Source organism: Tachypleus tridentatus, chromosome 1 (assembly GCF_004210375.1).
Source record: "Tachypleus tridentatus isolate NWPU-2018 chromosome 1, ASM421037v1, whole genome shotgun sequence".
In the NCBI taxonomy this organism is placed as follows: domain Eukaryota; kingdom Metazoa; phylum Arthropoda; class Merostomata; order Xiphosura; family Limulidae; genus Tachypleus; species Tachypleus tridentatus.
The window spans coordinates 9,232,647-9,285,846 of NC_134825.1; the positions used below are offsets into that span (position 1 = coordinate 9,232,647).

Consider the following 53,200-nt stretch of genomic DNA (forward strand, 5'->3'; position numbering starts at 1 on the left):
AGATTTAGTTACATTGTTTGATACTCAAAGATGATTTTTCTTTAAGAATACATATATATATAAGGAAGTAGAAGAGGCTCATTCGCTAAAGCTGAGTTGTAACTAATAACATTCAAAAACAATATTAGCAGGTTGTTACCTCAGTCCCAAGTTCAGCATATCCTGTCAACTGGTGTTATCAAAGGAATATTCTTGTTACAAATTTGATTTAACACATGTTCTGAATATGTCCATGCCAAGTTCAGTGAACTGTTTTTACACAGTTTTATTTTTTACAAGTTTATTTGTTTTTTAAACAATGGGTCATGCCATACCTACTGTGGAATCTCAGAACTACTGATATGGACCTAGTGGCTATAAGTGCTTGGTTTTCAATCAGTGGGTCACGAGTTTGAATCCCTGTCACTTAACGTGTTTACTTTTACATTTGCGCAGGAGTTATAATGTGATAGTTTATTCCACTGCTGGATAATAACTTGTGTGCTTAGTGAAGCTGAACATTTTAATGATCCATAAATATTAAAATATGAAACTGGTTCACAAGTTGTTTAGTGTTTAATACAACTTTTGGTTGATAAATCCCACAATAAAGCAAAGATAAGAAGGGGGGAGGGTGTGGAGAATACAGGGTCATTCCATGTAAAATCATCCAGGGGGCTGCAGGTGACCCCCACAGAATGCCTTGAAAAAATCCCCATGTGCTCATCTACCCATATAATGAAATATTGCCAAAGATTAGATCAATATCTCTAATAGTTTCTGATTTACAGCCCTGCAAAATATAATTAATACTTTTTATTTTTGGCAAATTCATTTTTGAGCAACTTTGGCTGCTTAAAGCTGCAAGAGTAATGGTGGTAGAAGGCTGAAATTTGCTAAATTGACTGAATTAAACTCACAGAATTAAAAAATGGTCTCAAACCAAGTTTATTTCTCTTAGGATTAGCATAGTGAGGCTGTAAAATCACCTGAAAACCCAAAATCATGAAAAACATTGGTTTATCTAATAAGCCATAGCTCTAAGACTCGACATGATACAAAGCTGAATTTCGTTTTCAAATTTCTTATAACATATCAGTTGATAAATTAGCAATTGTTGTAATTAAGAGTCTGTTAGATCTCCTGTAAAACAATTTAGCTGCATGCAACTTTTTATGATTTAGCTGAAAATAGCTGTACTTCAGGCCACAGTTTGACCGTGTCACCAGTTATTCAGCCTTTTTATATTTTTACCATATATTCTTACATCTCTGAATATGATCTACAAAAAAATCAGGATGGTGTTCAACCTACTTTTTGAGTTATAATGTTTTAAAGTATCCTCTGACCATACGTTGTTTACTTGAAATAAAAAAACTTTAATTCAGGTGTGTTACTGTGTGCAAATATATCCATACAATTTTGAAATAATTTATGAATGCCATTTAAATATTCTAATCAGCCTTTACTATATATTCTTACATCTCTGAACATGATCTTCAAAAAGTTCAAGGTTGTGTAAAATAATAAATTATCAAATTTTAAGTGTCTCTGATATGTACCTTTGGGCAAAGGACCACATTCAGTTCTTTATTGTCAATCAGGAATCAGTCCTGCAGAATTCTGTAAGGTTTGATCTACTTGAGCGCAACCTAAACGAGCCATTTTTACATATATATTTCTCTACAAGTGGGTTTTTTCTTGACATCACTGATTATTAAAGCAATGTTTATTTGATGTTGTTAAGGCTAATTTATCACCAAAGCAGTTTTTGAAACATTGCATTGTCACGATTATTTTAGTTTTGTGTGACTATAATCTTTCTCAGTTATCCCCTGTTGTAGCACTGTGCTTTTTGTGTCTGATTTACCTTTCTATTTATTATATTATGAATCTTAAACTCAGCCATATCTGCATAACTGTAATGCATACACAATATATTTGCATTGTCATGTGATCTAACTAGTTATGCCAATAAACTTGTTCAGAAATGAATTAATTCTTTTCTGTTTCTTACAACTTCAATATTTAACATTGTGAAAGGCTGGTTAGAATATTTCAGTGGGATTCATAAAATTCTGACAGGAATTTTTCAAAATTGTATGGATATATTTGCACACAGTAACACACCTGAATTAAAGTTTTTTTTATTTCAAGTAAACAACGTATGGTCAGAGAAAACTTTAAAACATTATAACTCAAAAAGTAGGTTGAACACCATCCTGATTTTTTTTGTAGATCATATTCAGTGATGTAAGAATATATGGTAAAAATCTGAAAAGGCTGTATAACTGGTGACATGGTCAAACTGTGGCCTGAAGTAGAGCTATTTTTAGCTAAATCATAAAAAGTTGCATGCAGCTAAATTGTTTTACAGGAGATCTAACAGACTTTTAATTACAACAGTTGCTGATTTATCAACTGATATGTTAGAGGAAGTTAGAAAAAAAATTCAGCTTTGTATCATATTAGGTCTTAGAGCTATGGCTGATAACATAAACCAATGTTTTTTTTATGATTTTGGGTTTTCAGGTGATTCTACTCCCTCACTATGCTAATCTTAAGAGAAATAAACTTGGTTTGAGACCATTTTTGAATTCTGTGAGTTTAATTCAGTCAGTGTAGCAAATTTCAGCCTTCTACCACCATTACTCTTGAAGCTTTAAGCAGCCAAAGTTGTTCAAAAATGAATTTGCCAAAAATAAAAAAATATTAAATTTTGCAAGGCTGTAAATCAGAAACTATTAGAGATATTGATCTAATCTTTGGCAATGTTTCATTGTATGGGTAAATGAGCACATGCAAATTTTTTCAAGGCATTCAGTGGGAGTCACCTGGAAAATTTTCCAAAATCTGGGTGATTTGACATGGAATTACTCTACAGTGTTAAGGACCGAGACAGTTAGTTAATAATAGAAGACTGAAATTGTGAAGAAAAGGCTTGAGGATTCTGTTTAATTGGACTGAAATGCTGTTTTACAAGATGTTTTGTTTTTCAGGATAAAATCTTGACTTGCACCTTTATTAGACAAAAAAGTGTTGTAAAATAAAACTGGAGCATAGAGAGATAAGATTTGTAAACAGATTTTTGCTGTGTTTGTTATTATAATAGTCATGATAATTTAGTTAATATTGTCACAGTAATAAACATTGGATCATTATATAATCATGATCCAAATAATTTATATAACCTGTTATCCATAACAAACACTGGAGTATTGTATAATTCAGTTATGATAATTTAGTTAATGTTGTTATAATAAACATTGGAGTATTGTATAAATCTATTGAAAATAACTTTGTTAACAATAAGGTTTTTACTTTCTTGCATTGAATATGTTTAGATTGCTTGTTGAGACATGTGCATTATCCTTTTAGTCAGTGAAATAGATATGAGCAGCTATTTTTCTTCAGTATTTCAAATTCATTGATTCACCTATAACCACAGCTTTTATTTTTGCAGTATCTACTTCACCAATAATTGCATGCTTTATGATTTGACAACTGGACTAACTGACATTGCTAGAAAACATGAAAGTGTCTTTTAAAATATGTTACCATACTATTTTCATCAAGCATTTTATCTTCTTTAAATAGTTCCAATGAGTATTGTGGATATAGCCAGTACAAAGATGCAACAGATAACAGAGGATGTTGTCATGCAACATAATTATGTTTTTTTAAATTAATCTGTCTACTTCCACTGGGTGAATGTTATAATGTTGTTGAATGCCTTTTTGTTGCAACAAACATACAAATACTTGCATATGCAGGAAGGTGCCCAAAGGTTAAGCCCTCTTGACCTGGCTTCCAGATTCTCTGAAATGTAATTGGATAATGAGAGCAGGGTCAAAACTGCTTTCAGCACTTGAGATAGTTCCTAGTCATGCCATTTGGCCTGTGTAATGATCTGGCCTCTTTCAAGAGACTGATGGAGCTAATGCTTAAGAGGCTGCGATAAATGAGATGATTTGTCTGTATGGATAATGTTCCAGTGCTTGACCATTTGTTTGAGACTGCTGCTATGAACCTGTCCATGATCAGTGATGATGAGAAAAGCCCACTTGTAGAGAAATATATATGTAAAAACAGCTGGTTTTTCAACCCAAACCAGCTATTTTTACATATATATGAACCTATCCATGGTTCTGTAATGGATAAGAATGTCAGGATAAAACCTAAAGCACACAACAGTATAATTTACCAACAACATAGTAGAAAGAGGCACCATCTTGGCTAACCCTGCAGAGGCTGAATGGGTATGAGACTGGCTGGAACCTATAACGAGATGTTGAAAGTTGCCTTGGGATTGCATCATATTACTGTTATTTCATGAATAACTTTTACAAAATCACTGTTCCTATGTCTACTTTCATTAGAATCAATGTTCATTTTAGGTAGATCAAGAAGTGCAAGCACACGTTCCTGTCATTAAAATGTGCTTTAATTGGTGTGCTATTATCCCTAATCGGGTGGATCAGTAGAACAGGTAATGCACACTGTCAAGCACATGCTTGCAAAATTTTAATTCTGTCCAAACTAGTTTGGGTAAATATCTGTCATGTATAATGGTTGATTGGATGTTTACTAATAAACATGCTATTTTTGTGTGTAAAATTATGCTTCTCATAGATGTTGTATATTTTACCATCTGTTGCAGAAGTGCCACAGTGCCCATAAGTGTATATGGAGTAGATAAAACCTGCAGTGGGTAATGCAAATGAGTGCTGTGAAAAGCAGTCAAGGAATGGATCATTCAGCATGGAGATTGAGTTTGCTGTTAGCACATAACAATGGCATGGAAGCTGCTTGGTTCCATTGGGAAAAGTGTTTACCTAGTATCCTGACAAGTTGGTCCATTGCCACACTATATACAGCATTCAAGAGTTATAATAAAGTGCATACAGCACTTTACTAAATTGAAACATTGTATTTCAGTTGAACCTCTCATGCTCTGGTTTGACCAAGAATTATTAGTTTAGAGCTGATGAGTCAGAGAAAGATGATAATGCTATTTCAGATTCAATGGATGAAGATGAGAATTTTAAGAATACTTATCTGACTTTGTTTGATGAAGTATCTGATTAGGTGCTGGAAGGCTGTTATTATTAGTTGATATGTTAATGTTGATCTCTATGATTATAGCTACAATTAAATAGCTATTGACTGAAAGAATGTGTTGATCCTTGATTTCCAAGCATATCAAGTGATATTCATCATACAATGTGTACACTTAATTATCAGAAGCTAGAAGGGTTATTTGGTGAAGAAACCAAAGACATACAGTGTTGCAACCTTAACTTTATAAACTTTTGAGTGGCAATTTGAAGAAATGTGTGAACTACATTTTGTGATTACTACTCATTATTACACTAGTCAGGACACTTGTTTAGTCTGGAAGGCTATAATTGTTCTGGTGTTTGTGACCCTCACTTTCTGAGCTCTTGGGTGGTTTTTGTCTGACAAGAATGTATGGATATTATTTTATGACAGTTTCTTGATTATCACAAGATATTGGTGTTGAATTTCCATGGTTGAGAAAAATTAGGTTTTGTGTTTGCAGAGTGTTTTATCTATTTGGACACTACTATGGGCTCTAACTCTGTAGTCATATTCTTCCATTTTTTTTCCCACTATGTATGGGCTTTCTTTCATATAACAACCATATGTGGGCAGTTTGGTTGACACAAGCATTCTTGGGTCTTTCCATTGTTGTAGACCATTGCCTTTAGAGACAGGTCAAGTGTGAGACCAGAGAATACTCATGTCAGCCAAGCTGTCCACATGAAGTAGATTTTGTATTCTACATGTAAGATATAGATGTGTATGTGTAAACCAGTAGTCACACAACTTGACTGCCAGTTTAGTTTTTGTTTCATATGCTCCTCCTAAGAGATATTTTACAGCAGAATATGTTTGTAACCAGGTCATTACAGCTTGGACCAAGGAGAATTCTTTGTCCTGGCATTTTGAATCTTGACTTGTATTTAAGAGTAAGTTATTGATCCTTTTGGCTATTTTGTTTATCATTTATCCAAGTGTGAGCAGTATTCTCAATTGAAGTTACAATCTATCAAACACTCAAAATCTGCAAGAAAAGGAAAGTAACCATAATTTTGGTGAAATATCAAAGTTACTTGTCTTACCAATCTCCAGAAATTAGCCTTATTTCATCACAGTGACATTTGGATATTTTTAGCTGATGCATCATGCATGCAGAGTTTAGTTGAGATCACTGATAAACTATCTATAAAATCTTCAGAATACCAGAAATTATTAGCCACCATCACCATCTATAAGGAAGAGCCAAGGAGTAAGAGTTCTCTCAAACTTTGATGCCCAGTGTGCCAGCCAGGAAGCTTGATCTGATGTCACTGTAGACAAGACTCGAGAGTGAATTCAAAGTAAGTTAAGTGTTTGGCAAGGAAAATTACAAATGTCCCGTTGAGATTGCTTTGTAAAAAAAATTAAAAATCAAGCATCATTCAATGTGTGTGTGTACTTCCAATAGGATCTTTCTGGAACCTTAGTATGCTTAATAATTAACAAAGAAACTGGAGGCTCAACCAACCATCACCACCACCACCACAATTCCAGGAGTAGTGATAATTGTAGCATCCACTACCAGTCTACTGGCTGTGAAATTTACAATGGTAGCAGTAAAACCATCAGCATGAAGGTGTTTATATCAACTAATCCTGTCAAGACTCCATGACTGTGGGTGGAGAAGAAGTAGCTGCCGATTAGTTTCCTGACCAAGAGTGAACATCACACTGAAGCAGATCATGGTTTTAAAGTGCCACTGTCTAGAGTAGACAGCCAGATGGATGTATGGAAGCCTGACTATTGTATAACCAAGACAAAGACCTCTTGCTAAACAATGAGATTCACCATTGAGAAAGCTAAAATGTAATAACGATTATCTGTTACTGCCTCTGTCTCTAGTTCCACATTCAGATAACAATCACTTGGCATTATTTTGTTTTGAGTCGTTGATGTTATAAATAAAGACTGCTGTATTGTACATTTTTGTGTATCAACTCTTTCTTTTTGACAAACATAGAGTTCAGAGTGAAGCAAATCTATACTCCATAACATAGCATTCATGGAACTTCTGTTTAGATAAATATTCCTTGATTAATGTGTGTGATACTATGTACAAATTAAAATAATAGAGAATATAGGCAACTTTTACAATTATACTGTGGTTAAAGAACAGAATAATCTTGATAAAAAAATGTGTGTGTGTGTGTGTGTGTTTCATATTCATTACCACATTTCTTTGTCAATCAACAACGAACTTGATATAGGGTTACATGAAGGAAGTCAAGGGGGGCTGGACTCTCCATCCACATCTATTTTCATATTGCTTGAATTTTTCAACAATGTTTTTCTCTTCAGTGTTTGTATCTTCATGTATTTTTATTGCACTTTACAATGTTAAGAAACAGACGCACAATTTCTCATATTTGTTTTTATTTTCAGAAAGGACAAAACAAGAAAATTAAGAACATAATTTACATACAAGAAAAAACACAACAGATTTTAATAACACATACAGTAAGGAGTGTAAAACATAAGTATGTATGTCAAAAATCTATTAAATACACTAAAATTTAGCATAATATGTACCAAATAAGTTGAACAGAAATGAGATTTTGATTCAACTACGTAGTGTGATGTATAAGGTTTTTCGTTTTTTTAATTTAGCATAATAAATACAAAATAAGTTGGACAGAAATGAGGTTTTAATTCAACTACATAGTGTTATGTATAAGGTTTTTTTTTAATTTAACATAATAAATACAAAATAAGTTGGACAGAAATGAGGTTTTAATTCAACTACATAGTGTTATGTATAAGGTTTTTTTTAAATTTAACATAATAAGTACAAAATAAGTTGGACAGAAATGAGGTTTTAAATCAACTACATAGTGTTATGTATAAGGTTTTTTTTTTAATTTAGCATAATAAGTACAAAATAAGTTGGACAGAAATGAGGTTTTAATTCAACTACATAGTGTGATGTATAAGGTTTTTTTTTTAATTTAGCATAATAAATACAAAATAAGTTGGACAGAAATGAAATTTTAATTCAACTACATAGTGTGATGTAAAAGGTTTTTCGTTTTTTTAATTTAGCATAATAAGTACAAAATAAGTTGGACAGAAATGAGGTTTTAAATCAACTACATAGTGTGATGTATAAAGTTATTTTTTAATTTAGCATAATAATGACAAAATAAGTTGGACAGAAATGAGGTTTTAATTCAACTACATAGTGTGATGTATAAGGTTTTTTTTTAATTTAGCATAATAAGTACAAAATAAGTTGGACAGAAATGAGGTTTTAAATCAACTACATTTTGTGATGTATGAGGTTTTTTTTGGTTTTTTACATTAGGTCTGTATTACTAATTTGTCGTCCCCCATTGGGACAGCAGTTAGTTTTCGTATGTACCCTGTTAAAATCAGGGTTTCAATTCCCCTCGGTAGACACAGCAGAGTGCTCATTATGGCTTTGCTATAATAAAAACGCCGTAAATACTAATTATTCTGTCTCGGCGTGACCAGGTGGTTGAGGCGCTCGACTCGTAATCCGACGGTCGCGGGTAGGGAAGGCATCTAGTCATCACCACCAACCGCCAACTCTTTTACCAACGAATAGTGGGATTAACCGTCACATTATAATGCCCCCACGGCTGAAAGGGCGATTATGTTTGGTGCGACGGGGACTCGAACACGCGACCCTCGGATTACGAGTCAAGTGCCTTAATCACCTGGCCATTCTGGGCCCTGATCTTGTTAAACAGAAGAGATAGAGCTAGGGGAAGTACACACTTCATTTAAACAAACTCCACAATAAATGTTGTTATCACAGCATCAAAATTCCTCTTTCCTATCTACGTGTGGCATTTTTAGACGAAACTGATTTCTGGCACAAACTCAGATAGATCTGCTCATAACAGGAGGGCTTACCAGGAGATTTGTGGAGAATTCTGTATTTGAAATGTGATTGAACTTTAATTTGTAATTAAAAACCGACGGAAGAAGTTTGAGAAAAGCAACACAATATTTATTTACATCAAAAAATAAGAAAAATACAGTGCATGTACTTGTGCTGAGAGACTACAGTTGATAATTTAATAGTTGTTTTTAGTCCTACAGCTTTCACTGTGGCAAGATTGGTCTCTGCAGAACTAAAATGCAATGATTTTAAAATAATGTTTTTCTCACATTCTCCAAATACAGTTGAACCAACAAAATACGCTGAAATGGATTGAGAGAAATTTTAATTCTCATTGAGACTATATATATTGTAACATGTTTAGAAGTGATAATTTTAAGCTGGCTACAAGAAAAGATAAACCTGCAATAGCTTCTGCTAATACAAATTCATAGTCATAGTGTGCAACACAGAAGCCCCTATTAAGGTGCGTGAAAACCAGTCAAAGGGATTCCAACAGTCACTTCCACAGGATTGAAATGTGAAACAATACTGACTTTCAGTGCTTGTGCTGGTCTATGCCGTCCCTCCCAGTGCAATCACATCCAATGGACCCATCTGAACCTTAGTTGAGAGGTGAAAAACAAAGAGTAAGTAGAGTACTGCCAGAGAAATTGTATGACTAGGATGGAAGGGTCATTGGTTCCAATCAGCTTATCAGGTATCTTCTAATCTCTAGAATCCTCAATTTGCCAAGCAGCAAAATTGGCAAAGACATTGGCATCATTTTTTCACCTTTGTAGATCCAAGATGATCGATGACAAGTGGTGGACACTGTGGTAGGTGTCTCAGAAAACTAGTGAATTTCAAATTTGTCTTGGTCACTTACTTGAGGTTGCACAGAAGTTGACTTTTGCCAAGGAGTCTAATGGTGAACTCGGCTCAGTCAGGGCTGAATGGGGGCTGGTACATTCCTATAAGGCTTTAATGATAAAAACTATATTCATGGTGAACATTACAGAAGTAAGAACCCCATTACACTTTGTGATAATCCAAGCTCATCTAGTGAAACCATAACTATGGTCATTGAATCCAGATTTCATTCTAGCAAATGTCGATCGAATAGATGTCAGAAAAGGTAATCTCTGGCTTAGTCTAGGAAGTTTTGCCTACAGTACAAAAGTGGTAATTTCTGATCTTTGATCCAGAATAGACATCCTAAGGATGAATGTGTTGCAGTTTTTTAATTGTTTTTTTCTGAGAGAAAGTCGCCCAGTGTTGCCAAGGTCAAACTTAGGAATATGGGACCACACAGGTATATGTAGCAAGGGGAAAAATAGTATCTCATTTATAAACAAGTGTTCTGTGGTCTAATTCAGAAAAGATTCAGTGCATCAGTAAAGAAGTAATAGATTCCACACACGAGATAAAATGTTTAATCTCCAAAGAAGCACCAAACACTAGCTTGGGCAATGATCCACCCAATAAAAGATGTTCCAACATTGTTTTGCAATTATGGATGACAGCTTGTCCAGCAGGATACTGGAACATTCTTTGGCACAGTGAGTAAAGTGAAAATGATCAATACCAGTGGTGGAACTAGGACCACGTCTGTTTCACTGTGACTGAAAGCAAATACAGGGCTACTGATACAAATGAGGGCAGTGGTTGAAGAGCGTGCTTACACTCTAGACCAAATGCATTGACAGTGGCTCAGTCACTCGTTAGTTGAATATGCTGATGTATTTGTGGGATCAGATAGCTAACTTGATTGAGAAACTGTAATTCAGCATCCTACAGCCACATTGGTGTACATCCTATAAATTAATCACTGCACCAACTTCCATGAAGCACTAGAAAGGTTACAAACACTGAAATACTATGGATGTTAAAAGAACATCATACAGTATTTATAGTGTTTGGTCGTCTAGAGTAGTTACTGTCGAAAATAAAGGAAGTACATTAAGGTTATGTATAGATTTCTCACAGGTAAGTATGTTACCACAAGCAGACATTGATAGGCTCCTGTGGCTTAGATATTGGCAAATCAAATTGAAATACGAAAGCAGAGCCTAAGCTGTTTTTAGCATGGGTGATATCTTATACTGCATTATGTGATCTGTTTTCTGAAATATCTGCAAACCCTAGAGAGCCTGATGGATCTTACACTCTGGAATGAGGAAGATGCCTATTTCATGTTGATGATGTTTTGGTTTTTGTTCCACTTTATCATTTCTGTACGTTTATCTTTGATATTGATCCCAGTAACAGAGCAGTACTGTTGTAGGTGTAGAATAGAATGGAACATTTATTGATGTATGCACACAGTTCTCAAATTCAGGTACTGTACAATAAAGAAAACATTGTTTATTGCAATTGTCTCTGTAAAGCACTTCAGTCACTACATATGTGCCAGGAGGTTCTGAAATGAGCGATAAACTTTAAAAATCTGGTGGGATGATAGTATATTGCATAACAATATTGTAAAAGTATATTGTTGTCGTAATCATTGCCCAGTCATTCTGCACAAAAATGTGGATGAACTATCTTTCCACAAAATGAGACCCTACCGGTTCATTGAATTTCCTGATCCAGGATACCGCGAAGAATATGAAACTATTAACCATAGCTGCAACATGCCACAAAGTAGATACTAAATTACTTGATAGTGTGTGGTGTCAGTATATTGTTAAATATCATAATTTATTCGGACGACCCTCCAATTTATTCCATTACCTATTACAATTTCAAATAACCTGAAACTGAATTAGATTTTAATTTTGACTTAGAAGATAATTAATTAATTAAATGTAGAGATGGATAAAATTTATGATTCACAAGATTGACACTCATAGCTTTCTTCCTTTTTACAAATATATTTTAACTTGCAAATAATATTACAATTTATTTGTTTGTTTGTTTGTTTGGGAATTTCGCACAAGTTACTCGAGGGCTATCTGTGCTAGCCGTCCCTAATTTAGCAGTGTAAGACTAGAGGGAAGGCAGCTAGTCATCACCACCCACCGATTTACAAACAGTACTCAATCTTCTTTCCGATCCGAGCGAATTAATTCTGAGTACAATTCACTTAACGAAGAGCTAGCTAGCTCTTCACACAAAAGTCTTTCACAGCTGAAGTTGTTCAGTGACTTTGTAGAAGTACTATCGTTCGAAGTTAATAAGCTGAAGTTAAACGTTTTGTTGTGTTCAAAATATATAAACGTTCCTTGTCAAGTATCTGTAGTTTCTCGATTAATAAGTGTAAATCGCAGTTACATCTTCTGCGTTTATAGCAAACCGGCCCGGCATGGCCTAGCGCGTAAGGCGTGCGACTCGTAATCCGAGGGTCACGGGTTCGCGCCCGCGTCGCGCTAAACATGCTCGCCCTCCCAGCCGTGGGGGTGTATAATGTGACGGTCAATCCCACTATTCGTTGGTAAAGAGTAGCCCAAGAGTTGGCGGTGGGTGGTGATGACTAGCTGCCTTCCCTCTAGTCTTACACTGCTAAATTAGGGACGGCTAGCACAGATAGCTCTCGAGTAGCTTTGTGCGAAATTTCCAAACAAACAAACAATATAGCAAACCAACAATATATACTGTTTCTCCGCGTCTTGCGATGGCTACCTTTTATAATCGTTAAGTAAGATTCTCGAAAATTTCGGTTGGTAGCAATACATTAGTACTTACATAAACACGTAATACATTGGTGATTCTTACACTCTAGTATCTTCTACAACTTTAGTGAATAGTCGGGGATTTCGCAATAGACACTGAACAATATATGTTACACACATTTCGAAATTATGTTTAATTGATACAAACCTCGATAATAAAATGAATATACAATAGCAAATCTAACAATATTTATATAGCAATGATCACATGTTAATAAACACAAGTGTGTAGTAACATCTTCATAAATGTTATTTAAACAAATTAACACGTGAGGCAATCACAAGAGAGAGGGAATAGTAATATATAATAATAACGAGAGATGAAGGAAAACAGAGAACTTTTAGACAAAACACTTGATCTTGATATTAAGAAGTAATAAATAAGAGGTTGACTTGACAAAATAACCTGAAGCATGTTATTAAAAAATGATCTATTTGTCATATTCGTTAATGCCGAGAGAATATTTATTGATATGTTCAGTAACATTGTGAATTTTCATCGAAGTAATAGTAGAGAGCAAGAACACAGTTTGGCCTCCAGTTCTGATAGTTTTATGTGATGTTTCTCACAAGCATAATCCAAAAATGTTTTATTTTGATTAAGTTGAAACAACCATGAGTTAATTGAATTGTTAAGAGAGCATAAAAATGAATAATGGCTTAAGTATCATAAAAGGTCTATATACATGACACACATAGCTTTTTATTTTATTATAATAGGGTTATCCTCAACGAGGCACGTTGAAATATTTTCATTAAGCAAACTAATTTACTTAATAATTTATTAATGTTGTTCCATTAAATAATACAATTTTGAGAAATGAAAATATTGACTGTAAGTTTTATAAATGGAGTAAAAAAGATGTAACTGACATCATAACTGTTAAACAGTTTGTAAGTGGAGGAGAGTCATGAGGAGTACAAAATTTAAAGCATTGACAAGAGTTAACAGACAGAGATGAGGAACACCTGACCCGAGTCAGCTTTACAGTGCAGACTCCAAAATATCTCGTTCTTATTTCTTTCTACTGAAACTGAATGGTGTTTTTATGACAACCAGATATTAGGGACAACAGGAGGCATCATGGCCATAAAAAGCTGTTCAGATGGAGACTTTGAAGAGTGAGGGGATTGAGAAGTCCTTTAGGTTTTCAGACACAATCCAGATGACTCTCATGTAGTTTTGCACGAAATTCAAGAAAAAACAAACAATCCTCAAACACATATTTTAAGAGTAAGAATGGGTGTGAATATACCCATTGTATTGTAGACATATCATTTCGCCAGTGCCTTGTTTAAGGTTACAAGAAAGAGTTATGACCTCCCCATTAAGCTACAGATGCAACCAAGCCTTTGACCATTTAGACTTTGGTAACCATTTACCTTTGAACTCGGTCTTTTAGATAGTTAATAAAGCTGCTAAGGTCTAACACCAAGGATTGGTCTCACCTACAAAATACCTGAATCCATTGATGAAGATTTGTTGCTTGGCAACATATCCAAATAGCAGTACTTGTTACATCTATGAGTTGGTTGGCCTTGCTATCTTGAGGGTCTGAACAATTGTCTTTGACAATGGGCAGAAAATAATGGCATTCTAATTATGGAGATACAGATGATATGAATGGCAGCCTACAAGTTGCATAGCAGGCTCCATATTCGCCCATCATGACACTGTTGAAGACCGAGATGCAGTCAAATTAATATTGGAGTTTAGTGACACATCTCATTGGAGGGTGTGTCACCACCGCAAAGAGATGTAGACATATGTGCTTGCATCTTCAAAGGGAGCAGTACATTCCAAACTAAAATAGACATTTCCAGCACTAGACGCTTTCTAAGGATCGTCTACGCTCTAAGAAGACCATGACAAGTTTAACACCACAGGAAAACATGGTTTTCAGCACAAGCCACTCAATGTGTAAGCTGGCTCTCTCTATCAATAAGGAGTTTTCATATCAACGGACGTGAAAGTAGAAGCTTGGAATAAACTTTTGCTAACATTGTGAACAATAAACCTTTCTGAAATAGATGATCAGGCACTTGCCAGAGGTTCATAAGAATAGAACTCCCAAACAAGCTGCTAAATGTGATTACCAACTGCCTGACAATAAAGCAGATACCTAGCTACAACCATGATTGCAAGAACATTGCTATGTAGAAGAAAGAGGTGCGAACCCTATACAATTAAACAGAGGATCATCTGGGGTGAGACAAACTCATGCAACATGATACATGAAGAAGGTTTGGTTTCTGCAGGACAGACTTTCTAAGACTATGAGAGACCTCAAGAAAACTCCAAAATAACATAAGAGAATTAGAGGCGGCCAACTAAAAGACAACAGAGGATCTGAAGAGTCTACTGATGGAGGAAAGACGAGTGTGAGAAATGTCTCGGATGATTCCTGGGAAGACCCTCGTAAAGCTTGTTTTCTTAATTGTTCTTTTGTAATGTTACCATGATGAAACACTTAACTATTCACACACGTATATACGAATGAGTGGAGATCTAATGTTTTTCTGATATTTTGTTTTATGCATTCTTTAAAATTTGATATGTAACCATTCGTTGTGCACATGAGTACATACAAGCTTAGGATGGTCAGTTTCATTTTATTGTTTAGATAAATTGTGGTAATTTCTTCTTCAGTGTGTTGAATTGTTGTTTTGTATACAAGATAAACTATGTCAGAAAATTGTTACGATATGATGATATTAAGAAAATCCTCTTAGTTAATACAAATTTTTCGGTGTTGAAATTCTGAACAGTATCTGTAAGAACACTCTCTCAGCTAACTGTCCCAGTAATTTAATCTATTAATAGAAAAATTCTCACTTCTTGGAGTTCATCTTAAGGTTCTCTTTCCTCATCTGATCCAGAATTTTCTTAAATCAATCATAACCATTCTCGAGGATCTCCCCATGTGTAATTATGTCATCCAAAAAATAATATGTCATCCAAAAAATAAGAGTGGCATTCTGGAGTAGTTTAGAGAGGAAACACTCCATTATTTATGAAAATGTAGCAGATGCATTACATAATCTAACTGTAACAACACAGCACAGCAAAAAAACAACAACATTTTCTATTGCAAAAGTTGTCTTTTCTCTAGTTGTTTCGTCAACTTGTACTTGTCAGTTTCAATATTTTAATCCAGAAAGAATAACTAAGTTGTCAGTAGGCATCCTTTTTTCTAACTTCACTCTCTTTTAAATAGTCCAAGCAAGTCATTGGCATTCCATCCTTCTTCACAAGTGTAATAGGTGATTCCCAAGGACTAATACTTACTTCTATTACTTCTTGTTCTTTCAACTGTCTCATTGGAACCTCTAGCCTATTTTGCAAGTGAACCTCACCTGGGTAACTGATGTATTGGGGCTGCATCTGCCGTATCAATGAGATATTTGTTTGGTCTAAGTCATAAGCTCCACTGGAGAATGTATTTTAATATTCTGTAAACAAGTAATATAATCTATGGCACTGATAAGCTATAAGACCAACATAACTCTGGTTATGCAGCTTTTGTAAGTGAGGTACTAAGCTGTCATTGTTTGACATTATACTTCCCACATTTTCCCTCAAGTATGACTACCTTAATGTGGAAGTAAAACTTTAGAGCTTCACTTCTTACAAATTTCCGTCCAGAATTGCCAACTGTTTATAGTTTGCCAAGGTCTTGGTCCTGAGGATGGCATTTTTACTCTTCAGGTCCACAAGAGTTCTTCCATCACTAATATGTCAAACCACACTCGAAAATTTGATTCTACTATACTCCAGTCACTGGATGTAACTGTCTTCCTTGTTGTCACTAGAAGTCCAACCTCAGGTATAGTCATTGTCATGTAATACACAGGGATTCGTTAGTCATAGAATATGAAACTATTTGAATTAAATTTTACGCAAAGCTACACGAGGGCTATTTGCGCTAGCCGTTTCTAATTTAGCAGTGTAAGACTAGAGGCAAGGCAGCTAGTCATCACCACCCACCGCTAACTTTTGGGCTACTCTTTTACCAACGAATAGTGTGATTGACCGTCACATTATAACGCCCTCACGACTGAAATGGCGAGCATGTTTGGTGTGATGAGGATTCGAACTCGCGACCCTCGGATTACAAGTCGAGTACCTTAACCACCTGACCATGTTAGGCCTACAAAGCTATTTGAAATCAATTTAATCTCACATCCATATCTCTACATTACATCAGTTTCCTGTATGTACTTTTAATCAATATCAATTACATATGCATAACATGTTGTAGAGAAGCTTACCATCGTACGCATAATTTCAAACTTTTTTCTAGCTGGAACTTTATGCCCATTCATTTTTGCATTTGCCAGTTGTTTTTCTCTCTTCGTTTTAAGAGGTAACTTTTCACATTTTATCACCAAATCAGGTCAAAATCTTGTAGCTGTAAAACCAATGTTTACCAACATACTGAAAAACTTCCTATCAATAAATCCGCGGACTGGTTTGTTTAAATTATTAACTTTTATTCCAGTTGAGGCAGTTGGAAGATTTTCAGTTGAATTTTGCTTATACGTATCGCTAATTTCTGTTTTCTAATGGCTGTTTAGCTCTGTGTTGTATGTTACTTCCACACAATCGCAGCTCTAATGACAGTTTCCCTGTATTTATAGTAACTTGATTTTTCTGACATATTTTGGAAAATGTTTCATTTCTCTACAGATTATTATCTGCAAATCCTGTAATATGTCATTTTAAGATACACCAATTGTCTTGTGGTTTATTTATTCTAGTCTGTGTAACTACTTGTATAACTAACCCTTCTAGTTTCTCTTCTAGTATAGTATTATAATGGTAAGATTACGTTTAATACTATTCATTCTGATAGTCAAGTAACATTTAGATGTTGCCTTCAGTTGGTTCATCTGCAACTATATTGGACTCAAATTTCAATACCTCTAGAGAGATTCCCTCAAAGACATACATATACTTTATTTCAGCCTGCTCTAACATCCTCATCTGTTGTGGCATCTGTGAATTACTTTCATACATTTGAATCTATCATTTCATACGGAACATCTGTGTAAAAATAATTAGGCAAACCTTTAAACATCTTCTAGAAAGTCCGCCGTTGGTATAGCGATAAGTCTACTGATTTACAACGCTAGAATCAGGGTTTCGATTCCTCTCGGTGGACTCAGCAGACAGCCTGATGTAGCTGTGCTATAAGAAAGCACACACACACACATATCTTCTACAAGTTTGACAAAATTATTTTCTTTCTTCCACACAATATTCCAGGACATAGCTTTAGATACATCCTTCTCGGATCTTTACAAACCTAATGGATAAGGTAGATGCTCGATACTTGCTACAGTTCTCAGCTGGAAGGTTAATTAATGTCATTAAAGCTGGTTCTTTAACCCTTTCAGAAATTCCCGTTAAAATATTAAATATACTTCATCATAAATCTGGTTTCGTGTGCAAAAACTACCAAATATTGTGATTTTCACTTAATATATTAAAATTTAGTAGTATGTAACGAGTACAAATGGTGACGACATTGGTCATATGGACCCAAGCAGTGTTAACAGGGTTAAGCAGCAAGATGAGTAGCTTGTTATTTGTTATTCCACCGATTCACTCTGAATAGTATTTTGAACTGAGTCTGATATGCCTTTCATGGCACCTTTCTGTTATATTTCATAGAGTAATGTTGAAATGTTCCGATAAATTCAAGAAGTTAATTTAATAGCATTATGGCTGATGTGGTCCAGGAATATTCTACAATTACATTAGCGGTATCAGCTGTAGATAAAATAAGTGTCAGGTTGGAATTCCTGGATGGATGTAAAAAACAAACAAAGAACGGTTTGATCTTCCTGTTTACTGCATCATTTTCCAAGTATTATATTCTGTCACCTGTATTCTTGTTTTACCTCGTACACTTGCTCTTATAAAATTTTCATTTGTTCTTCAATTACTTTACCACAACCTTTATCTACTTCAATGATGTATTTTTGTCTTATATCAGTCTTGTTGTTATAATTTTTCAGTGCATCCTCAGTAGGTTCATCAACCTAGTCTTTCTTTAACTTTTAAAGAAATCTTTAAATATTTTGTCTCCTTGCTGTAATTCCACTCATAAATTTCAATCTTTTAATTTTGACTTCTTGTATTTTTCATAATTCTTCTTTGTACTGTTTATTATTCTGTTACTTTCTCCTGGTTTTTCTGTCCAATGTGCCACAGTCTTTAAAATTCTTATCTCATTCTGTGTTCGTTTGGCCATCTTGAAGTTCAGTACACTACTGGTTTTTTTTTTCTCACAAAAATAACTCTACTTCTGATGTCACAGTTGTAACATATCCTAACACCGTGCAGGTCCTTTTAGGTTATGTAGTAAAGATAATACAAAGTACGTCCCTTATAACGATAAAAATCCCGACATGGCCAGGTGGTTAAGGCACTCGACTCGTAATCCGAGGGTCGCGGGTTCGAATGACCATCACACCAAACATGCTCGCCATTTCAGACATAAAAGCTTTATAATGTGACGGTTGATCCAACTATTCGTTGGTGAAAGAGTAGACCAAGAACTGGCGGTAAGTGGTGATCACTAGATGCCTTCTTTCTAGTCTTACACTGCTAAATTAGGGACGGCTAGCGCAGATAGTCCTCGTGTAGTTTTGCGCGAAATTCATACAAAAAAAAGCAAACCCCTGAGAATATCGTTTAAATTTAAACATTAAAAATACAACAGGCAGCTTGTGTATGAACTTAACATATTTAGTGTGTAGTGTGGCTCTCAACAGGCAGCTTGTGTGTGAACTTAACATATTTAATGTGTAGTGTGGCTCTCAACAGGCAGCTTGTGTGTGAACTTAACATATTTAGTGTGTAGTGTGGCTCTCAACAGGCAGCTTGTGTGTGAACTTAACATATTTAGTGTGTAGTGTGGCTCTCAACAGGCAGCTTGTGTATGAACTTAACATATTTAGTGTGTAGTGTGGCTCTCAACAGGCAGCTTGTGTATGAACTTAACATATTTAGTGTGTAGTGTGTCTCTCAACAGGCAGCTTGTGTATGAACTTAACATATTTAGTGTGTAGTGTGTCTCTCAACAGGCAGCTTGTGTATGAACTTAACATATTTAGTGTGTAGTGTGTCTCTCAACAGGCAGCTTGTGTATGAACTTAACATATTTAGTGTGTAGTGTGTCTCTCAACAGGCAGCTTGTGTATGAACTTAACATATTTAGTGTGTAGTGTGGCTCTCAACAGGCAGCTTGTGTGTGAACTTAACATATTTAGTGTGTAGTGTGGCTCTCAACAGGCAGCTTGTGTGTGAACTTAACATATTTAGTGTGTAGTGTGGCTCTCAACAGGCAGCTTGTGTCTGAACTTACCATATTTAATGTGTAGTGTGGCTCTCAACAGGCAGCTTGTGTGTGAACTTAACATATTTAGTGTGTAGTGTGGCTCTCAACAGGCAGCTTGTGTGTGAACTTAACATATTTAGTGTGTAGTGTGGCTCTCAACAGGCAGCTTGTGTGTCAACTTAACATATTTAGTGTGTAGTGTGACTCTCAACAGGCAGCTTGTGTGTCAACTTAACATATTTAGTGTGTACTGTGGCTCTCTTTCCAGAAGATAATGGTTTGAACATAATGTTTCTTTCGTTTCATGTTTCTCTAATGTAATCTAACATACAAGACTACATTAAGAACTTTAATTATTTTTATGTTGGTTGGATTTTGCGCAAAACTATTTGCAGACTAGCTGCGTGAGCAGTCCATAATTTGCAAGTGATAGTGCAGTCAAAGCTTTTCACCCTCAAGTGTTGAACTACTTTAACGAAACAGGGGTATTGACTGTCCCCAATAATGTCCCAAACACTGAAAGAGCAAATGTATGCGGTGACGGAATTCGAACTCGTAACCCAAAGGTTTGGAGTCTAATGCCTTAATGTCACCCGCTAGGACAGAGGTAAGTCTACGGATTTACAGCGCTGAAATCAGGAGTTCGGATCCCCTCAGTAGACACAGAAGGTAGCCAGATGTGGCTTTACTAGAATAAAACATAAACTAATTCTGTAACCATCAAGCCATACTAGGGTTATTTTTATAAATATTTGGATATCACAAATCTATTTAAACATTTTCTGACGAGGTAATTTGCGAAGAAAGTCATTAGAATTTTTAGGTATTTTGGATGTGGGTTATAAAAAAAAATCTGAAATCGACATCTAGCATACGGAGTATACAAGAATTGTGTTGAAATATATCTGTTTATCAAACTATTATTTAAGTGATTGCATTGTGAGGAATAAAACACTTTTAGGATCAAAAATTAACCATTTTTTTCTGTTGTTCAGTATAGTCAGCCAAGCGTATTGCGTTTATTAATATAACATGCATGTATCAAAGGAAATTAACCTACTTTACATTGTCTCACGATTGTTGCTCATAACAGTGAACTTGGTGCCTGTGGTGCCTCGACATAAATTTTTCGTCACAAACTACGGGATATCGGAACAAAAACCTTTAAACAGAACACCTAGCTGGGGAAAAAATTATACATAATATTTTTATTCGACACTCTAGTATAGACGAATGTTTAAAACGCCGCTTGTCGTAAAGTAAGTCAGGGTTCCTGCGACCCCACTACAAAACGCGTGCGCTAATGACCTAGTTTTGACGTACATCAACCAAGCTAGTTACCTTTTGTGTCTCGTCAACCTAACTTCTAGTGACCCAACCTTGCCCTTACTTTTAACAGTTTAGGTTAACAGTTCATTTCCAAATGGTCGGGAGAAATATATTAAACGGAGCAGTAAATACACAGTTATTATTAAAAGCATTTGATGTTTACGGTATTATGGTTCACGTAAAAGACTTTTTTCAATGATTAATTTAACACATGACAAGCGGTGACTCAATAACGTTGCACTACTAGCAAAAAAGAAGTGGTTTCTGCCTTTGCGTGGTGTTTTAATGTGATAACATACATTTAAAATCTCTGAAGTTGTATTCATGTTTACCTTTGAAAAGTAACAGAAGCGCTGTAATTTAAAATTTTCAAAGTTTAAATTCGAACAAAATACGTCGTTTGTTATTTTAATCAGCCTAGCCGTTTCAAACTAGCTTGAAAGGGCAGCCGCATAATCAGAATTTCTAGCGCGTGACGCTTCTCGTTTATGATTCGAGGTTAGAACGTTTGTAGCTCTTCGTTGGAGCGGTGTTGTTTTACTCTTACCCTGTGTACGTGTGTTTATGGCCTACTGAAACATCTTGATGTGTTTTCCGATCTTCGTTGTTTTTATTAAGATTATTCTTTTTTATGATAAATTAAATGAATTAAAACCGTCTTCGTCTTAAAATCTTAAATCCAAAATTAAGTGTAGACAATGTCTTCCGATCGTTCGCTTCCAAGTTCTTCAAGAGCAACAACAAGCAGTGACCGCGGAAACGACACTCAACTAGCTGCCTCAACAGTTCAAGATCGGGAATTTGAACAAAAAGAACAAAAAATAAATCCTAAATTGTCAAAAGCTCTCAGCACTAGTGCTAAAAGGTGAGAATGTGGATACAGTTTTACCGTCAAATAATAATTAAAATTTTAAAATGAGGTTGACTGTTTTGTGCTGGATAATTTACGTGTAAACAACAATGACACGTATAATTCGGTGCTAGTAATATAAGGCTTTACTAAGTAATCTTTCACAGCCTTTCTCAATGATACGTAATTTAAGAATCTTAGGCCTACTTGTCTAAGGCTTGTAATCTTCTAAGGCTTCTGTTTCTGTATCGTTGTAAAGACGTTAAGTTAGCTCTAATGCACAAGTCACACCCACTGTTTATTTTTACATCTGGCGTGGTTAATAACTCTAATTCTAAAAGGTGGCACTGGATCAGTGGGTGTTATTCTTACTCTACGTTTACTCATAGTGTTGAAATACCAGACAAGTGTCTGGTTTTAGTGCTTTTCTGATTTTAGTGTTAAGTAGCATGATACCTTGGTGGTAGGAACAATAGGTGGTTTTCAAAACAATTTCAACTTTCCATTTAATAGGTACTGACCGAAAATAAAATGTAGATAATAGAGTATAGTTATTTCCAGTATAAACTTAATAATAACAAAGTACAAGTATTTTATAAACAATATTTTAGTTAAAACAAAATTTTTTATTGTATAAATCAGAATTATTTCAGTAAGAGAATGCAATAATTTATTTATTTTGAAAAGCCACAGAACTTCATTAAGTTTGTATCAACAATCTAGGATCCAGAAAGAACTGGCGGAAATTACACTTGATCCACCACCAAATTGCAGGTAGGATAAACATGTTCATGTTCATACATGTTCTTATGTATTTAAATAAATTGTAGAATAACTAACACTATTCACAGTTTCTAACAGGCATGTACTATTAAATAGTTGGATGTGTAACCCATGTTATAGAAGAGCTAACGGTAGTCACAGTTTGTAACAGGCATGCACTAGTAATGGTTGGATGTATGTATGATCTATGTTGTAGAAGAGCTAATGGTAGTCACAGTTTGTAACATACATGTACTATTAATGGCTCGACATGTAACCCTTGCTGTAGAAAAGTTAACAGTAGTCACAGTTTGTAACAGCTATGTGCTATTAATGGTTGAATGTGTAACATGTTGTAGAAGAGGTAATCTCGTCACAGTTTGTAACAGCAGAGATGCCAGCCATTACGATTTTGGTGTATACATTTCTACTATACGCTCATACAGACAAATATTACGACTTGTTGCAGCTCCCAAATTATGATATATTAGATAGGCCTATACAACAAAGTGATAAATTGTTCCCCCCAGGTCTTGAAAGGGGTGAAAAGAAAATTTCTAGTGAGATACAAATACATTTTGATGATAAATAAAAGACATAGTCCAAATGGCTACTTGCGATAGTCATGTTTGTGCTTGAAATAATAAATTATATTTGTATCTCCGACGTCTACCAATAGTTTGAATGCGGTGCTTCTCCATACTGGGTACGTGGGGGAATCCATAGTTACGTCATCAGTGCTTGTCAGCCAATCAGCGCTCGCGTAGATGAGTATTTCACGTTTTCTAAGCGGCATAGAAACACCAATGTGATCGTTCACAAGTTCGAAAAAAAAGAGATCTCGTTCACCAGATTGTCTTGTTTCTGGCAAATCTAAAAGGACTAAAACTGTAAAAGGGCTCTGTCTACAATGATTATGCTCAGTCATTTGAAATAGTTGGCATCTGTGTAACAGACATGTACCATTACTGATTGGATGTGTAACACATGTTGTAGATGAGCTAACGGTAGTCACAGTTTCTAAGAGACATGTATTATTAATGGTTGGATGTGTAAGCCATGTTGTAGAAGAGCTAATGTCGTCACAGTTTATAACAGGCATGTACTCTTTATGGTTGAATGTGTAACCTATGTTGTAGTAGAGCTAACGGTTGTCACAGTTTGTTACAGGCATGTACCATGCGTAAGCAGTTGCGTTTTTTATTGGAAGTTTTGTATTTTTCATATATTTCAGTTGAATGGTCTTATTTTTTACGTTGCTACTAATTGTTGATATTGGACGTTATGGGTGGTAATTGATTAGAGTGTAGTAAATCCTAGGACAATTAGGTTCACCTGTATTTCATACATCGTGTATTAAGAATCAATGACGTACTTAAGCTTTCTGTAGTTTTTAGCTATGACTGTTTTATGTTTTCTTTCATCTTATTTCAGTTTTGTATTAGTATTAATTTTATTGTGTTGCTACATATATATTGCATGTAATATTCCCCCCCTCACATATGTTAATTGATATGCTACTTTGTATTTGTGGTACTTAAGAAATATGTTGACTTTCTGTTTGTAACAATATGTGTTCCATAAATAACTTGAGGTGCGACAGAAATTGTATTATGGAGTTAAAATGAATTTCTTAGACTCTGATTGACTATACGAGAAGAAAGTGACTGAAGAGAGTTTTACAAAATGTAGAACAAGCTTTATTTACCAGAAACACAATAAAAGCATCGACTGCCCATGTTTTTGTAATAGAGCTCTGTAGTTGTTGGCCACTCCATTAAAAAACATATCGCATATCTTTTCGATAGAAGTTGATGTCAGTGGACCAAGTTGAAGTTGATAACTTGTAGAGATTGTTGATATTAACTGTCTCTGAGATTTATTAGGAAATGATTACACCTGCCATTAAGTGTACTCCAACTATATGAATCTCAGTAATATTTCTCACAAGATAGTGTACGTGATGCTTAAGGGCAGTGATCTAGTTCAGCAGGTAGGTAGTGCGTAAATAATTTAGTCACTTAGCCAACGTTTCATTTCTATTGCTACGTACAGAGTTAAATATGTGGAAAAGTTGAAAATTCCTGGTAACACAAAAGATAAGAAACCGCTGATTTGCATATCGACAAGATTATATGGTGAAATTCACTTTTTATACTGTGAAAAGCATCTGAGTTGTTAATATCAAATTCAATGTCTTTAACTTGTATTCTACCTGTTATGCTGTTTATTTCAATGTACAGCCATCTTGTTATATAAAATGGGGACCAAGTGTTCTACACTTAAGTTTAAATTTGTCAGTTCGATTCTCTTAACATAAAAATTATTGAATTATCGATGATTTAGCTGTCACGTGAATGGCATGGGTCTCGGGTTCGAATCCTCGTCACACCAAACATGCCCTTTCAACTGTGGGAACGTTATAATGTGACGGTCAATCCTATGGTGGTGGGTGGTGATGACTAGTTGCCTTCCCTTTAGTCTTACACTGCTAAATTAGGGACGGCTAGCGCAGATAGCCATCGTGTAGCTTTGCGCGAACTTCCAAACAAACTAAAATTTATACTTAATACACAGATATTATAACATGAAAAAATAAAGCATTTAAATGTGCACTATATCTTCGTAATGAACAATTTAAAATTACAATTTGTATGTGTGTGAAGGGAAAGGAGACTAGTGCGAGTCTTAGTGTAAGAACAATTAGATAATAAACTACAAACGTTGTATAATCTTCCATAAATTTTATCTCGTTTCCTGCACCTGTTTCTTAACATTTTAATTGTATTTTAAAGCTTTTTATTTGCAGAAACCTAATATAAAATGAGTTAAAGGTAATTGTATTGAACTATATATATAGTCCTGATTATACTTGTACATTAAATAACATATATTATGTACTGGGTTTTTTTTTTTTTTAGTTCTCACCCACGTTGGTAGATGGCTGTGATAAGAAATTCTTTATTGTTGTTGTTGTTTTGAATTAAGCACAAAGCTAAACAATGGACTATCTGTGCTCTGCCCACCACGGGTATCGAAACCCGGTTTTTAGCGTTGTAAATCCGCAGACATACCGCTGAGCCACTGGGGGGCGAAATTCTTTATAACAATAATAACCCATAAATTGATTACCACTCTTGTTTTTTGTTTTTCGTTGAACCTTCCTGTCACACCCCTTGTTATTGGCTGGATTTATAGTTTCTTTGTCGGAAATAGGTATATCTTTATGCTGTATATGTTAAAAGACTGAGAAATATGTTTGGAGCAACTACTAAGAAGGATTGGGTGTACCAATGTGGAAACTTTGATATTGAAAATATGAAACACTCGAAAGTAAGAATCACTGTATTTTTCTTTCTTTGCACGACTTGAGTAAAAAATCAAAATTTCTAAACTGGATTTCTACTTTTGGTTAGTTCTAACCTGTTAAAATGTTTCGTGCATTATCTAGCTTACAGTTTCCATAAACCAGGTGTGACTAGTAGTTAACATGCTGGACTGCGGATCCGAAGGTCCGAGATGGGGATATAATATTTAGATTTAGGAACATATATTGTGTAACTTTGTGCGAATATGCGAACAAATTAAACCAAACAGTTTCCATAACATATAGTAATAATAATAAACATTTTATTTGATTTATCTCAGTTTAAAAGTTTTCGTAGAGGTCTCTGTAATACAGCTTGGTGAAAGAAACACCTGAATAGATTACATATTCGTTCTTTGTTTCAACAACATCCTTGACTCGTAAGTAAAGAAGGATTTAATATCCAGTGCAAGCACGGAGATAAAAACGTAACCTTATTAATAAAAGCAAGAAGGAAACAGTATTTCATGTGTAACTTTGTGAAGTAGAAACAGTACTGAGAACAAACAAAAAGAGAAGGAATACCACTTTCTTATTTAAATCTTAACAGTTGAGTGAAATGAATAGTTACTTGTGCTAACCTTCCGAAATTGTCAGCTGCCCGACCAGAGGGATGACATGTAGTGGTAAGTACCTCACCACCCACTCTTGTCTGGAAGAAAAACGCCCATTTTATTGTGGAAACAGGCTGTGAATCTTAATCAGTGATGACGAGACCAAACGAGCCGTTTTTGCATATAAAAGGCTGTGAATCTTGTAATCTCATATTCATACCCTCGGAACGCTAACCAATAGGTTCTTCCCGACCCACGAGTAAACAGAAACAAATATTAGGATCTAAATCTATGGTGAAACCAGAAATTAAACTTGTGCACAGTGTTAAGGTTGTTTGGCCGTGAAAATAGGGCAAAACACAAAAGTCTCTGAAATAAGCCCTTGAATATGTCCTTCTAATGGATACCCTGTCATTATTTTTTCTACACTCAAATAAACCTTGTATACTAGACAAATGAAACTGAAATAGAACTCGTGTTTCATCCATCAAAGAGCGAGCATGATTGGTGTGACGAAGAATCGAACCCGCGACTCTTGGATTACGAGTCGAGCATCCTAACCACCTGGCCTTGCCGGGTCGGTTAAAGAAGGAAGGATGCGGAAAATCATTGCATCCGGTATTGATTAATTACAAACAAATCAAACCAATCATATTTGTAGGAAATATGTTTTTTTTCCAAATCGTCTCTTAAAACATTACCTTACTCGCTTCACATTCACGCTTTCTGTTCCATTCTAACGTGTCTAAAAACATACCATAGCAACTGTCTTATAGCACGTGTAGTAATCAATGTACTACAGAAAAGGAACCTGAACAAATCACGTGATGGAATAATTTTATAATCAGTTCCTTATAAGACGACAAATTTCCCCAACATCACACGTCTCTAGACCAAGACGTCGATAGTAAGTGTTTCTTTCCGTTGGCACTGTAGACACCAGAGAGAGCAACACGGACATCAGTGTTTTATTACTATAAAGTTTCTAGTTCCTTGTATGGATTACAGATGTATACTTTACTTTAATACATCTAAATTGAATATTAAATTTGTAATAAATTTTGAGCATAAAAATAAACTCAACCAAACTTAGCAAATCTTGCTCAGGGCGAAAAGAAGCGAACATTTCACTTATAACACTTTTATTCATTGTAGACAACTCAACTAGTGCACGCGCGAAATACAAATAAAGCAACGTATATTTGGGTAGATATTCTGTGACTTTTGACTATATAACGTTACACAGGTTTATGTGATTTCTGTATATACTCACTAAAGAAGCAAAAGTTGTATAAATAACAATGTCATATAATGTCCTTTTTCCTTATTTTGTTATTAAATCCATAGTGACCTCGTTGAATACTAATTTCACGTATTCTGCTTTATGTAAAATTATTTACTAAAGTTGTTGGTTTGTTTGAATTTCGCGTAATGCTACACGAGAACTATCTGCGCTAGCCGTCCCTAATTTAGCAGTGTAAGATTAGCAGCCAGTCATCATCACCCACCGCCAACTCTTGCGCTACTCTTTTACCAACGAATAGTGGGATTGGTCGTAACATTATAACACCCCCACGGCTGAAAGGGTGAGCATGTTTGGTGTGACAGGTATTCGAACCCGCGAGCCTGAGATTACGAGTCGAGTACCTTAACCACCTGGCCATGTCGGGCCCTTACTTAAGTAATTGATCAAGTAGTTGTCATTAAATTCACAGCCACAGGTGGATATAAAAAAGCGGCAATGCGCCCTGTTTAAAGTCCTTTATGACCAGAACAAATCTCATCAGACAGTTTCTAATTACCATACTGTAATGAAGCCAGTCAACTCCTGAGTGATGGATGCTAACACACCTAGACTTACACAAACATAATTGATCATCTTTATATTAAGACTGTAATTAAATGACAACATTGTAGTAGCTGTATGCATATTATACCCATTATTAAGTACACAGAAGTTAGTTAGGCTTACTGTGTAACACGAGAATGAGTGAAAACACTACAACAATACGTGAGAAACGTTCAGCTGCCTCAGTGATCGAGTTCAATATTATGACTACATTTGCGCATGCTCACTCATTGTTTTACTGGCATACGTCTACACACGCCTCCTTTGGAATAGGTCCGCGTCAGATTAGCTTACATTAAGAAAAATGTACTCGTATTTCAAATACGTATTATTCGAGTAAAGCTGAATTATTCGGTTGGAACAACGAGTGTGTTGTGAAAAGGTGTGTACGAAGACAACCTTGGTTAGGTTTGTCACACGATCCTGTGTGGTGCTATATATCAGATCAACATGAACAGAATTCTTGATTCATTTAATGTCTGCCATAAATACCGTGAAAGTAGCATTACACTAGTCAAAGTACGTGTGTTTAGTAGGCTTTTAATAGCAGTATAACGAATAAACTTGAAATAATTTAGCGACGTACTTTACGTTTTATAGTCATTGTAACAGCTGAAAGTAGGTCAGTAAAGCTTTTAAACAGATCGTAAAGGTCAATAGTGCGCACACTCATCTTACGGTGTTCCCCTTTATGAGCATTTGTTTTGTAACATTCCATCTCCCTTATCATATTTATGTGTAAATTGTACATGTTATTTTCTCATATGAAACGTTACGTAATAGTAATAATACTTGAATGAAAAAATGATTTTGATTTTTTTTCTGCACCATATAATAATTTATATACACCTATAATCTTAGTCACGTGTCTTCCTTGGGGAGGGTGGGTCACAGTTTGTGTGTCACAGATATGTATCTGTGTAAATATTATAGTAATGTTTATTGTTTGACCATGTAACATATTCACACAGTATGAATGGTAACTGTTGTTTGCTATTAAGCACAAACTACAAAAAGGGCTATCCGTGCTACGCCCACCACGGATATCGAAACCCGGTTTTTGGTAGTAGAAGTCTACTGGAGGGCAGGGTATGGATGGATCTTTACCAAAAATGGTACGGTGGTTCAATAGATCCATGTAGGAGTACATACACATATCCAGTTTTGGGTTTTGTTGTTTTTGTGAGCGTTTTTACGTATGTTTTTACCACAACTTCGCCCCCTTGTTGATCAATCTTCACCAAATGTGGCATGAATGTTTTGTTGGGTCCAAGCGGAGGTTGTTACAAACTTGCGGTTTCACATTTTGTGTTTTGCAGTTTGTGTGGGCTTTGTTGTTGTTTTTAACAATTACATGTAAGGAAAGCAATTCTTCGTGTCCTAAGTTAACTTTTCGTTAATCATGAATTTACATAACTTCCGTCCAGAAGAGAGGTGCTCTAACTAGTATACATGTGTATGTGTATATATATAAAAGCCAGTGTGTGTTACGTCACGCTTGATACCACGAAATGGGAGGAATCGTAAAAGCCAAAATGCATTTATCTAGATACAATTTCTTGATTGCTCTTCGCCCATTACAGTTTTAGTGAGGAAAGGGGCCGTGAAACGTTGTAAGTATAATGAGTGCTGTTATAATAAGTCTAAAGACGTAGTGTGGAATCACCTTGCCTAGAGCCAAGTGTATTAACATGTATTATGAAACTAAAAATATCGACTCTGTTTTAAACTTAATTAAGCTATTTATTATATCACCAAAATTATGAAATAAAAAGAAACCTCTTTATAATTGTCTTATACATGTGAGATGAAGGTATACCATTCATTAGGTGGGAATGGCAGTTCTTGCCCTGTAATTTTTGACGGACTATATATTAGTTTGTTATAACTTAAAAAAACAAGCCGAAACAAAAACGATGCACTAATTTAAAAGATCCCAGGGTGTAAGCTATAATGTGGGATTATAAAATGTACCCTAGGCTTTGGAGGTGACTGCGTAAGTAGGACCCACATTGCGGTGGGGATACACTGTCTATCAGTCTTAAACTTCATTCTTCAGTGTCACATAAGAAATAGAAGCGTAGCAATAGATGTAGTAATAGAAATTAGGAGAGCGAGATGTGGGTTCTGAAGCCCACAACGTTCCACATCTATATGACCCTTCACTGCCTGCATACAGTTATGGGAAGATGACTGCTTTCCAAAGTATAGAAGAAACATTAATTGAAATGAAAATAATAAAATAATTAATTTTCCTTCTTCTTAAAGTAAGTAATATATTTTTAAATCTTGCTTTTTGTGAGTTCAAAATATATTAACGTAATAGTAAACCAGAGAGTATTTCCAAAGAATGGAGTTGATCACTCGTGTATCTATACAGCAGTTTGCGGATAAGCACTGTAAGCATTAGTTGCAAGTGTAACAGATGAGCCATTTTCTTTCCAGGTTGTATTTCTAATTTTCGTATCATAACAGGTTAGTAATAGTGTATGGCAGTGTTTCCCAATGCACAAGTACCTATGGTGGCACAGTAGATGGTCTTAGGTGGTACGCGGACACCTTTTTTATTTTAATAATTATGTACCTATTTTCATATGTATTAAACAATGCTGATAAAAATAAATTTTAAAGTGGTCATTACATAATTTGTTGACAATTAAACATTGGCTATTATTCAGAGGGCGTGCGCGTTATTTGGTCGACTCAGTGGCTTGTCGCTATTCACTGGTGTGCGGTATTAATGTCTTCACTGTTCTGAACTTAGATTTTTCTTTTGCGCTACTTAGTTTCTGTAAACTAAAATTCAGGCTTGTCCCACTGCAATTCGGCTACCAGTAACCATTTTCATCGCTGAATTTTATTCGATTATGGCTCAATACTGTCGTGATTTTTATCACACATTCTATACACAGAACCTCTGTCTTTTTCAATTTCAATAACATGTACAACGCCCTCTTTCTTAGTCGTAACGATAACAACAAATATGTGTATGTTTTTGACGTAGTTCATGTTCTCTACTTTAATGCTGCTTTTTACAGTTCGGGTTTGGTGTGGCCTAGCAGTTAGCAATTCCGAACTGTTAATTCTATGATTCTCTGTTCGCAACTTGTCGGCACAAAAAGACACACACACTCACTCTGCACTTTGGGATCGTGGATGCATCATAACATTGACTATCCGATAAGAATTAAACAAGAGTCATTGGTTGGTGCTATTAACTATCTGCCTTCCCTCACGATTATCAGTTCAGAATTAGAGACGGCTATACGCACGTAACCATTGTATAGATGTATGCAAATTTCTGAAACAAATTTTCACTCCTTTAAATAATGTTCTGTTTCTTAATCCGTGATGACGAGAAAACCCACTTGTAGAGAAAATTATATATGTAAAAAACAGCTGGTATGGATAGAGAAAGCACTAATAGAGGAGTGAACAACGTTTCGACCTTCTTCGGTCATCGTCAGGTTCACAAAAAAGAAAGAGGTAACTGACCGATAGCTGACCACATGTTTGAAGGCGGTTGTGTAATTGAGTGTAGGAATGTAGAGGGCATGTTTAGATGCTAGATTATTAATATAGGTCTAAAGGTGTTCCTTTGTAATGGTTTATTTTGGACTTGAGTTGTTGTGTAAGTAAGGCTTTAATTTTGTTTATGTTTGTTTTTTATTTAGTATTTGAGTGTTTTCTATGGTTATGTTGTGTTTACTTGACTTGCAGTGTTCGAAAACGTGTGAAGGTGACTTTTTATGTTCTTTGAATCTGGTTTCAATTTTTCTATTTGTTTCTCCAATATAGAAGTCGTGACAGTTATCACATTGTATTTTATAAATAATGTTAGTGTGGTGTTTGTCAGTGTAGTTTTTACATAGTATAGACCTCAGTTTTGTGCCTGGTTTTTGAATAAATTTGGTATTAATTGGAATGTCATATTTTATTACTAGTTTTTGCCAAATGTTGGTTATTTGTTTGCTGATGTCAGGAATATATGGTATGCAGCAGTATATGGTTTCGTGATTTTTTGATTCGTGAGATATATTTACTTTTGTTGGTTGATTTTTCTTTCTTTCTAGGTGTGTGCGTATAATGTTTTTACGATTTGTGGAGGAAACTTATTGATGTTGATGAAGTATTGTTTTATTTTGTCTAATTCATCGTTAATTTTATCTGGTGAGCATAGTTTTATGGCTGTGTTTATTTGGTTTCTTAGTATGTTGAGTTTTTGTTTTGTTTCATGTGCTGAGTCCCAAACGCAAAATTAAAGAAGCCTTACTTATACAGCAACTCAAACCCAAAATAAACCAATACAAAGGAACACCTTTATACCTATATTAACAAATATGATCCAACACATAAGCACGTTCTCTACATTCCTACACTCTATTATACAACTGCCTTAAAACATGTGGTCAGCTACCAGTCAGTTACCTCTTTCTTTCTTTGTGAACCTGACGATAACCGAAGAAGGTCAAAACGTTGTTCGCTCCTCTACATAGAGTTTTCTCTATCCATACCAGCCGTTTTTACATGTATAATAATTGTTCTGTTTCCTACTTTTCATTCATTTAAGGTATAGATAATGTGTTGCACTTGTTTACTCTATATTGTGTTTACTGAAGTGATTATTTTATATTATTTGTTCTTATTCAGAAAATGAATCCTCTTTTCGACCATAATAAAATTTTGGTGAACTTGTTCAATCAGCAGTTTTGGTGATTCCAGTTTCGTAACAATTAAATTGAAGTGATGAATCAACAATTTCCAATGAATCTAGGGTCCATCAAGTTTCTTTCGGATTTTACATATCTTCATCAATATTCACCAGAGTTTCTCTTTTACTCATTCATCACGCTGACTAGGTTCGTGATACTAGAAAGAACTGACTGTCCAGTTTCTTAAGCTTGACTTGTTGGGTCAGCACTGACGAAGTTAACTTAGTTCATCGCCCTGACTATTGGAAATAGTCTCAAGTTCTGCCCAATGTGTTTCGCGCGATATTTCTTATATAGTTATATAATTTTTACTTGTGCTATATTATGAGGATAATAAAACAAGAGGACACAAGTTTAATATTTGGAAAAGACGAACAATAGACAGTTTTATTCCTTGTCCAGGGTAACAGTCTTATGGAATGAACTGCGGCATGTAGTATCAGAAGACAATAGCTTTCAAGACTTATAATTTGAGTCAGTGATTTCCTGAAAAGTAAAGAGTGCATGTGCCAGCTTTAAGAATCAAATGGTTCCTGGTTTTCCATGGTTATGTTATATATTCATTGAACTAGGGTCGTGGAAATTGACGATTTTTGTTGCAGCCCCGTCTTACAGTCCGTTGTAAGATGTCATGTAATAATACAGTTTGGAAAGTGGCATCTGTTGCAGCTAAAGTGGACCATTCTTTAACACTCTAGTCACGTTTTTTATTTGGAACATTCTTCAAGTTTGTTTCTATAACGGTCCGTATTTATGGTCACATTCATGGGGCCCGGTATGGGCAGGTGGTTAAGGCGCTCGAGTCGTAATCCGAGGGTCGTGGGTTCGAATTCTCGTCACACCAAACATGCTCGTGCTTTTAGCCGTGGGGGCAAAATTATTGTTACGGTTAATCCCACTATTCGTTGGTAAAATAGTAGCCAAAGAGGGACGGCTAGCGCAGATAGCCTTCGTGTAGCTTTGCGCGACATTAAAAACAAACAAAACATTTTCATCGCCTTTCTGTGATAGTTTTGTCATGCTTTTTCAAATAACTTTTGGTTATATCTTTTATTCATGTTTCGGTTTTAATTTTTTTTTCATCTTTTGCCACATTATTTTCTGTGTGTTTTGTTTCCACGCTTTTGATAAAAAAACAACTTTAAAATGCTTTTAATTTCACTGCGACTATTAAAACAGGTACGTAGCCAGTTTTCAAATGTCATTCTTACCACTGATACTAAATTATTAGTTGTGAACACTTAACTTAATTCAGTATAGCATGATATATAACTCAGAAGCGCTCTGAAAAACGAGAGGTTAACTGATGAAACACAAATATTCAAATTTAACGACTCGTTTAACGTAGTTTTCTTAATTTAAGAAACAACTTGTCAAATCCCTGGTTCTTCCAGAACATAAACTAAGATTTTATCTTAAAAGTAATAACGAAATCACCTGAGGAAAGTAAGATGCAGGAACCGAGAGGCTTCCGACATAACTCCTTAATTTAAATCGAAGGTGTTGTGTTTCTGTTAGTGTTGTTAGAAGTATTGTATTATGATTTACATAGCATGTTGATAACTCGTAGAAATCTGTTCCAGTATATTTGATTTTTTAACGTTGTAAGTTGTATACATGTTAGTCTAGTAGTACCGTTACGTGTTATTTTCCAGTTACGTTTGATGTGAAAAAACATGGCGTCCACTTCGGGAAAGAATGTTACACACCGTTGAAGATAATCGATTGATAACGCGGTAACAGACTCGCTCACAAACTAATTAAGTTAACTCACTGATATTATATTACAATATTTTCTCATCCACGAATTCGCAAACTGGCTACGTTAAGTCAAGTCTAGACACTCAAAATTTGTAGGTCCCACTCACTCAGAATCACTTAGTCATGCCAAAATTCCTTCTAAACAAGTAATAAACAACTTCTAGGTTCCACGCCAGTGTTCTTCACAAACGTTATATATTAATTCACTGAGGTATTTTCGTGAATTCTTTAGTTTTCATCTTCAGATATAGCCAGTCTTTCTTCTTTATGTAATTGGTTAAAACTTCACATAAAAAAAATAATTTAGTCCTAGCGTTTTTCTTCTTTTAACTCATAGTTTAAACCTGTAACATGTATTTCCAGTAAAAAATACTTATTAATGTGTTTTTAAAATCCGTTTACAAATATAAAATACTGTGCTTCTACAAACAAAATAAAATAACGTTGTTATTATATGTTTCTAAAATATCAAATGTATCAGTAGTTTCTAACATTCCATTATTTCTAAGCCTAATGGTGTCGGTCTAAACAACTGAACAAGTAGAGCTATATTGGAAATACTGCTTTATCGATATCTTTACAGTATTTCTGGATTAATATGTTATTAATATACATCGATTGTCCGATTTAAAAGAGTAACTGTTACTTCTACTTTTAGTCTGGAGAGGAAGCTGTTGAGGGTAACGGTCAGAATATTTTTGGGTTCCGAAACAGATGACCCCTGGTGCGTCAGCCGTGAGTTTACGGACTTACAACGTTGAACAGGGCTTTTAGCATGACTTAGGATGCTTGACTAGCCATCTGCGGATCGTAGTTTCGAATCCCCATCACTAAATATGCTCACTCTTTCAGCCGTGGGGAATTATGATGTGACGGACAATGCCACTGCTCGTTGGTAAAAGAGTAGCCCAATAGTTTACAGTGGGTGGCGTCATCTAAATCCCCTCCTAGTAGTCTATTACTACTAAATTAGGGACGGCTAGCGCAGATAGCCCTCGAGTAGCTTTGTGCGAAATTCAAAACAAACAAACTACCCTGTCACTTCTTTTGAGTAACGAATTCTCACTTTCCACGTCGAACACGTTTTCAAGAACTACAACAAAAACAAATTAACGTCACACACCCAACGTTAATAATAATCGAGGAAGCAAGAAGAAAGAAGACATTTGTGAGAGATAACACAAGACAACTTTACAACACCTCTAACTGACGAAACTATTGTCCCGTTGCTCCGAGTCAGCAGTGCGTTACGGACTTATAATTATAAAATCCGTGGTTGGATACCCTGCATAACGTAGATTTCCTATTGTATAGTTTGGCGCTAAGAAAACAAAACGAACTGTCTCTAAGAACATACTCTCTAGGTGACTGAGTGGTAGATCTTAGGACTACTAACATTAAAAATTGGAATTTGTTACAAGCTGTGGGCAGATAACAAACGAAAACAAAAATCCAAGAAAATACAAACCATAGTTAATAAATACGATCTGCCTATTAACGTTAAGAACGACCAGATCCAAGTCATTGCAACAAATGTCTTAGAAAAATGTCTTTACAGTCTAAAGGTGTGAGCTCTTGGTTTCTTTAACACCTTACACACCATACCTACCATCATATGTACCTACAGACAAAGACAGAACACCTCGACTTTGTTTTTTTACACACACACTATATGAGAGAAGCTCAGTTGTACATGACTTTTAACCAATCACAGAGAAGTTCATGGCTTTTTGACCAATCACAGAGAAGTTCATGGCTTTTTAACCAATCACAGAGAAGTTTATACTGGAACTGTCGAGTAATAAGTTTGGGAGATATTTATCTATAAACACATTGTCAGTCACAGTAAGGTATACACATTGGACAACACCAACCGCAGAGTGGGGGTACAATATAACAAGCACAGACGTTATTAAGGGACAGAACTTGTATTGTTGTGAAATCAGTAGGTAAAGGTAATCCCGCCATTATGTCTGTGAAGGACTATTTAGAAGAGGGACATGATAATTTCAAGACACTAGGTTTAACAAATGCGTGAACAATAATATGATTACCAACACTCATTCGTATCCTCTTAAAAATACCTAATGTTGTTCACAAAAGTAGAAATATTTTAAACGATAGACAGTTAATGCAACTATTAATAAATTTCTATTATGATAACTAGCTCAGAAAATCCTATTTACTCAGTTTGGCAACCCTGGAAAAACCGATAATAAACAATCTATGAAACCCGCACGAAAAGCTTCAGCGAGCATATAAATCAACAGATAAACCCAGGATTTATGTTCTCGCATTAAAGACGCATCGAAGTTTCTATGAAGACACGAATGCAATAAAGTTATTCCAGGTGATAATGATAATGGTTGTAATATCACGTCAGTGCATTAGATCCACGTGTGACGTATTCATGATGTCATATCTGCACCCTGAGAATGGAGGAAAATAAAGTTATCCGTGACGGAAAACGGAGGCAAAACGAGAAACTCGTGACCACCTATTGAAAACTTAATGCACACAGGATAAAATTTTCACGAAGTTAGGGGTTGCACATCGCGTAAAAAAAGTTTTTTTCCGGTATCATATAAGCAAGAGTTTCATTGTAATGAAACACGACAGTATAAATGTGATTACTTGGTAATATGTCCTCTCTTTACGTTTTCCTTTTGGTGCTTTGCAGTTTACAGTTGGACCTCACGACAGTATAAATGTGATTACTTGGTAATATATCCTCTCTTTACGTTTTCCTTTTGGTGCTTTGTAGTTTACAGTTGGACCTCACGACAGTATAAATGTGATTACTTGGTAATATATCCTCTCTTTACGTTTTCCTTTTGGTGCTTTGCAGTTTACAGTTGGACCTCACGACAGTATAAATGTGATTACTTGGTAATATATCCTCTCTTTACGTTTTCCTTTTGGTGCTTTGCAGTTTACAGTTGGACCTCACGACAGTATAAATGTGATTACTTGGTAATATATCCTCTCTTTACGTTTTCCTTTTGGTGCTTTGCAGTTTACAGTTGGACCTTACGACAGTATAAATGTGATTACTTGGTAATATATCCTCTCTTTACGTTTTCCTTTTGGTGCTTTGTAGTTTACAGTTGGACCTTACGACAGTATAAATGTGATTACTTGGTAATATATCCTCTCTTTACGTTTTCCTTTTGGTGCTTTGCAGTTTACAGTTGGACCTTACGACAGTATAAATGTGATTACTTGGTAATATATCCTCTCTTTACGTTTTCCTTTTGGTGCTTTGCAGTTTACAGTTGGACCTCACGACAGTATAAATGTGATTATTTGGTAATATATCCTCTCTTTACGTTTTCCTTTTGGTGCTTTGCAGTTTACAGTTGGACCTTACGACAGTATAAATGTGATTACTTGGTAATATATCCTCTCTTTACGTTTTCCTTTTGGTGCTTTGCAGTTTACAGTTGGACCTCACGACAGTATAAATGTGATTACTTGGTAATATATCCTCTCTTTACGTTTTCCTTTTGGTGCTTTGCAGTTTACAGTTGGACCTTACGACAGTATAAATGTGATTACTTGGTAATATATCCTCTCTTTACGTTTTTCTTTTGGTGCTTTGCAGTTTACAGTTGGACCTCACGACAGTATAAATGTGATTACTTGGTAATATATCCTCTCTTTACGTTTTCCTTTTGGTGCTTTGCAGTTTACAGTTGGACCTCACGACAGTATAAATGTGATTACTTGGTAATATATCCTCTCTTTACGTTTTCCTTTTGGTGCTTTGCAGTTTACAGTTGGACCTTACGACAGTATAAATGTGATTACTTGGTAATATATCCTCTCTTTACGTTTTCCTTTTGGTGCTTTGCAGTTTACAGTTGGACCTCACGACAGTATAAATGTGATTACTTGGTAATATATCCTCTCTTTACGTTTTCCTTTTGGTGCTTTGCAGTTTACAGTTGGACCTCACGACAGTATAAATGTGATTACTTGGTAATATATCCTCTCTTTACGTTTTCCTTTTGGTGCTTTGCAGTTTACAGTTGGACCTCACGACAGTATAAATGTGATTACTTGGTAATATATCCTCTCTTTACGTTTTCCTTTTGGTGCTTTGCAGTTTACAGTTGGACCTTACGACAGTATAAATGTGATTACTTGGTAATATATCCTCTCTTTACGTTTTCCTTTTGGTGCTTTGCAGTTTACAGTTGGACCTTACGACAGTATAAATGTGATTACTTGGTAATATATCCTCTCTTTACGTTTTCCTTTTGGTGCTTTGCAGTTTACAGTTGGACCTCACGACAGTATAAATGTGATTACTTGGTAATATATCCTCTCTTTACGTTTTCCTTTTGGTGCTTTGCAGTTTACAGTTGGACCTCACGACAGTATAAATGTGATTACTTGGTAATATATCCTCTCTTTACGTTTTCCTTTTGGTGCTTTGCAGTTTACAGTTGGACCTTACGACAGTATAAATGTGATTACTTAGTAATATATCCTCTCTTTACGTTTTCCTTTTGGTGCTTTGCAGTTTACAGTTGGACCTCACGACAGTATAAATGTGATTACTTGGTAATATATCCTCTCTTTACGTTTTCCTTTTGGTGCTTTGCAGTTTACAGTTGGACCTTACGACAGTATAAATGTGATTACTTGGTAATATATCCTCTCTTTACGTTTTCCTTTTGGTGCTTTGCAGTTTACAGTTGGACCTCACGACAGTATAAATGTGATTACTTGGTAATATATCCTCTCTTTACGTTTTCCTTTTGGTGCTTTGCAGTTTACAGTTGGACCTTACGACAGTATAAATGTGATTACTTGGTAATATATCCTCTCTTTACGTTTTCCTTTTGGTGCTTTGCAGTTTACAGTTGGACCTCACGACAGTATAAATGTGATTACGTGGTAATATATCCTCTCTTTACGTTTTCCTTTTGGTGCTTTGCAGTTTACAGTTGGACCTTACGACAGTATAAATGTGATTACTTGGTAATATATCCTCTCTTTACGTTTTCCTTTTGGTGCTTTGCAGTTTACAGTTGGACCTCACGACAGTATAAATGTGATTACTTGGTAATATATCCTCTCTTTACGTTTTCCTTTTGGTGCTTTGCAGTTTACAGTTGGACCTCACGACAGTATAAATGTGATTACTTGGTAATATATCCTCTCTTTACGTTTTCCTTTTGGTGCTTTGCAGTTTACAGTTGGACCTCACGACAGTATAAATGTGATTACTTAGTAATATATCCTCTCTTTACGTTTTCCTTTTGGTGCTTTGCAGTTTACAGTTGGACCTCACGACAGTATAAATGTGATTACTTGGTAATATATCCTCTCTTTATGTTTTCCTTTTGGTGCTTTGCAGTTTACAGTTGGACCTTACGACAGTATAAATGTGATTACTTGGTAATATATCATCCCTTTACGTTTTCCTTTTGGTGCTTTGCAGTTTACAGTTGGACCTTACGACAGTATAAATGTGATTACTTGGTAATATATCCTCTCTTTACGTTTTCCTTTTGGTGCTTTGCAGTTTACAGTTGGACCTTACGACAGTATAAATGTGATTACTTAGTAATATTTCCTCTCTTTACGTTTTCCTTTTGGTGCTTTGCAGTTTACAGTTGGACCTTACGACAGTATAAATGTGATTACTTAGTAATATGTCCTCTCTTTACGTTTTCCTTTTGGTGTTTTGCAGTTTACAGTTGGACCTCACGACAGTATAAATGTGATTACTTAGTAATATATCCTCTCTTTACGTTTTCCTTTTGGTGCTTTGCAGTTTACAGTTGGACCTTACGACAGTATAAATGTGATTACTTAGTAATATGTCCTCTCTTTACGTTTTCCTTTTGGTGTTTTGCAGTTTACAGTTGGACCTCACGACAGTATAAATGTGATTACTTGGTAATATGTCCTCTCTTTACGTTTTCCTTTTGGTGCTTTGCAGTTTACAGTTGGACCTTACGACAGTATAAATGTGATTACTTGGTAATATATCATCCCTTTACGTTTTCCTTTTGGTGATTTGCAGTTTACAGTTGAACCTTACGACAGTATAAATGTGATTACGTGGTAATATATCCTCTCTTTACGTTTTCCTTTTGGTGCTTTGCAGTTTACAGTTGGACCTTACGACAGTATAAATGTGATTACTTGGTAATATATCCTCTCTTTACGTTTTCCTTTGGTGCTTTGCAGTTTACAGTTGGACCTTACGACAGTATAAATGTGATTACTTAGTAATATGTCCTCTCTTTACGTTTTCCTTTTGGTGCTTTGCAGTTTACAGTTGGACCTCACGACAGTATAAATGTGATTATTTGGTAATATATCCTCTCTTTACGTTTTCCTTTTGGTGCTTTGCAGTTTACAGTTGGACCTCACGACAGTATAAATGTGGTTATTTGGTAATATATCCTCTCTTTACGTTTTCCTTTTGGTGCTTTGCAGTTTACAGTTGGACCTTACGACAGTATAAATGTGATTACTTAGTAATATATCCTCTCTTTACGTTTTCCTTTTGGTGCTTTGCAGTTTACAGTTGGACCTTACGACAGTATAAATGTGATTACTTTGTAATATATCCTCTCTTTACGTTTTCCTTTTGGTGCTTTGCAGTTTACAGTTGGACCTTACGACAGTATAAATGTGATTACTTGGTAATATGTCCTCTCTTTACGTTTTCCTTTTGGTGCTTTGCAGTTTACAGTTGGACCTTACGACAGTATAAATGTGATTACTTAGTAATATGTCCTCTCTTTACGTTTTCCTTTTGGTGCTTTGCAGTTTACAGTTGGACCTCACGACAGTATAAATGTGATTATTTGGTAATATATCCTCTCTTTACGTTTTCCTTTTGGTGCTTTGCAGTTTACAGTTGGACCTCACGACAGTATAAATGTGGTTATTTGGTAATATATCCTCTCTTTACGTTTTCCTTTTAGTGCTTTGCAATTTACAGTTGGACCTTACGACAGTATAAATGTGATTACTTAGTAATATATCCTCTCTTTACGTTTTCCTTTTGGTGCTTTGCAGTTTACAGTTGGACCTTACGACAGTATAAATGTGATTACTTTGTAATATATCCTCTCTTTACGTTTTCCTTTTGGTGCTTTGCAGTTTACAGTTGGACCTCACGACAGTATAAATGTGGTTATTTGGTAATATATCCTCTCTTTACGTTTTCCTTTTGGTGCTTTGCAGTTTACAGTTGGACCTTACGACAGTATAAATGTGATTACTTAGTAATATATCCTCTCTTTACGTTTTCCTTTTGGTGCTTTGCAGTTTACAGTTGGACCTTACGACAGTATAAATGTGATTACTTTGTAATATATCCTCTCTTTACGTTTTCCTTTTGGTGCTTTGCAGTTTACAGTTGGACCTTACGACAGTATAAATGTGATTATTTGGTAATATATCCTCTCTTTACGTTTTCCTTTTGGTGCTTTGCAGTTTACAGTTGGACCTCACGACAGTATAAATGTGATTATTTGGTAATATATCCTCTCTTTACGTTTTCCTTTTGGTGCTTTGCAGTTTACAGTTGGACTTCACGACAGTATAAATATGGTTATTTGGTAATATAACCTCTCTTTACGTTTTCCTTTTGGTGCTTTGCAGTTTACAGTTGGACCTTACGACAGTTTAAATGTGATTACTTAGTAATATATCCTCTCTTTACGTTTTCCTTTTGGTGCTTTGCAGTTTACAGTTGGACCTTACGACAGTATAAATGTGATTACTTAGTAATATGTCCTCTCTTTACGTTTTCCTTTTGGTGTTTTGCAGTTTACAGTTGGACCTCACGACAGTATAAATGTGATTACTTAGTAATATATCCTCTCTTTACGTTTTCCTTTTGGTGCTTTGCAGTTTACAGTTGGACCTTACGACAGTATAAATGTGATTACTTAGTAATATGTCCTCTCTTTACGTTTTCCTTTTGGTGTTTTGCAGTTTACAGTTGGACCTCACGACAGTATAAATGTGATTACTTGGTAATATGTCCTCTCTTTACGTTTTCCTTTTGGTGCTTTGCAGTTTACAGTTGGACCTTACGACAGTATAAATGTGATTACTTGGTAATATATCATCCCTTTACGTTTTCCTTTTGGTGATTTGCAGTTTACAGTTGAACCTTACGACAGTATAAATGTGATTACTTGGTAATATATCCTCTCTTTACGTTTTCCTTTTGGTGCTTTGCAGTTTACAGTTGGACCTTACGACAGTATAAATGTGATTACTTGGTAATATATCCTCTCTTTACGTTTTCCTTTTGGTGCTTTGCAGTTTACAGTTGGACCTTACGACAGTATAAATGTGATTACTTAGTAATATGTCCTCTCTTTACGTTTTCCTTTTGGTGCTTTGCAGTTTACAGTTGGACCTCACGACAGTATAAATGTGATTATTTGGTAATATATCCTCTCTTTACGTTTTCCTTTTGGTGCTTTGCAGTTTACAGTTGGACCTCACGACAGTATAAATGTGATTACTTGGTAATATATCCTCTCTTTACGTTTTCCTTTTGGTGCTTTGCAGTTTACAGTTGGACCTCACGACAGTATAAATGTGATTACTTGGTAATATGTCCTCTCTTTATGTTTTCCTTTTGGTGCTTTGCAGTTTACAGTTGGACCTTACGACAGTATAAATGTGATTACTTGGTAATATATCATCCCTTTACGTTTTCCTTTTGGTGCTTTGCAGTTTACAGTTGAACCTTACGACAGTATAAATGTGATTACGTGGTAATATATCCTCTCTTTACGTTTTCCTTTTGGTGCTTTGCAATTTACAGTTGGACCTTACGACAGTATAAATGTGATTACTTAGTAATATTTCCTCTCTTTACGTTTTCCTTTTGGTGCTTTGCAGTTTACAGTTGGACCTTACGACAGTATAAATGTGATTACTTAGTAATATGTCCTCTCTTTACGTTTTCCTTTTGGTGTTTTGCAGTTTACAGTTGGACCTCACGACAGTATAAATGTGATTACTTAGTAATATATCCTCTCTTTACGTTTTCCTTTTGGTGCTTTGCAGTTTACAGTTGGACCTTACGACAGTATAAATGTGATTACTTAGTAATATGTCCTCTCTTTACGTTTTCCTTTTGGTGTTTTGCAGTTTACAGTTGGACCTCACGACAGTATAAATGTGATTACTTGGTAATATGTCCTCTCTTTACGTTTTCCTTTTGGTGCTTTGCAGTTTACAGTTGGACCTTACGACAGTATAAATGTGATTACTTGGTAATATATCATCCCTTTACGTTTTCCTTTTGGTGATTTGCAGTTTACAGTTGAACCTTACGACAGTATAAATGTGATTACGTGGTAATATATCCTCTCTTTACGTTTTCCTTTTGGTGCTTTGCAGTTTACAGTTGGACCTTACGACAGTATAAATGTGATTACTTGGTAATATATCCTCTCTTTACCTTTTCCTTTTGGTGCTTTGCAGTTTACAGTTGGACCTTACGACAGTATAAATGTGATTACTTAGTAATATGTCCTCTCTTTACGTTTTCCTTTTGGTGCTTTGCAGTTTACAGTTGGACCTCACGACAGTATAAATGTGATTATTTGGTAATATATCCTCTCTTTACGTTTTCCTTTTGGTGCTTTGCAGTTTACAGTTGGACCTCACGACAGTATAAATGTGGTTATTTGGTAATATATCCTCTCTTTACGTTTTCCTTTTGGTGCTTTGCAATTTACAGTTGGACCTTACGACAGTATAAATGTGATTACTTAGTAATATATCCTCTCTTTACGTTTTCCTTTTGGTGCTTTGCAGTTTACAGTTGGACCTTACGACAGTATAAATGTGATTACTTTGTAATATATCCTCTCTTTACGTTTTCCTTTTGGTGCTTTGCAGTTTACAGTTGGACCTTACGACAGTATAAATGTGATTACTTGGTAATATGTCCTCTCTTTACGTTTTCCTTTTGGTGCTTTGCAGTTTACAGTTGGACCTTACGACAGTATAAATGTGATTACTTAGTAATATATCCTCTCTTTACGTTTTCCTTTTGGTGCTTTGCAGTTTACAGTTGGACCTCACGACAGTATAAATGTGATTATTTGGTAATATATCCTCTCTTTACGTTTTCCTTTTGGTGCTTTGCAGTTTACAGTTGGACCTCACGACAGTATAAATGTGATTATTTGGTAATATATCCTCTCTTTACGTTTTCCTTTTGGTGCTTTGCAGTTTACAGTTGGACCTTACGACAGTATAAATGTGATTACTTAGTAATATATCCTCTCTTTACGTTTTCCTTTTGGTGCTTTGCAGTTTACAGTTGGACCTTACGACAGTATAAATGTGATTACTTTGTAATATATCCTCTCTTTACGTTTTCCTTTTGGTGCTTTGCAGTTTACAGTTGGACCTTACGACAGTATAAATGTGATTACTTGGTAATATATCCTCTCTTTACGTTTTCCTTTTGGTGCTTTGCAGTTTACAGTTGGACCTTACGACAGTATAAATGTGATTACTTGGTAATATATCCTCTCTTTACGTTTTCCTTTTGGTGCTTTGCAGTTTACAGTTGGACCTTACGACAGTATAAATGTGATTACTTGGTAATATATCCTCTCTTTACGTTTTCCTTTTGGTGCTTTGCAGTTTACAGTTGGACCTTACGACAGTATAAATGTGATTACTTGGTAATATATCCTCTCTTTACGTTTTCCTTTTGGTGCTTTGCAGTTTACAGTTGGACCTTACGACAGTATAAATGTGATTACTTAGTAATATGTCCTCTCTTTACGTTTTCCTTTTGGTGCTTTGCAGTTTACAGTTGGACCTCACGACAGTATAAATGTGATTATTTGGTAATATATCCTCTCTTTACGTTTTCCTTTTGGTGCTTTGCAGTTTACAGTTGGACCTCACGACAGTATAAATGTGATTACTTGGTAATATATCCTCTCTTTACGTTTTCCTTTTGGTGCTTTGCAGTTTACAGTTGGACCTCACGACAGTATAAATGTGATTACTTGGTAATATATCCTCTCTTTACGTTTTCCTTTTGGTGCTTTGCAGTTTACAGTTGGACCTTACGACAGTATAAATGTGATTACTTTGTAATATATCCTCTCTTTACGTTTTCCTTTTGGTGCTTTGCAGTTTACAGTTGGACCTTACGACAGTATAAATGTGATTACTTGGTAATATATCCTCTCTTTACGTTTTCCTTTTGGTGCTTTGCAGTTTACAGTTGGACCTTACGACAGTATAAATGTGATTACTTAGTAATATATCCTCTCTTTACGTTTTCCTTTTGGTGCTTTGCAGTTTACAGTTGGACCTTACGACAGTATAAATGTGATTACTTAGTAATATGTCCTCTCTTTACGTTTTCCTTTTGGTGTTTTGCAGTTTACAGTTGGACCTCACGACAGTATAAATGTGATTACTTAGTAATATATCCTCTCTTTACGTTTTCCTTTTGGTGCTTTGCAGTTTACAGTTGGACCTTACGACAGTATAAATGTGATTACTTAGTAATATGTCCTCTCTTTACGTTTTCCTTTTGGTGCTTTGCAGTTTACAGTTGGACCTCACGACAGTATAAATGTGATTACTTGGTAATATATCCTCTCTTTACGTTTTCCTTTTGGTGCTTTGCAGTTTACAGTTGGACCTTACGACAGTATAAATGTGATTACTTGGTAATATATCATCCTCTTTACGTTTTCCTTTTGGTGCTTTGCAGTTTACAGTTGGACCTTACGACAGTATAAATGTGATTACTTGGTAATATATCCTCTCTTTACGTTTTCCTTTTGGTGCTTTGCAGTTTACAGTTGGACCTTACGACAGTATAAATGTGATTACTTGGTAATATATCCTCTCTTTACCTTTTCCTTTTGGTGCTTTGCAGTTTACAGTTGGACCTTACGACAGTATAAATGTGATTACTTAGTAATATGTCCTCTCTTTACGTTTTCCTTTTGGTGCTTTGCAGTTTACAGTTGGACCTTACGACAGTATAAATGTGATTATTTGGTAATATATCCTCTCTTTACGTTTTCCTTTTGGTGCTTTGCAGTTTACAGTTGGACCTCACGACAGTATAAATGTGATTATTTGGTAATATATCCTCTCTTTACGTTTTCCTTTTGGTGCTTTGCAGTTTACAGTTGGACCTTACGACAGTATAAATGTGATTACTTAGTAATATATCCTCTCTTTACGTTTTCCTTTTGGTGCTTTGCAGTTTACAGTTGGACCTTACGACAGTATAAATGTGATTACTTTGTAATATATCCTCTCTTTACGTTTTCCTTTTGGTGCTTTGCAGTTTACAGTTGGACCTTACGACAGTATAAATGTGATTACTTGGTAATATGTCCTCTCTTTACGTTTTCCTTTTGGTGCTTTGCAGTTTACAGTTGGACCTTACGACAGTATAAATGTGATTACTTAGTAATATATCCTCTCTTTACGTTTTCCTTTTGGTGCTTTGCAGTTTACAGTTGGACCTTACGACAGTATAAATGTGATTACTTAGTAATATATCCTCTCTTTACGTTTTCCTTTTGGTGCTTTGCAGTTTACAGTTGGACCTCACGACAGTATAAATGTGATTATTTGGTAATATATCCTCTCTTTACGTTTTCCTTTTGGTGCTTTGCAGTTTACAGTTGGACCTTACGACAGTATAAATGTGATTACTTAGTAATATATCCTCTCTTTACGTTTTCCTTTTGGTGCTTTGCAGTTTACAGTTGGACCTTACGACAGTATAAATGTGATTACTTGGTAATATATCCTCTCTTTACGTTTTCCTTTTGGTGCTTTGCAGTTTACAGTTGGACCTTACGACAGTATAAATGTGATTACTTGGTAATATATCCTCTCTTTACGTTTTCCTTTTGGTGCTTTGCAGTTTACAGTTGGACCTTACGACAGTATAAATGTGATTACTTAGTAATATGTCCTCTCTTTACGTTTTCCTTTTGGTGCTTTGCAGTTTACAGTTGGACCTCACGACAGTATAAATGTGATTATTTGGTAATATATCCTCTCTTTACGTTTTCCTTTTGGTGCTTTGCAGTTTACAGTTGGACCTCACGACAGTATAAATGTGATTATTTGGTAATATATCCTCTCTTTACGTTTTCCTTTTGGTGCTTTGCAGTTTACAGTTGGACCTTACGACAGTATAAATGTGATTACTTGGTAATATATCCTCTCTTTACGTTTTCCTTTTGGTGCTTTGCAGTTTACAGTTGGACCTTACGACAGTATAAATGTGATTACTTAGTAATATATCCTCTCTTTACGTTTTCCTTTTGGTGCTTTGCAGTTTACAGTTGGACCTCACGACAGTATAAATGTGATTACTTGGTAATATATCCTCTCTTTACGTTTTCCTTTTGGTGCTTTGCAGTTTACAGTTGGACCTTACGACAGTATAAATGTGATTACTTAGTAATATATCCTCTCTTTACGTTTTCCTTTTGGTGCTTTGCAGTTTACAGTTGGACCTTACGACAGTATAAATGTGATTACTTAGTAATATATCCTCTCTTTACGTTTTCCTTTTGGTGCTTTGCAGTTTACAGTTGGACCTTACGACAGTATAAATGTGATTACTTGGTAATATGTCCTCTCTTTACGTTTTCCTTTTGGTGCTTTGCAGTTTACAGTTGGACCTTACGACAGTATAAATGTGATTACTTGGTAATATATCCTCTCTTTACGTTTTCCTTTTGGTGCTTTGCAGTTTACAGTTGGACCTTACGACAGTATAAATGTGATTATTTGGTAATATATCCTCTCTTTACGTTTTCCTTTTGGTGCTTTGCAGTTTACAGTTGGACCTCACGACAGTATAAATGTGATTATTTGGTAATATATCCTCTCTTTACGTTTTCCTTTTGGTGCTTTGCAGTTTACAGTTGGACCTTACGACAGTATAAATGTGATTACTTAGTAATATATCCTCTCTTTACGTTTTCCTTTTGGTGCTTTGCAGTTTACAGTTGGACCTTACGACAGTATAAATGTGATTACTTAGTAATATATCCTCTCTTTACGTTTTCCTTTTGGTGCTTTGCAGTTTACAGTTGGACCTCACGACAGTATAAATGTGATTATTTGGTAATATATCCTCTCTTTACGTTTTCCTTTTGGTGCTTTGCAGTTTACAGTTGGACCTTACGACAGTATAAATGTGATTACTTAGTAATATATCCTCTCTTTACGTTTTCCTTTTGGTGCTTTGCAGTTTACAGTTGGACCTCACGACAGTATAAATGTGATTACTTGGTAATATATCCTCTCTTTACGTTTTCCTTTTGGTGCTTTGCAGTTTACAGTTGGACCTTACGACAGTATAAATGTGATTACTTGGTAATATGTCCTCTCTTTACGTTTTCCTTTTGGTGCTTTGCAGTTTACAGTTGGACCTTACGACAGTATAAATGTGATTACTTGGTAATATATCCTCTCTTTACGTTTTCCTTTTGGTGCTTTGCAGTTTACAGTTGGACCTCACGACAGTATAAATGTGATTACTTGGTAATATATCCTCTCTTTACGTTTTCCTTTTGGTGCTTTGCAGTTTACAGTTGGACCTCACGACAGTATAAATGTGATTACTTGGTAATATATCCTCTCTTTACGTTTTCCTTTTGGTGCTTTGCAGTTTACAGTTGGACCTTACGACAGTATAAATGTGATTACTTAGTAATATATCCTCTCTTTACGTTTTCCTTTTGGTGCTTTGCAGTTTACAGTTGGACCTCACGACAGTATAAATGTGATTACTTGGTAATATATCCTCTCTTTACGTTTTCCTTTTGGTGCTTTGCAGTTTACAGTTGGACCTCACGACAGTATAAATGTGATTACTTGGTAATATATCCTCTCTTTACGTTTTCCTTTTGGTGCTTTGCAGTTTACAGTTGGACCTTACGACAGTATAAATGTGATTACTTAGTAATATATCCTCTCTTTACGTTTTCCTTTTGGTGCTTTGCAGTTTACAGTTGGACCTTACGACAGTATAAATGTGATTACTTTGTAATATATCCTCTCTTTACGTTTTCCTTTTGGTGCTTTGCAGTTTACAGTTGGACCTTACGACAGTATAAATGTGATTACTTAGTAATATGTCCTCTCTTTACGTTTTCCTTTTGGTGCTTTGCAGTTTACAGTTGGACCTTACGACAGTATAAATGTGATTACTTGGTAATATATCCTCTCTTTACGTTTTCCTTTTGGTGCTTTGCAGTTTACAGTTGGACCTCACGACAGTATAAATGTGATTATTTGGTAATATATCCTCTCTTTACGTTTTCCTTTTGGTGCTTTGCAGTTTACAGTTGGACCTCACGACAGTATAAATGTGATTATTTGGTAATATATCCTCTCTTTACGTTTTCCTTTTGGTGCTTTGCAGTTTACAGTTGGACCTTACGACAGTATAAATGTGATTACTTAGTAATATATCCTCTCTTTACGTTTTCCTTTTGGTGCTTTGCAGTTTACAGTTGGACCTTACGACAGTATAAATGTGATTACTTAGTAATATATCCTCTCTTTACGTTTTCCTTTTGGTGCTTTGCAGTTTACAGTTGGACCTCACGACAGTATAAATGTGATTACTTAGTAATATATCCTCTCTTTACGTTTTCCTTTTGGTGCTTTGCAGTTTACAGTTGGACCTTACGACAGTATAAATGTGATTACTTAGTAATATGTCCTCTCTTTACGTTTTCCTTTTGGTGCTTTGCAGTTTACAGTTGGACCTCACGACAGTATAAATGTGATTACTTGGTAATATATCCTCTCTTTACGTTTTCCTTTTGGTGCTTTGCAGTTTACAGTTGGACCTTACGACAGTATAAATGTGATTACTTGGTAATATATCCTCTCTTTACGTTTTCCTTTTGGTGCTTTGCAGTTTACAGTTGGACCTTACGACAGTATAAATGTGATTACTTGGTAATATATCCTCTCTTTACGTTTTCCTTTTGGTGCTTTGCAGTTTACAGTTGGACCTTACGACAGTATAAATGTGATTACTTGGTAATATATCCTCTCTTTACGTTTTCCTTTTGGTGCTTTGCAGTTTACAGTTGGACCTTACGACAGTATAAATGTGATTACTTAGTAATATGTCCTCTCTTTACGTTTTCCTTTTGGTGCTTTGCAGTTTACAGTTGGACCTCACGACAGTATAAATGTGATTATTTGGTAATATATCCTCTCTTTACGTTTTCCTTTTGGTGCTTTGCAGTTTACAGTTGGACCTCACGACAGTATAAATGTGATTATTTGGTAATATATCCTCTCTTTACGTTTTCCTTTTGGTGCTTTGCAGTTTACAGTTGGACCTTACGACAGTATAAATGTGATTACTTAGTAATATATCCTCTCTTTACGTTTTCCTTTTGGTGCTTTGCAGTTTACAGTTGGACCTTACGACAGTATAAATGTGATTACTTTGTAATATATCCTCTCTTTACGTTTTCCTTTTGGTGCTTTGCAGTTTACAGTTGGACCTTACGACAGTATAAATGTGATTACTTGGTAATATATCCTCTCTTTACGTTTTCCTTTTGGTGCTTTGCAGTTTACAGTTGGACCTTACGACAGTATAAATGTGATTACTTAGTAATATGTCCTCTCTTTACGTTTTCCTTTTGGTGCTTTGCAGTTTACAGTTGGACCTCACGACAGTATAAATGTGATTACTTAGTAATATATCCTCTCTTTACGTTTTCCTTTTGGTGCTTTGCAGTTTACAGTTGGACCTCACGACAGTATAAATGTGATTACTTGGTAATATATCCTCTCTTTACGTTTTCCTTTTGGTGCTTTGCAGTTTACAGTTGGACCTTACGACAGTATAAATGTGATTACTTAGTAATATATCCTCTCTTTACGTTTTCCTTTTGGTGCTTTGCAGTTTACAGTTGGACCTTACGACAGTATAAATGTGATTACTTTGTAATATATCCTCTCTTTACGTTTTCCTTTTGGTGCTTTGCAGTTTACAGTTGGACCTCACGACAGTATAAATGTGGTTACTTGGTAATATATCCTCTCTTTACGTTTTCCTTTTGGTGCTTTGCAGTTTACAGTTGGACCTTACGACAGTATAAATGTGATTACTTAGTAATATATCCTCTCTTTACGTTTTCCTTTTGGTGTTTTGCAGTTTACAGTTGGACCTTACGACAGTATAAATGTGATTACTTTGTAATATATCCTCTCTTTACGTTTTCCTTTTGGTGCTTTGCAGTTTACAGTTGGACCTTACGACAGTATAAATGTGATTACTTGGTAATATGTCCTCTCTTTACGTTTTCCTTTTGGTGCTTTGCAGTTTACAGTTGGACCTTACGACAGTATAAATGTGATTATTTGGTAATATATCCTCTCTTTACGTTTTCCTTTTGGTGCTTTGCAGTTTACAGTTGGACCTCACGACAGTATAAATGTGATTATTTGGTAATATATCCTCTCTTTACGTTTTCCTTTTGGTGCTTTGCAGTTTACAGTTGGACTTCACGACAGTATAAATATGGTTATTTGGTAATATAACCTCTCTTTACGTTTTCCTTTTGGTGCTTTGCAGTTTACAGTTGGACCTTACGACAGTTTAAATGTGATTACTTAGTAATATATCCTCTCTTTACGTTTTCCTTTTGGTGCTTTGCAGTTTATAGTTGGACCTCACGACAGTATAAATGTGATTACTTGGTAATATATCCCTCTCGTTACGTTTTCCTTTTGGTGCTTTGCAGTTTACAGTTGGACCTCACGACAGTATAAATGTGATTACTTGGTAATATATCCTCTCTTTACGTTTTCCTTTTGGTGCTTTGCAGTTTACAGTAGGACCTCACGACAGTATAAATGTGATTACTTGGTAATATATCCTGTCGTTACGTTTTCCTTTTGGTGCTTTGCAGTTTACAGTTGGACCTTACGACAGTATAAATGTGATTACTTAGTAATATGTCCTCTCTACGTTTTCCTTTTGGTGCTTTGCAGTTTATAGTTGGACCTT

The 53,200-nt window shown here is 35.4% G+C and overlaps 1 protein-coding gene across 2 annotated transcripts; it reads left to right on the plus strand.

Moving 5' to 3' along the window:
• Positions 1–21,206: 21,206 nt before the first annotated feature.
• Positions 21,207–37,820, plus strand: LOC143239996 (uncharacterized). Of its 2 annotated transcripts, none has more exons than XM_076481773.1 (3): positions 21,207–22,143; positions 22,816–22,902; positions 35,792–37,820. In XM_076481773.1, exons 1-3 carry the CDS (start codon positions 21,977–21,979, stop codon positions 35,892–35,894), a joined length of 357 nt encoding a protein of 118 aa, XP_076337888.1. In that variant the 5' UTR covers positions 21,207–21,976; the 3' UTR covers positions 35,895–37,820. The 2 variants fall into 2 exon arrangements, with proteins under 2 accessions (XP_076337888.1, XP_076337977.1); XM_076481862.1 differs by having other exon boundaries at positions 21,237–22,143; positions 22,852–22,902.
• The last annotated feature ends 15,380 nt before the right edge of the window (positions 37,821–53,200 follow it).

Excerpts from the sequence above, each read along its gene's own strand:
- LOC143239996 (XM_076481773.1), top strand. The coding sequence starts at position 21,977 with ATGTCTTCCGATCGTTCGCTTCCAAGTTCTTCAAGAGCAACAACAAGC. Across the intron at positions 22,144-22,815 it reads CTCAGCACTAGTGCTAAAAG|CCACAGAACTTCATTAAGTT; the intron begins GTGAGAATGTGG and ends TATTTTGAAAAG. Across the intron at positions 22,903-35,791 it reads GATCCACCACCAAATTGCAG|TCTGGAGAGGAAGCTGTTGA; the intron begins GTAGGATAAACA and ends TTCTACTTTTAG.